The sequence below is a fragment of the Olea europaea genome, unplaced genomic scaffold (genome assembly GCF_002742605.1).
Source record: "Olea europaea var. sylvestris unplaced genomic scaffold, O_europaea_v1 scaffold6, whole genome shotgun sequence".
NCBI lineage: Eukaryota > Viridiplantae > Streptophyta > Magnoliopsida > Lamiales > Oleaceae > Olea > Olea europaea.
Genome location: NW_019264345.1, coordinates 2,323,160 through 2,391,397, shown reverse-complemented (window position 1 = coordinate 2,391,397; position 68,238 = coordinate 2,323,160). Strand labels below are relative to the sequence as shown.

At 35.5% G+C, this 68,238-nt stretch overlaps 4 protein-coding genes across 7 annotated transcripts; 1 reads left to right on the top strand and 3 right to left on the bottom strand.

The window, feature by feature from the left end:
• Positions 1 to 24,452: 24,452 nt before the first annotated feature.
• Positions 24,453 to 25,269, bottom strand: LOC111389529 (chlorophyll a-b binding protein CP26, chloroplastic-like). The gene is made up of 3 exons (XM_023014462.1): positions 25,247 to 25,269; positions 24,916 to 25,135; positions 24,453 to 24,820 (listed from the first exon to the last, which is right to left on the bottom strand). Exons 1-3 carry the CDS (start codon positions 25,267 to 25,269, stop codon positions 24,560 to 24,562), a joined length of 504 nt encoding a protein of 167 aa, XP_022870230.1. The 3' UTR covers positions 24,453 to 24,559.
• Positions 25,270 to 25,381: 112 nt separating this feature from the next.
• Positions 25,382 to 26,821, bottom strand: LOC111389544 (chlorophyll a-b binding protein CP26, chloroplastic-like). Its single transcript, XM_023014472.1, has 6 exons — positions 26,569 to 26,821; positions 26,395 to 26,479; positions 26,253 to 26,303; positions 26,069 to 26,189; positions 25,845 to 25,979; positions 25,382 to 25,749 (listed from the first exon to the last, which is right to left on the bottom strand). Exons 1-6 carry the CDS (start codon positions 26,756 to 26,758, stop codon positions 25,489 to 25,491), a joined length of 843 nt encoding a protein of 280 aa, XP_022870240.1. The 5' UTR covers positions 26,759 to 26,821; the 3' UTR covers positions 25,382 to 25,488.
• A 2,722-nt stretch (positions 26,822 to 29,543) lies between these two features.
• On the top strand, positions 29,544 to 34,172 carry LOC111389540. Its single transcript, XM_023014468.1, has 2 exons — positions 29,544 to 29,948; positions 33,784 to 34,172. The coding sequence occupies exons 1-2, from the start codon at positions 29,869 to 29,871 to the stop codon at positions 33,986 to 33,988; spliced, it is 285 nt and encodes a 94-aa protein (XP_022870236.1). The 5' UTR covers positions 29,544 to 29,868; the 3' UTR covers positions 33,989 to 34,172.
• A 2,020-nt stretch (positions 34,173 to 36,192) lies between these two features.
• Positions 36,193 to 48,406, bottom strand: LOC111389519 (CLP protease regulatory subunit CLPX3, mitochondrial-like). 4 transcript variants are annotated; one of them, XM_023014451.1, is made up of 15 exons: positions 47,176 to 48,404; positions 46,405 to 46,466; positions 46,157 to 46,245; positions 45,949 to 46,028; positions 45,534 to 45,584; positions 44,838 to 44,912; positions 44,660 to 44,737; positions 42,627 to 42,683; positions 41,058 to 41,128; positions 40,840 to 40,939; positions 40,622 to 40,726; positions 37,088 to 37,150; positions 36,855 to 36,977; positions 36,574 to 36,668; positions 36,193 to 36,497 (listed from the first exon to the last, which is right to left on the bottom strand). In XM_023014451.1, exons 1-14 carry the CDS (start codon positions 48,070 to 48,072, stop codon positions 36,585 to 36,587), a joined length of 1,935 nt encoding a protein of 644 aa, XP_022870219.1. In that variant the 5' UTR covers positions 48,073 to 48,404; the 3' UTR covers positions 36,193 to 36,497; positions 36,574 to 36,584. The 4 variants fall into 4 exon arrangements, with proteins under 4 accessions (XP_022870219.1, XP_022870217.1, XP_022870218.1 ...); XM_023014449.1 differs by having other exon boundaries at positions 36,574 to 36,732; positions 47,176 to 48,401; XM_023014450.1 differs by lacking the exon at positions 44,660 to 44,737 and having other exon boundaries at positions 36,574 to 36,732; positions 47,176 to 48,402.
• Positions 48,407 to 68,238: the final 19,832 nt, after the last annotated feature.

Below are 68,238 nucleotides of genomic sequence, written 5' to 3'. Positions count from 1 at the left end.
ATTAAGGGGAAACAAACAAATATAAGGAGATTAGGTACCAATAGGACTTCGAACGTCTTAAAACTAATTTAAAATGGTCAACGATAATTTATTATGTTCATAGACGAGTTTTTCTCACTATGACAACCTATATCTCATCTATAAGAAGTCTCAAACATTGGAGATGTTCGAGGTATACAAGGCTAAAGTTGAAAATCAATTCAGCAAAAGAATAAAACATGTCAGATTTGATCGTGGTAGTGAATATTTCAGATATGATGGATCAGGAGAACAATATTTCAAATTTTGCTAAACTTTTTAGAAGAATGTGGAATCGTCCCACAGTACATCACGTCATAATCCCCTAGCTTGAATGGTTTTACTGAGAGACGAAACGGAACACTTAAAGACATGATAAGGAATATAATTAGTCATTTTACCTTACCAGAATCTCTCTAACAAAAAGCATTAATGACTACAGCTTAAATTCTCAATAAAGTTCCAAGTGAAACAACTATTAAGGAATTACATTTTTTTTTTTTAAAGTTCCCACTAATAGGTCGATTTTCGAAACGGGAAATAGGATGGCATTAGATTGATAGAGGAAAATTTGATCAATCAATTTTCATCAAGCTATGCAAAAGAATAATTCTCAAGAGCAAATTTGCTATGAATAAAAAGATAAAGTTCATGAAAAACAATGACGTTTGGGAACTCATCCCATTGCCCGAAGGTACGAAGTCCATTAGTTGTAAATGAATATCTAAAATCAAGAGGGATTCGAAGGATGACGTGAAGAGATATAAGGCTCATCTTGTTGCAAATGGCTTTATTCAAAAGGAAGGTATTGACATTAAAGAAACTTTTTTCTCCAATTTCTGTGAAAGACTTTTTTAGGATTATTATGACATTTGTAACATATTTTGATCTTAAGCTATGTCAAATGGTTTACAAATGAAAGATATCCATCCACGAGCTTAAAGAGGCTTCCCGTCAATGGTATCATGAATTTTATCAAATAATTATTTCATTTGGTTTTAAGATGAATTCAGTTTATGATGGTGTAGATCACAAGTTCGATTAGAGTATGTATATTTTTTGTATTACATGTTGATGATATACTACTTGCTTACAATGATATATGCTTATTAGATTTTCATCATGGACTTTTGAAATGAAAAATCTTGGTGTCGTCTCTTTGTATTAAGTATATAGATACACTGAGATCGTTCCCGGGGTAGAGTTATATCGATAAAGTTCTTAAAGGATTTGGGATGCAGGTATATAAACTGGGTAATGCTCCTATTACTAATGGAGACAATTTTAGTCTCAATCAATGCTCTATGAATAAATTTAAAGAAAAGAAAATATAGAAAATATCATTTGCTTCAGCAGTTGGGAGTTTAATGTATGCTTAAGTTTGCATATATCCAAATATAGCATTCATTGTTGGAATGCTTGACACATTCATTGTTGGAGTGCTTAACAGATATTTAAGTAACTCTAGGATAGATATTTGGAAAGAAACCAATTAGGTTATTCTGTATCTATAGAAAACTAAGGGTTACATTATCACATATAGAAAATCAAACCAATTGGAGATCTTTGGATATTTTGATTCTGATATTGGAATACGACTGTGAAATTTTATCACTAGGCTACACATTATGGATGGAATTGAAAGACCACTTAAATTATTCTGTGATGATAGCAGTCTTGTATTCCAATAGGAGTTTGACGATATTAAAGTTTATGGACATTAAGTTCCTAGTTGTTAACGAAAAAATTCAGAGTGAACAAGTTCTATAAAGTATATTAGGACAAACTCTATAATTATGGATCCATTTACTAAATGGTTATCACTCAAGGTCTTTCATGAGCATAATGCTCACATGGATATTGCATTTTTTGATGATATGCTAATTTAGTGTGAGTTCATGTTTGAATGTTGTTTATTTTAGACATGTAATTTTATTCATGGATATTCAGTTTAATTCAGAAATAAAGTATTCTATTCAGTTTCACTCTGATTAAAGTTTTGAGAATAAAGCAGGACCAGTTAGAAATAAGTATGTTTGGATCACATTGTATGTAATTTCCATGCTACACACTCACATTTGATCTATGTCATTTGATTGTGTTAATATGCGTGATCATTGATGGGTTTAGTTATTATACTTGTAACGAAGATCACTTTGATCATATATTAACATAATTGATAGACAAGATTATTAAGAGATGCTTTCGATTATAATAGCAAAAATATTGAATGCATAATATTATACACATTTATAAGGTAACAAATGTGGTCCAAGTAGGACATTATTCTAAAATTATTTAATTTACAATGTGGACCGACATATGTAATTTATTGTGTATGAGCTATCTTAAAGTTAAACCCAAAATTAAAGAAATCTAATAAATAATTAATTTTTTTAGTTTAGGAAATTTAAATAAAGTGTGGGTCAGATTATATGTATAGATATCAGATTCTTTTAAAATTGTATTTTATGATAAACGAAATACATATTAAAATTATATATGGGGTTATGGTCTCCAATCCATATGTAATTTCTCATTCCTTGTATCATTCCATTAGCATAAGAATACAAGAGAAAGTATATTGACGAAAAATATCCAAAAACCCACAATAAAAAACAGACAATCTATAATCAAGAATTAAGTTGAAAGAATTTCTATGGAGCAAGAAGTCAAAATTAAGACCAAGAACTCAAGAATCAAAAAGAGTTAATATACCAGAATCAAGATCTGAAATCAAGATTCAGTATTAAAGAATCATTTCCAATGAATTAATGTATATTCCACATTTAATAATTCTCTTGGTGATTGGAGAATCTTGACATTGAAGTAATTAGGATTTCAAGTTTTGAGATTTAGAGTTCCATAAAAATTCTAACAAAATAGTCTTTAGTTTTTTTTTTCTTTTTTGCTCAAATATAAGAAGTAAGAACCGACAAACAAAAAGAGTGGGGGAAAAAACCAACAAAATGAAGAAAAACACTAGAATAAATAATAACCTTTAATTAGTCTTCTTATTTGCATGTATTAACTTCATATTATGACTACTGAGGGGGCTTGCACATTGGTTCTGAGAGGGTAAGGGATTCTTACGATGAAAAATAGAGAGTAATTGCAAAAAAATAGGGAAAGAAAGTGAAATCGTTATTCCAGGTTAAATCTTTTGAGATTATAAGTTGTTTTCTATCCTTAATTAAGTTTTATATCAAAGGTTAAGTCCTTCTTAGAATTAAAGCCGTTGAATCAATTAATCAATCATACTTCATCAAGAAAACAATATTTTTCTTGAAATTTTAGACTTTGAATACTTTAAGGACTCCTTTCTCATTAATGGGTTGTGTCATCGATGATTAATATAAATTAAGCACCTGTATTTAGTAGATATTTCTTTATATCTATTTATTATATATTTTGTTGTGTACTTGACGATGAAAGAAAGAAGAAGAATATACAATGAAGTGTTATTTAAATCAATGTACCGGTGACCATTTCAGTAAAAATAATAATAATAATAATAATAATAATAAAGTTAAAAGTGTTGTGTAACAAATAAAAATTGTAGTAGCAATATAACATCTTAAAGAAAAAACTCTAAATCTATCTTTCGACACAAATTAAACAGCCTAGTACAATCAACAAAGAAGAAATAAATGACGATAAACATAATACTAAAACAATTATTTATTTTTTTTCGGTTCTCACGTATAAATTTTAAACTTCCATCAATTTTCCTATTAGAGAGTGCACCTAGGTTACACGTAAGAAAATATAAAAAGAATGTTTTACGAATTCTTTTCCTCGTTTTTTTCCCCTTAAAAAAAATAGGTTGCTGCACTCTTTTTTATCAAGCTCAAGAATTACTATGATTGATTAAACTGTAGTTATAAGTAGTCTTATGTTCAACTGATCAAGTAGTTCAATTTTGCACTCTTGCTAACAATTGAGATTAAGGAAATGGCGATTAGTTACAGATATTTCATTTTGATCGAAACACGAGAACTCACATCTTTTTTTCTATGTTGACATGATATTAAATTTGAAGTCACATTATAGAATGTAAAACATACAAACAACAGAATAAAAAGATGTAATACATATATAAATTAGGCATTTCATGCAATCATACAGATTGCAGGACGACACAAAATAAGAAATCCCTAATTAAAGAATCTGAAAAGGTACAATTAATTCATTGGAAACAGATCTTAAAGTTGTCGGAAAAGTTGAAACTATTATCATTTTTTCATGAGCAGCTGCCAAAGAATTTTTAATGATTAACTGAGTATGGAGGGTCGATTACAAGCGCGAAAGCATTGAGTTCATTGGGAAGTAAGAGACTGGAATCGGAGCGCCTTTTGACTTTACTTTGCTCTTCTGTTTCTCCGAAGAAGGCGCTTTCTGATGTTTGATGATGGAATCAGATATTCGAGAAGCAGATGAATTACTGTAACAGCTGAAAAATCTTGAAAACAACCCCATTTTTCTATCCGTTCTTGGCTATATATGAATAAGAAAATCGCGTTTCTTTCCTCGACACTAAAAAATTATGGATGTGCAGGCTCTGAAGATTGCTATAATTTCTTAGTTGTGAATGGATACTTATATATAATGAAAATATTCAAGAAGAAATGGTGTGGAATTTTCTTTCTTCATTTTATTTTGTCTTTTTGTTTAGGGAAGAGTTGAGACCTTTCATGCTTGGTGGGCAAGGAAAGACTATTACTTAGACCTTCTTTCTTGATTTTGTCAGAATTTTCCTACCTGTTTCTGAGTTTATGTCTTGAGTGAATTTTGAAAAAATTTGACAAGGAGTAACAGTGGAAAGCCTCCTTAAAAACATTTTCACATACGATATATTCCCTTACCTGTTAAAAATGCAGAAAATCCCCTATTTGAAACTTTTATTGCCTAGAATTTGGAAATAGTATATATTGCATTGTGAAATTGTGAATTGAACTGTGAATTGATTATGTGAAGTTGTGAATTGGAGTATTGAACTGTGAATTGATTAAGTGAAATTGTGAGTTGCACTGGACAAATGGTATATATAGGTATTGGCGTATTGCACTGTGAATTGATTAGGTGAAATTTGTGAAATGCATTGTGAATTGATTATGTAAAATTGTGAATTGCACTGAATTTTGTGAGTTACTTCCAGTATTTGTGATTCATTTGACATTCTGAATTACTCCCACTCCTAGTAGTAATTGGATGATCAGTGGATGAATGATAGCACAATTATTTATGTGGAGAAAGATATATTTTTGAAGCTCGATAATGAATTAATTGTACAACGATATCAAAGTATGAAAACTCACAAGGAACAAGTGTAATATATAAATTATGTCATTTTTAGTATTGTTGTACTATTGTTTTATTTTTATATCGTCATTAAATCCATGACCAAAACCTCGACATTTGATGTCGAAAAAATTTTGCCCGCACTAAACTAAAATCTTGGCTTCGCCCCTACTTCTGTCGTTTCCGTCTACTAAAATTTTGTTCCTCCATCGTTCCAATGTAAATAATAATAATTAAATGGATATTGAATGAGAATTGAAGCAATTAAGTTTGTTGTTTTATCTTTCTTTTTAACTATATTGATATGTACCTAGAAATGTCTAATATAGCATATCAAGCACGATTCAATTTTTGTAGTTATATGAAGCGAGTTGAACAACTGAACAAGCACTAGTATAATGATGAAAGAGTATATATGTATAACTTAGGTGAGAGAAATTAAAATTGTTTAAATATTTAACCTCATTCTTCAAATAATAATAATAATAATAATAATAATAATAATAATAATAATAAAAGAATAAATAAATGAGATGGACAATGTAGGAGGATTCTGAGCAATAGTTTTGCATGCAACTCCAGAATATATAATTCCTATTATAATAATAATAAGAAACAAAGCATTTGTATTTAATAACAACAACAACAACAATAATAAACTTTGTTATAATCGAAAAATAATTAAATACATTGGATGATCCCCCAAGAACAGGACCATGGACCACCAAGGTAGGAAATTTTTAGCCTTCATTACTTCATTTATTTTTATTTGATTGATCTGCAGATGAAACTCACATTTTATCTCTGACTTTAACTATTATTATTAATTAGAAATATATATTTGTCATCAACATGCTTGTCCATATATAACAATTCATCATGAGTCCTAATCCTTCTTTTCTCTGCATTATCATACTCAACTCTAATTCAATATTTTCTTTTTAATAAATAAATCAAATCAATCAAAAGTTTTTTTGCTTTTATTGATTAAGTTGATCAATTTTTAATTAGAGAAGAAAGTTGAATTCTACCAAAGTTAATGGTGGATAGTCTAGGACACATGGAGATGGAGCCATCATGATGCGAACCCCCTAGCAACTTAGACTACGAAATCCACAACTAAATTGATGCGGAACCCAAGAACGCCAATTGATAACCAGTTTGGAATTAACCCAACAAAATGAAATAAAGAACCCAAAGATAATGGTGATACAATGGACCCTTTGCTTACAAATTGAAGAACCCACGATCCGGTGTTAAACGCCACAAGGAATTATCCTTGATAAGTTCTAAATTATTGTTCAAAGAAGAACAAATTGGAAGAAAGCAAAAGCCTCTCTTGAATTCAATAATAATTGTCAAAAGTCCCTACACAATGTAATGGAAAGAGTATTTGTACTAAAGCTAAAAAACCTAGCTAAAATCGTGCAAAATCATCAAAATATGGAAAGAAGTCTAGCTGGTATCCAATTCTAACAAAATAAGGAAATTCGCGGAAAAACTAAAAACGTGTCAAATTTTATAACCATGCGGTCGCATGGTAGACCCAGAAATCTCCAGCGAATTCCTTGACTATGACCGACCGCAAGCCATTAAAGGGGTGCGGCCTCATGGTTTTGCAGTTCAGCCTCTTCTTCGACCGCTTGTAATGTGTTGATCCATTTCACTTCGGCTTTCGACCCGAACACGAAACTTGTCCCATTTTAAGTCCCGAACATTGTCCCATCAATGGTTTCTTGAACGAACAATCCCATCGCCTGTTTCACTTACTTTTCCCTCGATCGTATCATCGGTTCACCTTCGATTATCAATGGATCTCATCTCGCACTTGCCTTAGTCTAGCTCGGCTTTTAGATCACATCATCCCCTCCCTCTTCAAAAGGATTCATCCTTGAATCTACACTTGCATCGAAAAGGGAAAGATCAGCAACGTTAAATGTAGTTGATACATTATACTTACCTAGCAAGTCCACTTTGTAGGCATTATCGTTGATCTTCTCGGTGATTTGGAAAGGGCCATCTCCCCACGGTTGCAATTTGGACTTTCGCTACTTTGGAAAACGTTCCTTCCTGAAATGCACCCACACCCAATCTCCGGGTTCAAATGTCACATGCTTCCGCCCTTTGTTTGCCTTTGATGCGATGAGCTTGGTCTTCTCTTCAATTTGCGTACGGACCTTCTCATGAAGTGCCTTCACCATCTCATCTTTCCTCTTACCATCCATGCTACCTCGTTTATTCACAGGCAAAGGAAATAAATCCAATGGAGTTAGTGGATTAAATCCATACACAATTTCAAACGGTGAATAAGATGTAGTTGAATGTACAGCACGATTATAAGCAAACTCAATAAATCGCAAGCAATCTTCCCAATTTCTTAAGTTCTTATTAATCACTGTTTGAAGCAATTGAGTCATGGTCCAATTTACTACTTCAGTTTGACCATCCGTTTGTGGGTGACAAGTTGTAGGAAATAACAATTTAGTTCCTAACTTATTCCACAAAACACACCAAAAATGACTCAAAAATTTAACATCTCGGTCCGACACAATACTCTTAGGGACTCCATGCAAACGTACTATCTCACTAAAGAATAAATCAGCAATGTTAGTAACGTCATCGATTTTGTGACATGGTATGAAGTGTGCCATTTTACTAAACCTGTCAAGCACTACAAAGATAGAATCCCGACCTTTCTTTGTCCTAGGTAACCCCAACACGAAATCCATAGGAATATCCACCTAAGGTTCACTAGGCACAGATAAAGGTAAATACAAGCCATGGGGTAAAACTTTTGATTTAGCCTATTTACAAGTTATGCACTTCTCACAAATCTGTTCTACATCACTACGCATTTTAGGCCAATAAAAGTGTTCCCCTAACATGTCTAAAGTCTTTTGAATACCAAAATGACCCATTAGACCCCCACTATGTGCTTCCCTTACCAATAATTCAAGTATTGAACAATTTGGAATGCACAACCTATTTTTCCTAAACAAATATCCTGTATATCTATAAAATTTATCAACCGCCATTTTAGCACATGAATTATAAATATTTGAGAAATCAATGTCATTTTCATACAAACTCTTAATATGCTCAAAACCAAGTAATTTCACACTTAAAGAGTTAAGAACCACTTACCTTCGTGACAATGCATCTGCAACTACGTTTTCATTACCTTGCTTATATTTTATGATGTATGGAAACATCTCTATGAACTCCATCCACCTCGCATGTTGCTTGTTCAACTTACCTTGACCCCGTAAGTACTTTAGGGACTCATGATCGGTGTGTATCATGAATTCCTTAGGCCACAAGTAATGCTACCAAGTCTTCAATGCTCGAACAAGGGAATACAGCTACTTGTCATACATTGGGTAGTTCAGTGCAGCTCCACTCAACTTCTCGTTAAAGTAAGCAATAGGTCTCCTTTCCTACATTAACAGTGCTCCAATACCTATCCCTGATGCATCACACTCAATCTCGAAAGTTTTATCAAAGTTAGGTAATGCTAAAATAGGTGCTTTGCACAATTTATCCTTAATGGTGTTAAATGCATGTTCTTATGTTTTCTCCCCAGTGAAAACCTACGCTTTTCTTAACAATTTCAGTTAATGGTGTCGTCATTGTACTAAAGTCTCTCACAAACCACCTATAAAAACTAACCAGACCATGGAAGCTCCTAACCTCAGTTATACTTTTAGGTGTTGGCCATTCTTTAATAGCTTTAATCTTTTCCTCATCTACTTTTACCCCATTAGCATTAACAACAAATCCTATGAAAGCAACTCTATCAATGCAAAATGTGCACTTTTTAAAATTAGCATACAATTGTTCCTTTCTTAACACAACAAGCACGCACTTTAAATGTTCTAAATGCTCACCTAAGTCTTTGCTATAGATTAAAATGTCATCAAAGTAAACTACAATAAATTTTCCTATGAAAGCACATAAAACATGATTCATTAAGCGCATAAATGTCCTCGGTGTATTTGTGTGACCAAACGGCATAACCAACCACTCATATAACCCATATTTAGTTTTAAATGTTGTTTTCCATTCATCAGCCTCCCGCATGCGAATTTGATGGTACCTGCTCTGAAGATCAATTTTACTAAAAACACAAGCACCATGCAATTCATCAAGCATATCATCTAGTCTAGGTATAGGGTGACGATACTTTACCGTAATGTTGGTGATAGCTTTGTAGTCCTCGCACATTCGTTAAGTCCCATCCTTCTTTGGCACCAATAGAACAGGCACAGGACATGGGCTCATGCTCTCCCTCACGTAACCTTTGCTCATCAACTCCTCTACTTACCTCTGAAGCTCCTTCATCTTCTCGGGATTGCTTCGGTAAGGTGGTCGATTTGGAATGCTAGCTCCAGGTATGAGGTTGATTTGGTGCTCGATCCCTCAAACTGGTGGCAATCCACTTGGCACCTTCTCCGGAAACACATCTTCGAAATCCTGTAACAAAGACTTAACCATGCTATGGAGGTAGGTGTTAGACTCCTTAAGGTAGAGGAGAGACTCCTTGTACACTAACAACAACACTTGTCTCTTATCACTCAAAGCCTTTTTTAATTCACTCCCATTCGCAAAGAAGTTAACTTTTGACTCTTGTCTCCATTCAGCTGACTCTTTTTCTCTTCGCTCAACTGACTCTTTTTCTCTCCGCTCAACTGACTCTTCCTCTCTCCTCTCATGTGGTCTCTCTCCCCTTTCCCCTTTCTCGGCCACCTCGCTATTTTCTCTCTTATTCACAGGCTCACTATCTTCTCTCATTTTTGTAGATTCTCTTGCTCTCCTTTCTTCCTCATTTCTCAATTTTATTTGGTCTTCATACACCTGAGCCAGTGTTAATGGCGCAAGAGTAATGGACCTCTTATCCTTGACAAAGCTAGACCGGTTCCTATACCCTTCATGTGTAACCTTCCTATCAAATTGCCAGGGTCTCTCCAATAGATTATGACCCGTTTGCATAGGCGCCACATCACATACAACCTTGTCACTATATTTCCCAATTGAGAAATTAATTAACACCCATTTATTTACCCTAACTTTTCCACTCTCATTCAACCACTACAATTTATAAGGCCTAGGGTATCTCAATAATGCTAAACCCAATTTCTCAATTAAAGTTGTGCTAGCCACATTTGTGCAACTCCCACCATCAATAATCAAGCTACATACCTGATCGTAGACATGGCACCGAGTGTGGAATATGTTCTCCCGTTGCTGCTCCAAATCATCTGTCTTGATTTGAGTGTTAAGTGCTTGCCTTGAGACCAGCAGCTCCCCAATGGCAAAATTCGTCTCATCTTCAACACCAATATCCTTCAACTTGGTATGTCATCATACTCTCCTTTCTTCTCACTTTCCATTGTCCTACAACACTATGGTTCGTTTGTTAGGAAATTGAGATGCAATGTGTCCCGACCCCAAACACTTGAAACATTTGATGTCCCGGCTTTGTGATGGTTGTGGCTCTGATTTTAGCACTTTCTTCTTTCCCCTTCTGTCACTCACTTCTTCCTTTGGTTACGTCTTCACTCCCCTTATTATTACCATCCCACTTCGACTCCCAATTTGGGTTAGAAGACGAAGTATTCACCGGCTGCCTCGTAGTCCCCTTCCTCTTCAGTTGTTTCTCCACCTTCATGGCTACATGTAACATGTCCTCCAGCTCTACATAATGCTGTAATTCCACTACACTAGCAATTTCCTGATTTAGACCGTTTAAGAACCGTGCCATGGTAGTTTTCCGATCCTCCACCACATTTGCCTTGATCATGAGTATTTCCATTTCCTTGTGATAGTCCTCTACGCTCCTCGACCCTTGATACTGGCTCTACAACTTCTGATGGATCTCCCTATTGTAGTGGATAGGAACGAACTGCTTCCTTATCAACGCCTTCAAATCCTCCCAAGTACTAATTGGCCTTCTCTCACACCATCGCTGTGTAGTAACCACTTGATCCCATCAGGTTATTGCGTAATCAATGAACTCAAACACCGCTAACTTCACCTTCTTCTCCTCCTCCGAATAATTATAGCACTCAAAAATTAATTCTATCTTTCTTTCCCCATCCAAGTATGGAATGGACATTTTGATATTGCCCATGTTCCTATTCGCCTCATCTCCGTGATTATTTCTAACCCGTCGTTCAAGCCTACCACCTCTAGCCCTCATCCATCCCATCCACACTTCTCCATACTCATCTCATCCCATTCACTACTTAGATCAAATGCTTCCCGTTCCATCTTATGCTCCCACCTACCCGGCCTCTTGGCATTAGATACCTTCGCCCGCGGCTCCCTACTAAGATTAGCCACCGATGTAACCATCTTCATCATCCAAGCTTCTTTCTTAGCCCTCTAAGCATCCTGTTGATCCAGCCTATCTCTAACAACCCCAAAAGCAAGTTCAAACTGCTGTATCAAATCCTCCGATGCGCTGTTGTGATAGTCGTGTCGGCTTGAGTTGGAACCTTCTTGTTCAGACATTCTCTCAATTTCTACCACACCAAATTTCACTCGGAATCACACAATTGGATTTTACCCTCTAATTAGCTCACCACTCTTCATTTTACCACTCAATGCTTCCACCAAGTGCTTCCAAGAATAATAATGAACTCATAGGATTAAAACTTGCGGATTCAACTCGAAACGTAAGTCAAGAAAATAATTTGCAAGGGATTGAAAATAAATGGAATGAAATTTGAATGGACTCAATAAAATTTCAACGGAACAATTGACGAAATTGATGAATTGAAAGAGAACTTTGGAATTTAGGAATTTGAATATGAACTTGTTGGTAGCAAATCAAGCAAATAAAAAAAAAATTTGACGTCAAAAGTAACTTTTTTTTTTATCTAGATGAACAGTATCGAACGTACAATAACCTTTTTTTTTACTAACTCAAGAGATTATACTACCATCGAAAAATACAGATTGAATGAATTGAAGAACGACTCAAGAACAAGAAAGGAAATTGGAAATCAAAGAAAACTACGACCCAACAAGAAAATTAAAGATAGAACCTGATTAAATTGGAACCAAAGCTCTGATACCAACTAATGTGAACCCCGTAGCAACTTAGCTTACGAAACCCACAACTAGATTGATGCGGAACCCAAAAACGTTAATTGATAACCAGTTTGGAATGAACCCAACAAGATGAAAAAAAGAATCCAAAGATAATGATGATGCAATGGACCCCTTGCTTACAAAATTGAAGAACCCATGATCCGATGTTAAATGCCACAAGGAATTATCCTTGATAAGTTCTAAATTATTGTTCAAAGAAGAACAAATTGGAAGAAAGCAAAAGCCTTTCTTGAATTCAATAATAATTGCCAAAAGTCCCTACACAATGTAATGGAAAGAGTATTTATACTAACGCTAAAAAACTAGCTAAAATCGTGCAAAATCATCAAAATATGGAAAGAAGTCTAATTGGTATCAAATTCTAACAAAATAAGGAAATTCACAAAAAAATTAAAAACGCCTCAAATTTTATAACCATGCGGCCGCATGGTTGTTTTCCATACGGTCGTATGGTAGACCCAAAAATCCCCAGCGAATTCCCTGGCTATGGCTATGTGACCGCAAGCCACTAAAGAGGTGCGGCCACATGGTTTTGCGATTCAGCCTCTTCTTTGGCCGCTTGTAACACGTTGATCCATTTCACTTCGGCTTTCGACCCGAACATGAAACTTGTCCCATCCCGAACATCATCTCATCAATGGTTTTTTGAACGAGCAATCCCATCACTTATTTCACTTGCTTGGCCGTCGATCGCGTCATCGGTCCACCTTTAATTATCAACGGATCTCATCCTGTACTCGCCTTCGTTTGGCTCGGCTCTTGGATCACATCACATCATATCGTGAGTTAAATTAATCTATCATCATGTATAAAAAAATACAAATAGATGAGAAAAGTTCAGCCGATGGTTGATCTTCGCCAAAAAAAATTATTTTTTCCCAAACTCATTCATAACCGTCGCATATATGCTTCGATGTAGGGGCGGACCAACGTGGGGTCATGTGGGGTCAAATGACTACACAATTTTTTTTCTTGAATATAGTTGTTTTGACTCCTTATGATCTATTTTGATGCACTCATTGCAGGATGTCAAATGAAGTTGAAATCTTACATTCTTAATATCATTTCAATGTATTCATGACCTAATTTTTTGCTCGTTAATGGTGTATGAAATGATCAATCGTAGTAAAAATTATGACGCAACAAAGTAGAGCGTTCCAAACTAGTATTTTGAAAATTTCGATAATTTGCTAACTTTCAAAATTCATCAATGATCATATACTATTCAAATTTACAAATCGTCTATATTATCTAGAAGTTCGTTTTAAGAACTATATCGTAATCATATTGAATGGTCTAAATAGATATTGAAAATAATAAAATATGCGTCAAACGTATGTCCTTAAAGAAATGTTTAGCTCATCTTTTCTTTAAAAAAATTCAATTATTTCATTAACGTTTATTGTTTTTGCACGATAAATTTTTTAGTATAATTTACATCATTTTATTAAGAAGTTTTACATGGAATATAAAGTAATAAATTTTAGGATCATTACAGATTAAATATAATTTGAATTACTTTTGAATTATTTTTGCATTAAATTTAAATTTCGTTTACTTCCTAGATTAATTGTGAATTTTATTTCAATTTATTTACTTCCTACATTCAATTTGATTTACTTGCTATCCGCTCATATTTGTCAATGAAATGGTAAACAAAACTATACAAGTAGCAAAATTCATTTAACAATACTGATAATGATATAATTATAAGACGTTCTCAAAGTATTAAAATATGTATTAACGTACTTTCATTACTATTATGTTGTTTAAAAAATCACACTTCAATTTTCAATCCCACAATATAAAATGTATGATTTTACCTGTAATCTCTCTTATGCATCCATTTTGGAAGCCCATATCCTCCATTTATGTCCTAGTTTGCAAACTCTTTGTACTCATTAGACGAACATTAGGAGAATAGCTCCTCTGTAGATGGATATTTTAATTCGTCTACTTCATTATCGTTGCTCCCTTCTAGTTCATCCTCAACCTTACCTTCAAGTTAACCAAAAAAACAAACAATTAATAAGATTGCACAAAGCTCCCAAAGTAAAACACAGAGCTCCCAAAATACCATTGAACTAGTTATGACCTTAAATTTCTTCAACAATTTTGCTATATCCACAAGTTTCATTGAAATGTACAGAGCTCCCAAAATAACTTCAACAAAAAATTATAGTCCACATATTAACGACTACTTTTGCTATTGTTATAGGGATAGCAGTCATCATGTGCTTTAACAAGAAATATGTCCTAAAAATTAGGACTTTTTAAGGATAATATTCAAACTAATTATTCGCATCGCACGTATGCCTATTGGATCAACTTTGTTTAGAGTAGTCTAAACTTTTATATGTTGGTCTATGCTTTTATCTTTATTAGATGTGTGATTTTATCCCTTAACATGTCCCACAAGATGGTGGCTCATTTGAGCAAACCATCTTGAAATTCGTGAGCTCATTGCTTTGAGTCATGATTGGATGGAATTGCTCGTTGGAGCTTAGCCCCTGTTTAGCCCCCATTTTGAGGAAATGAAAATGGATGGAATGGTATTTTTTTGAAAAATGAGTGGTTGAAAAAGAAGGAAAAGTTTTCGATTTACGTGTAATATTATTTTATGGAAGATTGTATGGTTGAAAATAAGAGTGAGAAAAATGAAATAGAAATTAATGAGGGCCAAATGGGGACTTAATGAGTTCTGATACCATATTAGAGACTTGATGTTCCATTTTAAAAGGTCAACTTTGTTAAGAAGAGTAACTCAAACCCTTATATGTTGGTCTACGCTTTCATCTTTCTTCAATGTGGAATTTTATTTCTTAATAGATATGAAAGAAAAAGCGAATGTTTCTAGAGGGATGGAGGTTTTAGGAGAAGAAAAGTGCAATGTGATGAAATTAGAAGTGGGATTGAGAGTATAAAAGAAAATAGAATTGATAGAAGCCATGAGGATATAAATAGGGGCGTGGTATGGTGGAAGATGCCAATGGAGTTTTTGAGATACTATTTACTCAGAGTGAGTCCAGTCTAGACTGTTTCTATGGCTGCTGCCATGATTGAGTTTCTGATTTTCAGTCACAGATTTCATGAGATGAAGAATACTAGGGCATTGCAAATTAAGTTTATGGACGATAAGGTTAGTCTATTCAGATGTTATTTTTGTTGGATCTTTATAGTATTTTTCATAAATCTTGCCCAAAAATATAGTCTTTAATTGTAGTTGATGTAATGCCTTTAATTCGAAAAATTGTCTTTATGAAGAAAGCTTCGAAGATAACAATCTGATTATGATAATCTTGCTCTATATTTGACTTCCACATACATTTGAAATTTAAAGACTCAACTTCTATTTCTTTTATTGCTTGAATTTCTTTGTGAGCAAACAAAGGTGTTGTGATAAAGTTTTCATATGTTGTTTCAATTAATGTTTCGAGGAATTTATAACCAGTTGGAAGAATTCTTGGATTTACTTTTTTCTATTATTGATCCAATGAATTAATCCCATGTTGAACTTTGCGAAAGTTTGGTTTTAGTTTTATCTTAGGATTGCCTTTGCAAATATGTATGGCATGTCATTTTATGTGAGATGCAAGTGTAGGTGCAAAAATGGTATTCGCGTCCAAGAGGTCCTATCATTTAAGGCATTGTGGGCTTGTTCTCAGGATAACCTTGTTAGAATTCTTCTATATCTCAAAACTTAAAAACATAATTATTTTATTGCCAAGATCCTCCATGTTAAATCATCAAGAAAATTATTAAGTGGAACATACCTTAATTCATTGGGAATGTTTCTTTAATACTGGATCTTGATTCCGGATCTTGAATATTGAATATTGACTCTTTCAATTCTTGAGTTCTTGATCTTGATTTTGCTTCTCGATACATATTTTTTATTCTTGAATTCATTCTTCTTAAATCTTGATTGTAGATCATATGTTCTTGATTATTGGTTTTGGATCTTCATTTTCAATATGCTTTCTCTTGTATTCTTATGTTGATGGGATGACACAAAGAATAAGAAATTGCATATGAATTGGAGACCATAATACTATATATAGTTTTTATATGTAATTCGCCCATCATGAAATACAATTCTAAAGAAATTCGATTTCTACACCTATAATCGGCCCACACTTATTTAGATGCCCTAAGCGTAACAATTTAATTCGTTATTAAATCACTTTAATTTTGAGCTTAACTTTAAGACAGCCTTATACACAATTAATTACATATGTAGGCCCACATGACAAATTAAATTTTTTTCAACAATCTCTCACTTGAGCCACATATGTCACCTGATAAATGTGTACAACCTTATGACGTCAAAACTTCTACTATCATAACCAAAAGTATTTCCGAACAATCTCGTTCATCAATTATATTAATATAAGGATCAAAGCAGTCTTCATTTAATATCATAACTAATCCTTTAACGGTTACGTATATCAATACAATCAAATAATATAGATCAAGTGTAGATGTGTAGCATTAAAATTACATGTAATGTGATCCAAACATATCTTTCTCCAATTGGTCCTACTTTATTCTTTAATGAGATCAACCATAAATTCTAATTAGAGTGGAACTGAGAAGAATACTTTATTTCTGAAATAAATCGATTATCTATGGATAAAATATGTGTCTATAATAGATAACACCCGAATACAAACTCCCACTTAACTGGAATATCATTGAAAGATGTAACACCTATTTGAGCATCATACTCATAAGAGACCTTTAATGATGGGCCCTTAGTAAGTGGATCTGCAATTATAGAGTTTGCCCTAATGTGTAGAAATCTGAACACTTTGAATTATTTCCTTAATAACTAGAAATTTGATGTCTATAAACTTTGACATCATTAAGTTCCTATTGGAATACAAGATTGCTATTTTCACATAATAACTTAAGTGGTCTTTCAATTTCATCCAAAATGTGCAGTCCGGTGACAAAACTTTGCAATCATATTCCATGATTAGGATCAGAATATCCAATGATCTCAAATTGGTCTGATTATTCTTGTATGTGATCATGTGATTCTTAGTTTTTTGTAAATAACAAATATCCTGATTAGCTGATTTTCAAATATTCATTACAGAGTTACTAAAATATTTTCCTAGCATTCAACTAATGAATTCCATATCTAAACGTATGCAAACATTAGCATACATTAAACTCCCAACTACTGAAGCATAGGAAATTTTCTGCATTCTTCTTTCTTTAAGTTTATCCTCGGAGTATTAATTGAGACTAAACTTGTCTCCCATAGTAATAGGGGTATTACTTAGTTTACATACCTACATTCCAAATCTTTTAAGAAATATATTGATATAGCACTTTTGTAATAATCTAAATAGACCATGAGATTGATCCCAATATATTTGTATCCCTGACACAAAGGAAGCATGATCAAGATCTTTTATTTCAAAATTTCATGACAAAAATCTCTTGGTTTTATTCAATAATCCTATATGATTGCTGGCAAATAGTATGTCATTGACAACCAATACCATAAATTATGCTCACTCTCACTGAACTTGTGATATACGCAATCATCAACTAAATTCATCTCAAAACCAAATGAGATGATTATTTGATGAAATTTGTGATACCATTCACGAAAAATCTGCTTAAACCCATAGATGAATTTCTTTAATTTGTAAACCATTAGCGGTAGCTTAAGATCAAAATGTGTCACAAGTTTCATAATAATCTAAAATTATTCTTTCATAGAAATCAGAGAGAAAGTCACTTTAAAGTCAATGCCTTCCTTTTGAGTAAAGTCATTTATAACAAGATGAGACTTATATCTCTCCACATCACCAATTGAATCCCTCTTGATTTTGAATATCTATTTACAACCAATGGGATTCGCACTGTTAGAAAATAGGATAAGTTCACAAACGTTATTGTCTTTCATGGATTTTATCCCTTCATTTATGGTGTCAATCCACTTTTGAGAATCATTCCTTGGCATGGCTTGTTGAAAGTTAATTGATCAGATCTACTTCCATTAATCCAATGCCATCCTTATATTTTGGAGAAAAAATATAAATTAATTTGAAATTACCTTTTTCCTTTCTCTGGTGGATTTCCTTAATGACACTTGTTCTTAATGTTATTGAGTTTGTTCTACTAAAACAATCTTTTGATTGTGTATAAGAGATTTCATAATATTGTCTTGATCCGAAATTACTTCTTGAACAAGATTTGGAGTAAGAATTTGTCCCCTCACAAACTATATATCCTCGAGGAATCCGACATTTTTCGTTTCAAAATTGGCCCAATAGTGGGATCTTTAAAATTTGTAACCCCTTAGCAATTGCTTTACTTGGAACTTTATTGAGAATTTAAGCTGCACTCTTTAGTGCTTCAACCTAGAGAGATTCTGATGTAGTGTTGGATGATTCTATATTCCTCTAGGAATTTAACAAAAGGCTCTAGATGTTGTTCTCTTGATTCATCATCTTTGTCATATTACTCGCCACCATGGCCATATATGATGTGTTTTACTCTTTTACTGAGTTGATTTTTAAACCCAGCCTTATAAGGCTTGAACATATCCAGTGATTAGGATTTTCTCATGAATGAGATACAGGCAGTCATAATGAGAAAATTTGTCTATGAATGTAATAAATGACCGTTGACCATTCTAAGAAGCCAAAAGAAATGGCCTATAGATTTTCATATGAATTAGTTCTAAGACGTCCGAAGTTCTATTGGCTTCTAATCTCCTTATATTTATTTTGTTTCCTTTTAATGTAATTAACATAAACACTTAAGTTTGAAAAATTAAGGGGATCAAAAATTTCTTTTGATAGAAGATTTTTCTCTCTTTTGAAAGATGTGTCCTAAGCGATTGTACCATAACGAAGCAAAATTCTCATTGGTTAATTTATGTTTAGTACTATGTAAATTCATATGCAAAGTTTCTTTATAAGAGGAAACCATATTAAAGAGATATATGTTATCATAACTGAATAAAGAACTAGTACCCACAATATTTAAATTAAGAAGAAGACTAAACTGAATATTTCCAATTGAACAAGAGTATTAAAAAAAATTAATAATTGTTCAATGTAGAAATAGAAACTAAACTTCATCCAAAAAGACGGTACCGCAAATGTCTCTGTCAAATCCAAATAATAACCAGTATTTAATAATAACATAAAAGTCCTGATATCTTCAACTTTAGCTAATTGCCATCGCCCACATTGATAAATCTTTCAACATCAATTGGTTTTAGGGTATTTAGGCAACCTCGTAAAGACACGCTTATTTGAATAGTGATACCGAAATTTATCCACAAAGTGTATCTAAGTATTGAAATTAAATTAACTTTAGAACATACTAAAATAAGAAGTGTACTTGATTTTAAACGTCAAGCATGGTATTTAGTATAATCTCTATTCATGTGTCCTAGATTTTCACAAAAGTAATAGCTAGGTGATTTATGATTTTCAGGCGTTTGTTTGTTTGATTTTTTTTTTTTTTTAACCGAACGGGAAATAGCTTTCTTGTTCTTTAATTTGTCCTTAGAGGTACTTGCCAAGTGAGTGCTTTCAGTTATCTCTTACTTTAGACTTTCTTGTTCTTGCACACAATATGAAATGAGCTTGTTAAGAGTTCACTTTTCCTTTTGACAGTTGTAACTGACCTTATATTAACCTAATTGTGCAGGAAGAGAAATCAAAATCATATGCATGAACAAGTCATCTAACAACTCAAACTTTAAATGTTGTTGGTTTTGAAGTAAGATGAGACACATTCATGATGTACCCCGTATATTTTTTTTAGCCTTATACTTTAGTGAAATCAAGTTTGCCAAAAGCATACTAGTTTCGACCTTATCATTTTTCGCAAAGTGTTTTGGAATATATCTTTAAGAAATTTTTCAGGAGTTACACTATTGGACACAAAGCCCCTGAATGTTGCTGAAATTTTATGTTTCATGATCATAAAACTTATGTAGTTTGAACAATCCTACTCATTCAAGTTCCGTTTTATTACCGAAACTCTTATCCGTAAGAGTAATGGATTGTTCAGTGCTTAAGTCAAGGTCTAGATCCATGCCTCCAAGAATAATACAAACGTTCTTTTTCTAGCCCTTAAACTTTGGTTCAAGCACAGAGAATTGAATTGATGCCGACAAACATTGCAAAAGTAGATGGATTATAAATAACATGTTCACATGAAAATCCGTATTGGACAATCAATAATTTCAAATAATAGCGGACCTCGTCACAAGAGACCGATCACAATATTGATATTTAGTGTTTGGATAGAAACATCAACTTTTTAAGTGGTATTCTTGGTACAGTATTCAAATATTGACAATAGATCCTGTCAAACATCAAGCCTATCTTTGGACTAACTCAATGTTCAAATAATGAAAACTTTTACAATTGTTACATATTTATTACCACGGGTATGTAAATAATTCAGCCAAATATTGACCTTCTGATGAGAACCCGAGTAGGCAAATGCTACGGAACTCACGAACAAGATGGAAATCTTCCTAAGAAAGCCAAAGCAAGGTTATGGATTCGAATTCGATAAATCTGAAATCAAGCAACCCGAATCGCCGATGATGTGCGGACCTCTTGATTACGCAAAAGTATGGAACCTCACAGGGTTGATTTGAACGCCACAAGAATTAGATCATAATAAGTTCGAAAGTTGTTCAATTGGAAGAACAAAGCGAAAGTAATTAAAACCTTTCAATTAATCAATATGTCAAATGTTTTTTTTTTTTTTACAATGAAAATAATAAGAGTATTTATACTAGTCCTCAGAATCTAGGTAATTTCGTGCATAATCTCCTAAATGAGGTAAGCATTTAATTAAATATAGAATTCTAGCAAAACTCCGCAATGTGTAATTGCGTGCGGTCGCATAGGCTAATTGGCTGGCCCTCTTCTGGTCTCGATAGGTCGTATAATGGTTAACATTGTGCAGTCGCATAGTGGTGTGCCATGTTCCTAACTTCGGTTGCTTGTATCATGTTGATCCAAATGGTTTCGACTCTCGACCCCAACATGAAACTTGCTTTTTTCACGCTATGATTGATGCTCTATCAATGGTTGATTACACAAGTAAATCCATCGCTTAATTGACCTGCTTTTCCCTCGAATGCGTCATTGGTCCTCTGATAATCAACGGGTCTTTTTCAGGGCTCGATTCTTGGATCACATTGATTTTCTGCAATTGCTCTCCTTTTGACTTGTTTGACTAGAAAGAATGCTAAATTTGTTTGGAATGAAGATTATTAAAAAAAATTCTAGAACTGAAGAATTGATTAGTTTCAACTCCAGTTCTCACCCTTCCATCTCCAGGTAAAGATTTTGTGATATATAGTGATGCTTCATGCTAGAGTCTTGGTTGTGTTTTGATGTAGAATGGACAGGTTAAAGCATATGCTTCCAGATGGTTGAAGAAACATGAACCGAGTTATCCTACACCTGACTTAGAGCTAGCTTCAACTGATCTAGCCTTAAAGATATGGAGATATTACTTGTATGGCGAGAGATGTCAGACCGATCATAAAAACTTCAAGTATATTTTCGATAAGAAAGAGTTCAACTTGAGGCAAAGAAGATGGTTAGAGTCGTAAAAGATTATGATTGCAAGATTGATTATCATCCTGGGAAAGCCAATGTAGTTGCTTATGCTCTTAGTAGAAAGACATCTAGTTCTGTGATCCAGACTAATGCAATATGTTTTTCTTTGTTTGGTGAGTTAAGAGTTTCACATGTTCATTTGTTAGTTTGTTTGGGGAGTTCAGAGTTTCACATGTTCAGAAAAGTGGGGCATTTGATCTTGGCAGGCAGGTCTTGAAAGATCATCTTACGTTTTGATGTCCCTTGATATAGCAAAAGTTACATTTTGTCAATATCTTGTAGTGAAATTTGGTTGGGAAAATATGCACTTCGTGCAAAAATGCAAAACTGGTCTGAAATCTTCAATTCTTGGGATTCACTCCCCAATCTTCAATGTAAATACCTTGTTAAGATCTTATATATAGAGAGATGGATTATTATGTTGTGGTGATTCCTTTCCTTATAATGTAAAAGACTTCATCATCATTAAAGCCTCTTCGTTTCTTTTTTTACTATCATTGCAGTCTGTCTTTCTTGTTGCATAAAGATAAAAGTGTTGGGAATCTGCTTAACACGCACAGCGAAAAATTAAAACATATTTTGATTCCCACCAGGAATCTCTTTGTGTTTAGATAGAAATTGTGAAAAGATTGTACCTTTTCCAGATCTACAAACTTTTTTGCTATTTTTTTCGTTCCAGCAATCTTGATTCGCCACCCATAGCTGTCCAATTGTCCAACCTCCAACGGTGATCCACACAGAACATATTGCAGCTACCAGGATTTTCTTCTCTTGTGCTAGCAAGAAATTATTAAAACTATTTTGATTGAAAACCCTAGCCATATATTTATATAAGCCCAAACGGGCCTGACCTGGTTCGGTCCAATATTTAATTAATCCATTTAATTAAATTTGGTTCGTGAATCAATTAATCCAATCAATTAATTCGGGCCTATAAATAACCAATCAAATTAACTAATTTATCCAACAATTGTCAAATTAATTAATTGACAAATGCAATCTTCCAATTCTCTTTTGTATGCGACCCATCAGGTTCTCAATCACGATACCTAACGACATGAAATATTATTTTGATCTAATCAAAATTGATAAATTAAAACACCCTTTTAATTTATCATCAATTTATATTCGCCGTCCTAGATTGACATCTAACAATGTGTCGGGGCAATACATGTGACATGGAATGTCATGTGGTATAATAAAATCAAACTTGTTCGTTTACCGTAAAACTATAATCCCTTCGTCAATATGATTCGATCAATTACGAGATATGGAAGTGTGTCAATCCCGAATATTAATCATATTTTTCATTCCACTATTAAGTCAATATAAGTGGAAAACTCTTTTTCGACTTATGAGTACACCTTGGATTTCGTTATTGACTTAATTGAATGAAACGCAGATCATAATCTCCTACTATTTAAGAGTGATGAATCCTCTATTGGTCATTCACAACCTTCATATGATTCTTGACATACCTGAACGATGCTGTATTAGTGGCCCTTGGCAGAGCAACATCCAACACCGTCAAAGCATAACCGTCCTCATATAAGGTACTATAACGACCTCAAGTCAAAATGACCAATCCCACTATTAAACATTAGAGATTAACCACTGATACTCAGATAGTTATCCATGTGGAATCTCTCAGCGGGTCTCCAATGTTTTGTTTTATTACAAAACATCCACGTGTTCATTTAAGTGTTACCACACTTTAGCTTGTGAGATCAGCTTTTTGCTTCACAAGTAAGAAATGCCACACATGATGGTCTATCCATAATAACGATATTCGTATCTCGTTATTACTTACGACCACGGACGATTTAAGATTCAATTATATGTAACTTGTATATCACAATTACAACTCCTTGTGATTAACAAATTACGAAGATTTGAATCTACAGACTCTATTATTTAATTTAATTTTTTATTAATTAAATAATAGATCTACCATTAAATTGTATTAATTATATATCAAAAGTATTTATGTCTAAAGTTGATTGGACCCATGACAAAAAGGTCTGTAGATTACATTGTATTATTTTGAATCATGTTGAAGACATGCTCTTCAAGTGTAAATGAAATCTATATTTTGTTCAACACTCTAGGCAAGCTTTGAGTTTGTGGCAAGAAGTCTTCATTTAACATCTCAATGTGTGTATACACAATGTTTTTCCCTACTACGGTCTTGTATATATGGTGCTTGCTTAATTAATCACACTCTTCAAGTGTAAATCGAGGTTATATTTTGTTGAACACTCCAGCATGTGCACAATCTTCATAGCGGATAGGAGTTAAGATTTGGAACCAAATGTTTTGTGGGACATTTCATGTTAACCATTTTATTTAAAAGTTTAAACTGTTTTTTAAATGTTGAAGCAAGAGCTCGAGGAGTGAATTAAAAAGGTTCCCCGTTGCAATTACTGTTAACGACCTTGAAAATTGTCGAAGTGATTTATACAATGTTCGGCATCAATCAGCAAATTACATGTGTATGGGAATTACAGAGTGGGAGCTCTTTCTGCAGTTCCTGCAATAACAGTGAGCAAGTTGTTGCCGAAAGGATCGCTCAAGTGTGCTGCAAGATTGTCAATGGGACCCTGTCCGGTCACATATGCCTGGATGAAGAAACCAAGCATTGAGAACATGGCTAGTCGACCATTCTTGATCTCCTTCACCTTCAATAATGCAGCCTGGTCGGGATCCTTGGCAAGACCCAGAGGATCGAATGGACCACCTGGGTGAAGTTTGTCCTCCAGATCCTACACAAATCAAATCCCAATTCGGAAAATATTTGATTATATGATTATGTTAGCCAATGCCAAGATAAATCACATTAAAAAATGTTGGAACATACCAAGCCATTAATAATTCTGTAATACTCTGCACCTCCAACTAGTACAATCTCGGCAACCACAGCAACAATGAGGTTAATGGGAATGTTCTTTCCAAAGTAATTTAATGTATTCCCATCAAGAAGTAGGGCTCCAGTCTGTGTAAATGGATAACTATAATCACGATGCAGAAGAAGAAGATATGACAAAAATGAAAAGGTCCGAGGAGTCGATAGATAATATCTCAATGTGTGTATACACAATGTTTTTCCCTACTACGGTCTTGTATATATGGTGCTTGCTTAATTAATCACACTCTTCAAGTGTAAATCGAGGTTATATTTTGTTGAACACTCCAGCATGTGCACAATCTTCATAGCGGATAGGAGTTAAGATTTGGAACCAAATGTTTTGTGGGACATTTCATGTTAACCATTTTATTTAAAAGTTTAAACTGTTTTTTAAATGTTGAAGCAAGAGCTCGAGGAGTGAATTAAAAAGGTTCCCCGTTGCAATTACTGTTAACGACCTTGAAAATTGTCGAAGTGATTTATACAATGTTCGGCATCAATCAGCAAATTACATGTGTATGGGAATTACAGAGTGGGAGCTCTTTCTGCAGTTCCTGCAATAACAGTGAGCAAGTTGTTGCCGAAAGGATCGCTCAAGTGTGCTGCAAGATTGTCAATGGGACCCTGTCCGGTCACATATGCCTGGATGAAGAAACCAAGCATTGAGAACATGGCTAGTCGACCATTCTTGATCTCCTTCACCTTCAATAATGCAGCCTGGTCGGGATCCTTGGCAAGACCCAGAGGATCGAATGGACCACCTGGGTGAAGTTTGTCCTCCAGATCCTACACAAATCAAATCCCAATTCGGAAAATATTTGATTATATGATTATGTTAGCCAATGCCAAGATAAATCACATTAAAAAATGTTGGAACATACCAAGCCATTAATAATTCTGTAATACTCTGCACCTCCAACTAGTACAATCTCGGCAACCACAGCAACAATGAGGTTAATGGGAATGTTCTTTCCAAAGTAATTTAATGTATTCCCATCAAGAAGTAGGGCTCCAGTCTGTGTAAATGGATAACTATAATCACGATGCAGAAGAAGAAGATATGACAAAAATGAAAAGGTCCGAGGAGTCGATAGATAATAGGTACCTTGAACCAAACAGCTTCAGGGCCACAGTTAGCTCCAAATTTGTTGAATGCTTCTGGGATGATAAATCCAGCAGCACCAAGCATAGCCCATCTAGCATGAATCAGCTCATATGCTTGATATCTGCATCAAAACACAATTAATTTCACTCCATACATAAGACGATTAGGAAGTTGATTCACTTACTTTGCGAAGTCCTCAGGTTTCTTGCTGAGGCCAAAGGGATCATAACCATAGCTGCATATTGACAAAAGGCCAAACATATTAATGTTCTTAAGTTGAGTCATGATTCGTCTGATTTATTTATAGCAAGAACTAGAAAACTAACTCTCCAGGAACTTCTCCGGTGAGGTACTCGGGGATTTCTGATCTATCCAGAAGGCCCTCGGGCAAGAAAATTCTTCTGTCCGGTCCTGAAACGAAAGTAGGTAAATTTGAAGTTGAAAACTGAGATAATAAATTAGCATCCATGAAGCGATATCAAGTGAAGCTGGATGCTTACCATACCACTTGGCGAGCTCCTCATTGACAGGTGATACAGCAGCAGGCTTAGCCTTTGGAGGTGGTGCAGGCTTCTTGGAGAAAAGTGCAACGGTTTTGAAAGTGGTGGCGGGACGTGTAGGAGCAGACCTGGAAGCCACAGTGAAGTTAACGGGGTTACCCAGCATATCAGAAACACCAAGAGAAGCCATTGTTGATTTCTTTCAGCTTTGTGGGATGAGAATTGAGGGAGGGAGTTGAATTACACTAAAAGCTTGAATCCGTGGACGTAGACATGCCAAGTCAGCCTCTTATTCATTGGTCTCAATAGAAGATGCGTAAGATCATGCTGTGTTTGATTGCCTGCACTTGATGAGGTGGCAGATGGTGGTGCTTAGATATGGATAACATGCCTGTATATATAGTAATAGTATATACATAGTTCATTCAATCATGGATACATACAAACAAACACAAAATTATATTTCAGTAAATACATACATTCCTACAGTGGCGGACGTCGAAATTTTGAGTTAGTGGGACACGAATTTTTTTTTTTTTTTCAAATTTCAATTGTTGGCAACCAGTGGCGCAAGGCAGAATGGCAGTCCGCAGATGAACGGTTTTCTTTTCAAACTTTGGTGTTTGCACTTTGCTATTTGGTTCATAATGAGTTAATGGGTTTACGCCTTTTTTTTCTATTTCAATTTTAAATGTTTGTTAATTAATGGAATTGGGAGTTCGCTGGGAATTGGGTGGGTCACGTGAGAATTGGGAGTTGCTTGGGAATTGGGTGCCGTTTTGAATATTGGGTGGGTCTCGTGAGAATTGGGAGTTGCTTGAGAAAGTCCAGCAGTGGGTCCGCCCCTGCATTCCTATACCAAGAAAAGGAAGGGCTGCATTTTCATGAACCTTAGCAATATTTCTTGTAACCTACTCAATACTATCACCAACTGGAATACCTCCTCGGCTCTTCCTGCTCTGAGTTTCAATGGTTGGCTTTTTCCCAAATTCAACCAACACATCAATCTATTGAAACATAGTCAATAATTGATGCGTATTACCTAGTAGAGTAGATGTATCACATAAGTAATGAAGTAATAACTATACGGATGATAACTCATCATCTTTTTATTTTACTTTAATTAGAACTATTATATGGAACACTTGCAATTAAAACTTTTAAAGTTCGTTGTTTTTGGAAGATTTGAGTACTTTTTAGCATACAAGTCAGAGAATCTATTTCCAAACATTAATTGCACTGATAACTTGTATATCATGCTCACCATCATTCGGCTTTAGAGCATCCTAAATCAAGAATCTTGCGAGATTCAAGGTGGTAAGATAAATTGACAAATTTTGCTGCTACATCCAAAAATTCAACACTTTTTTCGACTTTTTTCTATGAGTTATAAGAACTGTCACAGTAGTGCTAGTCACAGTTTGGGTTGATCAAGACTTGGGAATTGATCCACAATCTGATTTTTAGTATACACAACAATCGAGAGAGTCTTGTTTCCCTAGCCACAACATGAGTTGATTCAATTGCCATCTCTAAAACACCAAATAAATTATAAATTTCTAATTATTTTTATCACTTGTTCGATCTATATAATTTATTTTAAGATGTAATCCATAATACACACACAAATATAACCGAATAGAAAATGAAGTGTTAATTGGAAAAAAATCTGCAGAAAAAGAAATTATCATTAGAGATAGAATGAAGAAATCGAGGCCTGTGAAAATAAAGTAACCTCAAAATAGATTCGACACCTCAATGTAGGTGGTTGAAGTTTATTTGAGCATTTGTTTCCTATGATACAATGGTGGAATTAGTAACGAGTTGAGCATCAAGCTTCTATTCTACGAAATTGAAACTTGTTTTGATGATTATCACTAAATTGCAATTGGTGTACTTTGAGTTTTAACTTCTCATTTACTCCATAATCATTTTTAGTATATATACGATATCGATGTTCTCTTGAATGACACAAATTTACTTTTATATTCCAAAATCAAGAAGTATGCTAAAACAACCATTTCCCAACAATATTGTGTGGTGGAACGTTTTCCAAACTAATCGTAAGAATTAAGGGTCCATTTGATAGCGTCGAATTCCATGAAAAATGTCACGTCCGAGGAATTCGTTTTCTACTTTGACTATTTGATACGAAAGTGAAAATGAAGTTTGAATTTCAAAATAAAAACACTTAATACATGTTTTTAGCTAATTCCATGGAAATGAAATTCTTATAGTTTTATTGATTTTTATTTTTTCAACTTACATGGAATTTGTTTACCTTTTCCACTTTTGTTATCAAACACACTCCAAGTGAAAGCAACCTTTGGAGATGTGTGGCCGATGTCTATTTGCTCTAGTGGTAAGGGCATTGGCATTGCCGGCTGAGGTTCCGTGTTCGAGTCCTCTTACCAGCATGGTGGTACTGTGCCTCTCCAAAAAATCCCTCCATACGTGTAGGGCCAAGCGGTGTATACTAACCCGTAGGGCCAGGCCGGAGGTGGGGTTTCTGGAGTATGGGGCCGCAGTGCGGTGGGGCCAGTCACTTTAAAAAGTTTACCCTACACAGTTTAGCCCCCCAGGGCACATCCAAGTTGGCGGAACAATCACATTGGGGGGCTCTGGAACCAAGTGTGGGGAGTTCGATTCCTGGTTGGAGCAGCCAAGTGATGTAATAACCAGAGGAAGGGTTGGAACAGCTTGGTGATGTAATAACCATGGAGGAGGGTCCCTTTGGGGAAGGAGTAAAAGTACTGTAGATCTCCACCCGATCATGTCTTTTTAACTTCACGTAACCATCCCTATTTTCTCCATTTACACACGCAACTTCACCATCTTCACTGCCATAAGCTTCCTTTCTTTTTCTTACTGAGCACTTATCTAGTTTGGTATTGTTTGTAGAGCTCTAATATCTCTCATTCGCACTTGAAAAAAAAAAAAAAGAAAAAAAAACCTTTGGAGATGTGTGGTGTGAGAATGGATAATAATGAGACAAGAAGATACAGGGACCAATCTCTAAGATTTCGTCCAAACTGCAATCCATAAATCACAATACTATTAGTAGTTGGCTAGTTGCTATATTGGTTCAATTAAATTCTTAAATTCGAAAATGACGACCTTTGTAAGTGGCAATGCTAGTGTTTTAATAGCCTATGCTCCTAGGGTTAATAGTAGCTATGAAATCGCACCCAGACATTTGGTGGTGGGCTCATTATCCAAATCACCAGCAAAAAATATAAGCATCAGAAGAACAGGTTTATCAGGTGTGCAAAAATAAGAGCCGAAAGCGAGAGCATAATAATGGAGAAATCGGGTATCAAAGTCATCAAAAACCCTCCGGAATCCAAGCTCTCTGAGCTCGGCGTCCGATCTTGGCCCAAGTAACTGTCTTCTCTCTCTCTCAACGTTTCTCCTATGCTTTTTTACTGTGGGTCTTCTTATTTATCAATTGAAATTGTAAGAGGATATATATATGTATGTATGTATGTATGTATGTATGTATTATTATTATTATTATGCCCCGGATTCGCGCCTGCGGCGTTTTCACCAGACGGTCTTTGCCACTAGTGCCATCCTCCCCGCTGGCTGTATGGGCGGGTTGTCCCTCGCTGCTACGTTCTGTTTGGCGTTCAATAAGATTTTATGGCTTTCTTTTATGAATTTTTAACGCTCCTACGGTATATACAATATGGATTTTATGGTATTATTTGTGACCTTCTATTGCTTCACGAGTAGGCTGGAGGACTCTTGTTGTTGCTATTGGTGTGTGTTGGCCATTCTTATTTTTCCTGTTTTCCTTCAATTGGTAAAGGTACATGGTGCAGCGGAATATCCAATCAATTCCGAGACAAATAGAAGGAAGCACCAAGCTATCTATACTCCATTTTTCAGCAATTGAACATATTAATAAAGATTAGGCATAAGCTCTAGCTGTCAAATTCTGCTTCAACGTTCATTCCCCTCACTTGCAGTCTTTTGTATGAAATAAAACCTACCCGACAATTACTAATTAAAGAAATAAAAGAAGGAACAAACTAAACGACAAAAAATTAGAAGTTATTAAAAACCAGCTACCAAGGAATTAGAAAGCAGAAAGTTCGGTCCTTGTTGTGCTGCTAGTTGCTGGTGCACCAGATTCATCTAGTTTGTCCTCCAATGCCGCTGCATTGCAACATAATGAGAAAGTTTAGGCTTTTATGTTTTTGGAGAGAGCAAATATCATACCAAGATGTGTATATGTATAGAATGGTATGGGATGGACTATCCCATAAGGGATCCTGGAAAGTAACACCAAAGCAAATAGTTCTTGTGCGGATTCCCAATCCTGCTCGTGATAAAGAGGTTGATTGTATCTCTTCTACTAGCTATGGATTTTGGCCCCTTCACCAAAATGAAAGCATTCATGAAAAGCCACAGTTGTTGTTGGGAATCTACTTATCATGCGTAGCGGAAAATAAAACAATTTTCAATTCCCACAAATGATCTCTTTGTGTTTAGATAGAAATTGTACATTTCTTTGATTTTGCAAACTCTTTTGCTATTCTTTCGTTCCAACGATCTTGATTCGCCACCCACAGCTGTCCAATTGTCCACTCTCCAATGGAGATCCACACAGAGAACAAAATTGTAGGAACTAGGGTTTTCTTCTCTGTACTAGCAAGAATGAAAATCTCTACTAAACTGTAAAGATTAGTTGCTTATATATATAAGCCTAAACAGGCTTGGTTTGACATGGTCCAATATTTAATTAATTCATTTAATTAAATCCGATTCATGAATTAATTAATCCGATTAATTAATTCGGGCCTATAAATAAGTAACCAAATTAATTAATTTATCCAACCCTTATTAAATTAACTAATTGGTAAATCACAATCTTTCAGTTCTCCTTTTGTGTGTGTGACTCATTAGGTTTCCGATCACGATGCCAAGGACGTGAAATATTATTTTGATCTAATCAAAATTGATAAATTAACACTCTTTTAATTTATCACCAATTCACACTCGGTGTTCCAGAAAGACATCTAACAATGTGTCAGAGTAATAAATATGACGAAAAATGTCACGTAGTATGACAATTCAAACTTATTTGTTTACGGTGAAATTATAATCCTTTCGTCAGTATGATCTAATCAATTACGAGATATGAAAGTGTGTCAATTCCGATCATCGATCATATCTTCATTCCACTATTAAGTCCATTTAAGTTGAAAACTCCTTTTCGACTTCTGAGTATACTTTGACCAAGGATTTCGTTATTGACTTAATTGAATAACATGCAGATCATAATTTTATACTATCTAAGAGTGACGAATCCTGTATTGGTCATTCACAACTTTCATATGATTCTTGATATACCCAAACGATGTCGTATTAGCGGCCCTTGGCAGAGCAACATTCTACACCGTCAAAGCATGATTGTCCTCATACAAGGCACTATGACGACATCAAGTCAAATGACCAATTCCACTATCGAACGTTTTGTTTTGTTCTAAAACAAGTTTAAGGATCAATTCCATTATTGAACGTTTTATTTTATTCTAAAACAAAACATTCACGTGTTCATTTAAGTGTCACCACATTTTAACTTGTGAGATCAACTACTTACTTCATTAGTAAGAGATGCCACACGTGATGGTCTATCCGTAATAACGATATCTGTATCTAATTATTACTTACGACCACGAAAGATTTAAGATTTAATCATATATGATTTCTATCTCACAATCACAACTCCTTGTAATTTACAAATTATCAAGATTTGAATCTACCGACTCTTGTTTTTAATTTAATTGAATATTAATTAAATAATAGATTTATCATAAAATTGCATCAATTATACATTAAAAGTATTGATGTCCAAGATTGATTGGGACTTAGAGAATAACACTTAACACTTACATGAAATTTGGTGTGGGAAGAATTATAAATCTCCAAAATAATAGATAGAAATACGGAAAATAAAACGCCCAGTTCTTCCATGAATAAAAAACATTTCTCTATAAACTATGGTACGATCACTCGAAAGTCTAATGGCAATTCCTTCTCGAAATGGGTAACTATTTCTAGGGAGAAGGCTTTAAAGCCTACAGATGAGGGCACCTACTGTACAATCATGTGGGAAGTGCATCTTGCACACATTCTCATATACATTAGGGTATAGGGTGCAGTTGACTCTTTGCTCTGCTTATGCCTTATTTCCGGGTTGTAGTGAGGGCTATAAAGATTCTTTGCCGTAGAACCATTGTTGTGTTGCTGCACATCAAATAGTGGGAAATCTGGCACCCATAAATATCCACTATTTGAGATTTAACTCATCAAGTAACCTTCCTACTCAAAATTATTGTGTGCAACCTATCAGTCACAATCCATTGACAAAGACACTTCATCAATTCTGTGGATAAGTCTGACATTTATAGCTTTGAAGCTTCTGGTTTTCAAAATTGACAATCTCGATTGCTAATTGTTCACAATGTGGTATGGGCGAGCAAACTCAGAAATTATAGATGGTGAGTGATTCTAGCAACTTTAGTTGGGATGGTGGTAGAGGAGTGACTGGATATGCATGCTGGGAAGTTCATTGAAATCTTAATAATTTTATATGTTAGAGACACACACAAAGAAAAAAAGGAAAGGCAGTAATATATTCACATGTGCATCCCTGAGGAAAATGGTTTTCATTGGTTGTTTAGATTGTTGTAATGTTTGCTTCGCACAATTTAAACAATCAGCCACTATCTACTACGTTAGATAACATAGATGTTTCAGGTAGATTTCTTTGACAATTATAGTAGTGCATGTAATACTAACTCGATAAAGCCTTATCTGACACATGATTTTTAAAACCAAAACTCCTATCTGTGCCTAGGTGTTATGAAGTGTTATTTTTAACAATAGGATGCCGGTCATGTTGACAAATACACTAGTATATACATGTTTAATCTAGTACCTGCATCTTAGCTGCAATAATTTGGTTGCATCAGCTTGTTATGTTCACCCCATAAAGTTGAATTTTCAGCCTAGTCTTGCTTAATTGGGTAACCACAACAAGTGTAATCAAGACATCTTACAAATTAGAGGTAGATGTTAGTTTGAACATCTCTAGAGGCCAATGTCGTTTCACCTAGCTGTTTGTGATACAATGTCTGTTTTTCTAATACATGGATATTAGATAGTGAACAATTTTGATGCCAGTTTATTGTGACATTAATGTAGGTGGGGATGTCCTCCAAGCAAATTCCCATGGACTTACTCGTCTAAAGAAACATGCTACCTGTTGAAGGGAAAGGTGAAGGTTCACCCTGATGGATCTGACGAGGCAGTCGTATTTGGTGTGGGTGACTTGGTCGAATTCCCCAAGGGAATGAGCTGTACTTGGGATGTGGCGGAAGCTGTGGATAAGCATTATATGTTTGAGTGAAATATAACATCCTTCAGGCCTTCACTGATTAGGATAGAATGTATTGCAGTAATAAAATTTGACTTTTCACCAGTTATCTTGCACTAGCAAACTACCACTTGGTAGAATAGATTGCTTGAAAGCTCAAGTGTGTAACATGATTATGGAAATAAATGCCTAAATCTAGTGTATATCATGTTCCTTAGTATTGTTGCTGGAGAAATCTGAGACTCAAGACCATGGAAAAAAGAAGATAATATCCTCATTATGCAGGACGAATTTAACCTGACATTTTGCACAAGAGAAGATTTGATAAATCTTGCATCACAAAATTATGAAACAAAAGATTTTGCAAAACTTAATTCATTACTGCTATTTTTGAAGTGATAATGTTTTTATTTTTGTTTTTAACTATTAAGATTGCCGATAAATTTATCTTTTTGCCCCAACAAGGAGTTTTTTGCATGCTTCATTTCTAACCTTCAACAAGGGTAACAAATATAACTTATTTTTTTTAGTATGAGATATCTTCAACCTTTTGATTAAGTAGCAAAATTCATCATTTCGTTCATTTTGACCACTAAAACTATATAATTTATTTTATTTAGGTTATTTTTGAAAATTTCTCTAGTTTATTTAGCTTGACAGACAATGAAGGCCGACTCGGATTAATAAAAGTGGAATTTACACAATCTAATACATTTAAAGATTTCATTTCATAAATCATAGGCAAAGTTTAATTTTTCAAAAATTAGATTTCTTTTTATAAATTAATATATTTAAAAATGAATTAATTAATTTCCCTAATCAATTCAAACCCTACATTATTTCACCCTCAAATTCCTTCTCTATTCTCACCTCCAGAACCCAAAAATCTCCCTCCCTCCCTCTACTGAAGTGCGAGGCGGCTATATTTGTCGACAACACTGCCACCACAAGAAGTAGCCTATACCGGTAACTCGATCTATCTATCAATGGTGGCCATGGAGGCGACAATGGTGGATATAGATCTATTTGTCAGCGTCGAGTGTTTGTAAATTTATTTATTTATTATTATTATTATTTTTTTCAAATTGAAGACTATTGGGCAAAGGTGGTGTGGTGGAGATATGGATTGTGGTGTATGATAATGGTGGTGGCTGTCACAATGGTGGTTTTGGAGACGCCGTTGTTACTCATGATAGAAAATTTGGTATTGGTGGTGACAGTGGTGGATACAGATCAGATCTTGCTGTAGTTGGTAGCGTGGTGGTGTCGATGGTGTTTGTGTGGTGACGATGCTATGGGCAGCACTGTGGTGGTGATGGTGTTTGTATGGTGACAGTGCTATGGGTGGCCTGTGGTGGTGATGGTGTTTTGTGTGGTGGTCATTTTGGCGACGATGGGTTGCGGTGGTGGTGTTGTAGTTTATAGGGTGGTGGTGGTTGTGTTTTTTTGGTTGTTGGAGTAGTGGTAGGTCGTTTCTTGTTGGGGATTTTGGTGGTTTTAGCGTTGGTGAAGCTGGCGGTCGTGGTGGATTTGATGAGGTGGTGGTTGGCAGTGTTGCAGTGGGTGGAAAGAGTGTTTGTGACCAATTATGTTATGATCGATAAATTTTTAATCGATAAATAGTATGTGGCTGAATATGTGATTGTGACTAAATTTATAATCTGTGGCCTGAAATTTGCTACTGTGACTTACAATTGATTAAGTTGTGACAAAAAAATTAATCGTGACCAATTAGTCTAATAATTTGAAAAGAATATATGAATTGTGACCAATAAAAGTTTTGATTCTATGACCAATGAATAATTTGTGATCTATAAAAAAAATTATCTGTGATCAAAAAATAATATATAACCTATAAAATTTTGGATTTGTAATCGAGAAATAAGTTGTGACTAGAAATTAATCCCTGACTAATTAATTTTTTGATTTGTGACCGATGAAAAAATTGTAATCTGACAAAATTTTGGAACTGTGATCGTAAAATAATTTGTGACATAAAATTTCTGATTTGTGACTAAAAAAATAATAAATTAATAATTAAATTGTTAATTTGTAACCAAATTATATAAATATATGACCGAAATATATTAAATTAATTAAATAATTAAATCATAAATAAATTTTAATAAAAATCAGATTTTTGAATTTTGAAACTTGTTTTTTTAATTTTGAAATATACACATATTTAATCTCTTACTCGTGAAATTTTCCCTAAATAAAAGAGCGTACAACACTAATTAGCATAAAAGCTAAACTCTCTATAGAATGGGAATTTCTACAATGAACTGCTTAAATCAGAAAGATAAATACTATGCCTTTCTTTTATCCTTGATCACCTATCTGCTATTAACCAAATGATTTCTTACAAGAGTACAACAGCCAATTATGAATGGATGTAAATTTTCCAATGCACCAAAGAAGAAAAGGCCTCGCTGTATACACAGTTAGTAGAGGACGCAGATAAAAGTTACATGCTCATGGCTCTAGATGAGACTTCTGATTCACCTTCCTGAGACTCTGCTTCAGCTGTCCCAACACCCTCCTGGAAAAAAATGTTAAATGACGATGTTAAAATCTTATCACAACACAATCCATTTTGATGTGAATAAGATAAATACCTCTTGATCTTTTAATTTGGCTTTCGCAAGGTACTGTTCCAAAGCACCATCTCCACGAAGTATTTTCCCCCCACATCCAGGGGAATCTTTTGTACCTATTGATTCATCATCAACAACCACAGCATCTACTTTATCTTTTCCAGTCTTTACATCTGGAATCTAAACAGGGCAATATAGTGTTTCAACTAGAAGTGGCAGAAAAGTAATAAGATGTTTCTGGTAGACCAATAAACATTAATGAGACAGCCACAACGCCTAGAACAAGCAATAGCCAGGTTTACCTCGTACATGGAATCAGTTAAAAGGTTTTCCAGTATTGCTCTTAAACCTCTTGCACCAGTATTTTTTGCCATTGCTGCCTTTGCAATAAGTCTTAATGCTATCTCTGAGAAATGTAACTTCACCTGGAATATTTACATAAGCACAGAAAGTAGTAACCCATTTGACTGAAACCCTGAATGACGGGGGAGAGGGGCCAGGGAGAGTCCCAGCTACACGAAGAAAAAATGCTCACCTTGTTCATACTAAATAATTTCTTGTACTGCTTACCGAGAGCATTTTTTGGTTCAGTGAGGACCTGTAAAGAAAATGTCAACAAGTTCCCATAAAGAAACAGATACATAGAGATCCCTGATCTATAATTTTGTATGATATACTTCAACATTAAGTACATCAACTTTCAAATGAAACTCAGAAAAAATTGAAAAAAGAAACAAAGGAACAAAATAACAGAGGCAAGTGAAGAACAACATAGAAGGATAAATTATTGAGAAAGCTTTGTAAACATTACTACTTGTACGCTACAAGGTTCCTCAACTACATATAGCAGCCTTCATGGCAGGATTTCATTAATACACACCTATCTCGCAATCCAATCTTCGATAATTGAATTCAATTTCATTCTCTGATTTCTTCATTTTCAGATTTAGATTTTCATTCATTCAATGAAACTTATTTTGCTTGTCTAAGGTGTTAATCACACAAAATATGAAGTTAAAAGTGGATAGCTGATTTTATATTTTGTGAACACCACAATGATCTCTTTTTTACCCCCCAAAATATATACAAATAGTTTATTAGTCATGAACTCTCTCTATTATTTCATGCAGTATGGTTTCTATTGAGTATCATGACTGAATTGAAATAAAAAGAAAATTTTGAAGCAACAATAAATGCATAGATGCCATTACACAAGGACCTACGTTATTGAAATACTGTCTCCACCTGTGAAGCAACATACCAATTTTAGGCCTATTACTGATTCAGTTAATATACTTTGGTAACTATTCAGTTAACTTGGGGTTGACTACAAAGATCTTTATTCCTCAGATCATTTTTTCGTAAGTGAATTATTTTTAAAAGGTCCAAGGAAGAGTCGCCTAATATATTATATATCCATTCTAGTGTAACGACATGTTCTCGCTGTCCTCATCTTCCGTTATATTATATCTTATGGATATATTCTTTCCCAATGGCTTAACACACTACACCATAGAGTATAGCTAGTCTATATCATTTGATAGAGCTGCTCTTTTAACTTTGAATACGAGTTCCAAACAGATAAAATTACCATAACACTTCTTTATTTCATTCAACCTACTCTAATAATCGAATCTAGGCACATCGAATAATCGCTCTTTAGAATCACATGATCCTCTATGCTGAGTAACATACAACAAATACCTTACCCTAGATATTATTGGTAAATTCATCAATGCACAAAAAGATAAGAACTCAAAAGAGAAATATTGACGACACTTACTGTATTAGGAAATTTTCTAGTATTACTCCACTAAATATCACACTCGAAATCGCTCTTTATTATATACTTTTTTGTGGTACCTATCATAGCACTTCTCTAGGAATTTATTCATTGGTTTATTGCTAATTCAAAAATTAAAAACCATATGAAAATCTTACTTCTCATTTTTACTTTCAATCAATCCTTGAAATAGGTAAAATGACATTGATAGTAGATTTCTCCAGCATAAAAACATACTAGTGCATAAGCGAAAATTGAATCTTGTAAAAAATGATAAAAGCTAAAAGATTGAGAATATTGTTTGTTTAACTAAATATAATGTATTTGAGTTGTATTTAAAAACAAGTTTAGCCCTCTTATAGACATTGCTAATCTCCTGATCATAGTAGACTAAGAAAAGGAATAGATATACTTAAAGCAAAAGAAATCCAACTGTCTACTCTTAATAGAATTAGAACTACTATCAACTCAAAAATAACAAAACAAATAATAATTAAATTCTAAAACTAGTAGTAAATAATAATTTCTACTAGAATTGTCTGCACTAAGAAGCACTAATACGTGTAAACTTATTGTGTATTGTGTACGAAGATGTATCCTAACTAAGGTACTATTGGACACGCTCTAATACTAAGTGCATATTTTTTATATTTTTAAAATTTACGATATGTATTTGACACATTAGGACACATGAAAAGGAAGGATTTTATTGGTTTTAAACTCTTCTAAAACTCATTTTTATTGACAATAAATGACAATTTTTTAAGTAATAGATAACTATTGTCAATACAAAAATTTATTGAAAATAGATAATATTTATTAATTAATAATTTCAAAGAAAGAAAACATTTTTTAAAGATAATACATAGATAACTACACACTTCACATTTATTATTGGAAATAGATATAGTATTAAATAATTGACAACTATAGTCTTAAATTAGCTGACAATTAGAGTTGTATTATTGAAAAAAGAACATACTGTTGAAACTTTTAATACATTTAAAATCATGTTAATAGTTGACAACTATAGATTTATTATTGAAAATATATAATACTATGGAAACTTATAATACATGTAAAATATTGTTAATAATTGACAACTACTGCCTTCTGTTATAATGTTTTTCATAATAATGAAATTACACCGAAATTTATGATTTGAACTTACGAAATATACTACACACATATAACAAAAACCAAAACATTTAGCCCCTATTTGATTCCCATTCTTCTAAAAATTCATTTTTTTAAAACTCATTTTCAACCACACATACTTCAATAAAATAAAATTACACGCAAATTCAATTTTTTTTTTTAAATTTTTAACCATACATTCTTCATCAATCTACTATTCAAAATGCATTATTTCCCCCAAAATGGGGATCAAACAAGGACTTAATATCAAGATAATAAACGTGGATGTTGAATCACAGCTATCATGACTTTGAAAGATAAGGAAAGCATTCTAACAAACAATAAATAAAACTTTTCAAAAGCTTCACTAAACGTGATCTACAGCTACTAAGTAACGTAGGGGGATTATCTCCCTCCGCCTTCTCCTCTCTCTCTTTCTCTAGCCTTTTCTTGTGGTTTGGGAATAAGGAGAATTAAATACTTTCAAAGATAAAATAAGAGATATATAATCAAAGTCTCATTCATAAGGCTCGAGTTAAAATAGACATATGGTCGAAAAATGTTGAGGGAAATATATGAACATCTATCTCCGAAGGAGAAGGGAATGAAACAATGAAAGGTATGTAAATCCTTCAAAAGACTAGAAAAACTTAAAACAACATAAAAACATTAATGGAGTAAAACATGCAAGTACTTAAGAATCTCCCCATTCCATTCTAGTTTCCTCCTACCAACCGACAAGCAACTAGATATTCTTCAATTTAGAGAATAATAATAACATTTATCCCTTTCAACTCTATCTCTCATTATAAAGACATGATTAAGGAAAAGAGTCAATATTAGATTGGCCCTCCAAAAGTGTGGATAGGAGATGCATGTCTACCTATTTTAGGCCTTCGTGTATAAGCATGAATGGGGTAGAAAGTTCAAAACTTCATTCTAGCCACCAACAATAGCAAGGAAAATCTTATATACTATCCAAGAGAGATGCATTTTTGCACTTCTGATTCATTTGCAAATACATTTTTTTTGACAGGCAAGCTATGCATATTCAGATATATGTATATTACATTTGTGCATACATAGGATGATTGAAAAAGAGTAAACAACAAAACACACTGAAATAGTAAGCAGAGCTATCGCTTTTACCTGAACAAGTTGGTTCTCTGTAAGAGCAGACAAACTAACCAAAATAGGGAAGCGCCCAATAAATTCTGGTATGAGGCCATATGCAATAAGATCACTACTTTCCACCTGAAAATATTAAATTTCTTTTCATGACAGGCATATAGCTAAGAGCTTATTGTGGCGTACAGTTTCATGTAAGCAGGCATAAATCTTAGAGATTCAAGGGTCCTTAACCTTACAGATTCTAGTAAGGATGCCGTTACAGCATCATCAACCACTCCACCTGCTCTCATATTAGCACGAACAGGAGCTCCAAACCCAATTGATGAATCCTGCTGCCTGGCAGAAAAAGAAAAAGATTACACTTTTAGGATCATCAGATTCCACAAGCCACAAGTAATAATTCTATTTAACAGGGCATCTTCCAGACAAGGACGTGGCAAAGTGCAAGCATCACCTTTCAGAAATAGTTTTCTCCAAATCATTAAATGCTCCTCCACAAATGAAAAGGATGTCTTTTGTATCTATCTGACAAACATAGAAAGACAGTTGAATTCATGCTTAGCGTAGCAGTATACATCATCAAGAAAGATCTATCATGAAGAGGGGAAAAAATAATAATAATAAAAAAATAAAAAAAAAAATAAAACCTTGAACATGACTTGGTGGTTCTACCCATAGTATATTGTGTGAATAAACCAATATAACACGAAATAGCACTACTGCTGCAATGCACTCTCTCTCTCTCTCTCTCTCTCTCTCTCTCTCTCTCTCTCTCATAGACACGTGATTGGAACATGGCCCCTTAAATAGAATCAGAAATGGGAACATCGTCTCTTGATGCTTACTTTCTATAATTTTTCTACCATGAAAAAATTGTGTGGCAGATGCTTTCATTATACATTGGTTGACTTGTCACGATTCATTTCTCACACACACTTAAGTTGGTATCACAACATATATACAATGCTCCACGCCGAAAACACCAGTAATGAAAAGAGAGAAAGGAAACTATTGTTTTAAATTTTAAGATTAATGCAATGCAGAAGAAATATTTATATTATTTTTATTTTCTTTGAACCGTTTCTGCCACCAATCTCTCCCTCTCAAGTTTTACCTTTTATTGCCTCAATTTTGATTTATTCATTAATAATATTAGGGTTGGATACGGTTCGGTCCAAATTTAATTATGGAGCCGTTCGGGTTCGGTTCCTAAGTTTCTATATAGTAATTAATTTATTTTTTTAATAGTTACAACAACGCTGCATTAATTCAACTAATGATATGTTCAATTTTAACTCTTACAAAATAATGTGACCTAATCTTAAGTATCTTTTGTGGCTATTTTTTGAATTTTTTTATAGATTCGATTGCTAAAATATTGGAAGAGGAAGATAGCGAGCTCACAATAATGAAGAGAGACGTAGCCAAACTTCCAATTTGTTTTTTTCCAAAATTGTAGAAATTGCACTATGATAGAGTAATAGGTTTGTGTAAAATTTAGGTCAACTTGATTAAGTTGAATTTGGGTTGGAAATTAGAAATAGGAAAATTATATTTTGGGCTGAAGCTAAATTAATTAGTTAGCAAATTTATTTTGAAAAAATAAAATAATTTAACTTATTTAAGATAAATAAATTAAAAATATAGGAAGATTTGATTCTTATTCGGTTCTTGGTCTAGAACCAAACCAAACCCGTTTGTTTTCTTTTCAAATACTCATTCGGGTATTTAAATTAAGAAAAACTGTTCGTTTTGGGTCAGGTCCGGTTCGGTCCAATTCGATTCGAGAGTTTTGTCCAACCTTAAATAATATTCTTACTAAGATGACTCCTCAAGGGATGAATTAAAAGTTTGTTTATTTTAAGTTTTCTCTTTTCAAGAAAAAAAATTATAATATTTGATTGATCCACAGTGCCAATTTTAGCACTATACAACAATTGTGAGATAGAATAGAAATGAAGTCTAGAGTGGGGAGACGACAGCAACTACTTTCAAAGAACAACAGACGATTGAACTATAATACCTGAATATGATCACCTCGAGGATGCTTTCTTGCCCCCTTTTCTGGAACATTTACTATCTGAAAGTAAAAAGTATATTCTGATTACATCAAATAATCACTAAAGCTGATCAAAATCTAAAATAAATGGCGCCTTAAAGAGAAAAATGGACCATGATTTACTTCATGAAAGTTGAAAATGTCAGATGTTTCTACAGATGCATAAACAATTCAACAAGTATGTGCAATTTTAAACGATCATGTATAATCAATAGAACAACGGAAAAATTCATATGTTTAGATGCGCAGTACCTTGCTCTTTAAAAATTCAAAAATTTTAATAGTTATAGATTCATAGATTCCATCCAACGTCACCAGTAGGCTAGATTTGGGGGTGGGTTTAGGAAGTATGTGAAATTGAGAAAGCACTGTACTAAAGAACAGTTGCTTGCAAACATTTTAGGTGAAACAGGGATGTAAAATCTGCTCAGCAACTAGAAATAGGGTAAGTTCTGGGGAAAAGGTTAGGAATGTAGCAAGAGAGTGGAGGAAGGACTTCTGGAGGCGATAATGATAGGGTAAGTTCTGTGACAGGTCTCTTTCAACAAAGGAAATAGGTGAAGAAGTTTGAAAAAGAAAAGAAAAGAAATTTAACTAGTCTCAGTATGAGATCTAAACAGCCTTTTAATTCATAAATAAATAGATTAGAAAATTGGGGCCCCAAGAATGCTTGCAGACCTGAGCAAACAAATAAATGAACTTTCAATAGCTAACTTTGACCGAACTCCATTGAACACGAACTCCGACAATATAACAGACGAGGTCGTTCAGAAGAGCCATTTCTCATAATTACTGAATTTGCAACAAGAACAAACATTACCAATGTACCACTAAATATGCTAAGCAAAATGCAACTGAAGTAAACAATCAGCACAATACACTAAAAGATTTATAATCAGGTTGAGTTGCGTTTGTATTCCTATAATCCTAAACTAAGAAGAACCAACACGAACACGAATGTCCAACACGACACATGTCGGACACACCGACATGCGATTTTCTGAAAAGCTCCGACACGTTGATAAAAATACTATTTTTATTTTTATTTTTACTTTTTAAATTTAGTAAATCTAAAATAATAAATTTTTTATGCTTATTTTCGACTAATGCAATTGGAAAAGAAATGATTTAGCTTCCTTTACAAGTTTGATTTATAATTGAGGTAAAATTGTAAATTATAGTGATTCAAAAAGTTACCCTTCTTTTTTATTTAATTAAAAAACCTACCATTTGTTTTTAATTTGGGAGTAAAGTGATAATTGTATTGTTAAAAAAATTGAGTCAATATTTCTAAGTCCCGCCTCTTAGGATGAATTCATTTTTTTTCAACAAACGTGTGACTCATGGCAAAATTTTCATAAATAGGTAACAAGAAGACTTGAACTCAAGAGACTCTTGCTAATCTGTGCTATTCCGTTACTCTGTCGAACCGCCTTATATAAATATTTAAGTTGTTAGTGTGGGGGCAGATTTGTTTATTTAAATTTTATGTTCCACATTCATCTCAGAATAATTCTTTGCTTTTGGAGGCTTCTGTGAGGACAAGGAGGAGGAGGGAGGGAGAGAGAGAGAGAAACTGCAGACAAATGTAAAAGGTCTAGTTGAACAAGTCGGGTCTTTCCTACAATTCTCCACTTTTTCTTATCTGGTAGCTGTATATAAATGGCATTAGGAAGCACTCTATTAATTAAGAAAGCCACTTTATGTGTATTTACTGAAACATACAAGCAGAACAAGTTTCTTCATACTCAAACTCAGATCTTTTGCTAAACAAGCCCAATAGTTATGTTCATGAAGGGTCATTTGTTAAATGAACAAAAGCAAATGATCCCTGTACAAGCCGATCGCCTAGCCCTCCCTGAATAGCCTGCTTCATTGTACACAATCATATAGAAAATAATTGTGTACATTCGTGTGCATATGGGTATATGCATCAAACAAATAATTACACAAATAATCACCAATCATTTGCAACAAGTAAGACCACTGTTACTCACAGTCCCTTCTAGCATTTTCAGTAGTGCCTGCTGAACACCTTCACCAGAAACATCTCTGCTGGTGTTTAAGCTCTCGGCCTTGAATATAGCACAAACAATACAGAAAGGCTGATTGGAATCTAGAACCATATTCATATAAAGAAGAAAATCCTACAAGGAAAACGAGAAAGACAAGAACCTTCTTAATTATCTTGTCAACTTCATCAATATAAACCATCCCTTGTTGTGCAGCTTGTACATTAAACTCAGCAACCTCCATCCCAAAGTTGAAAGGTCAGCTAGCTGGTTTCATCAATAAATGTATACGGAATAGAAAATTTGCAAAATGAAGCACAATGGTAAATGCATATGAGGATTAGCAGGCAAAGCTGAAATAAATACACTAACATATCAACTTAAACACATACAAACCATCTCCAAGAAGATGACTGATTTTACCAACTTGTGAGCTAATAAAATGAAAGGTTAATGGACGCTAGTTTTATCATGATAAAGTGAAGTCATGACAAGACCATACAAGATCCATAATATCTTCAGCATCCGACGAGATAACATATGACATTAACATGGTAAAACAGCAAGATGCACAAAATTAAATTTCTGTAATGCACAGTTTTTCTATTTCTAAAACCAAAACTAAAGAATTCCGGTCACAGTCACATACTAATTGTTACATCCACAGCACCAAAAAGGGAAGATTTTCGGAATGTTGTTGGCTTCTTGAAGCAGTGAAGCTTAAGCATAAAAGCCAAGCCTGATAAATCAACAAGGTTTGCCATTGCTTGTATAAAAACCCTATACATGAATTTTACAAGAAACAACTTGAATTTGTGCAACCAATGCCAAATATAAAGAAAAAGTAATAGACTAATACCGTGAACAATTTTTGCAATATCGATTCAACATCTTCACCAACGTAACCAGCCTGCAAAATAGCTATGGTATTTTAAGATTTATTGAAGACATTGGGAAAAGGTACAAAACCAGAAGATAATAGCTGTAAAGTCAGATGGGGAAGGGTATAAAAAATTCCACTCGTGCCACAAAACTCAAATTTCTCTGTTACCTTAGAAGGCTAGCATTTCATAGCAATAAAATGCATGTTTACAATTGCAATTGTGTTAGGACATGGAGTGAAACGTACGGTATTGTTGACAAGAACAAACAATTTAATCGAATTTCACCAATGAAACTTAACATGTAAACTAAAGGAATGTTCTCATAGCTTGCAAGGGTACATAAATGTTATATTCTTAAAAAAAAATGAAAAAATGGATTTAAGCAATTGCCTGTGTCAAAGTTGTTGCATCTGCAATCACAAAAGGCACATTCACAAAACGAGCAAGGGTTTTCGCGAGCAGCGTTTTACCTGTTCAACAGAAACAGCCAACATTTTCACAGCTTATTTAAGACAAAAGGTCATGTCACTTAATATCATCCATCTAATATAAATAGCTAAGCCAAACCAATTTCAATGGAAGTCACAGGTGAGGTTACCTGAGCCAGTAGGGCCCATCAAAAGCACATTGCTCTTTTCCAATTCGATATTGTCATCATCATCTACTCTAACTGATTCAGCTTCTGACCTAGTATCGACTTACAGAATTTCAAAGCATAAACAAGACATAAAAGGCCACTGGTAGACATATTTTGAAAAATATGACATGGGGTAAAAACACATCATTGTTGGCCTTTAGCCTACTGGGCCCATATATGAATGAACAGAGATACAACATATCACTAACCCTTTCTGAAAGGACGCATTATATATCCTTTTGTAGTGGTTATAAACAGCCACTGAAAGCACCTGGAAACATCAACCATGAAAATATGAGGCTCAAAAAGTTAATTGGGATAGGAATATCGGAGGAAAATTTGCAGGGAAATGCTATAGAGATAGTTAAGCAAAACAGAATGCTCTAAACAACCAAAGAGAAAGATAAAAAGAAATAAAGTATTAAATGGTAAAATATGCATCAGCCTGGCTGCAAAAAGAGAAAGATAAAAAGAAATAAAGTATTAAATGGTAAAATATGCATCAGCCTGGCTGCAAATGACTGATGAATACGACTTCCAGAAAGATAGTAATAAAAATGTGCAGTTCAGAATCTTGTAATGTAAATAGAAAACAACTTCAATAATCCGAAAAAAATATATTCAACAGAATCACCATTTGTGACATTGAATAAATCTAAAGTTTGTTTGGCAAAACTTATTTGGAAATCATTTTTCTAACTCATTTTTAACAACACATTATCCCAATAAAATAATTTTGTACATGTACCAATAACTTTTTTCTGTATTTTCTCCCAAAAAATTCATTTTTCACTTCAAATAATATCTCCCAAACAAACACTAAATTAGCCCTGGTTTTGGCATTTGGATGACGATTACAATTTGACCAGTCTAGTTATGACTTTTGAGCATGAATGAGTATTGTTTTGGCAGTGCGAGCAAATAGAGTTTTATGCATAACCAATGAATGAATGTTCACATTGAAGCAACAAAGTAAGAACCTTTTTAGCACGTTCCTGGCCGATGACAAACTTGTCAAGTCCCTTGCAGATCTCCTTTGGCGTGGGTAAACTTTTACCAAGTTTAGACCCACCCCAGCTGCTTTTCTCTTCGTTAGTACCACCACCATTGCGACCATCATTTCCACTGCCACCATTGCCCTCATTACCCGATGCCCTTATCAGATTAATGCCAGGAGCAAAAGGAGGTCCAGGTGGTGCATGGACAGCCAGCCCATTTCCAGATGGAGATGGCGGAGGAGGCCAGTTCTCTGGTGGCTCACTGCCATATGACTTCAATGTCTCCCAAAATGATGCTCGAATCCTCCTCCCATAATCTTCAGCTTCCGCCAATTTCTTTTCCGAATTTGACTTCTTGCTTTTGACAGTCCCAATCTCAATGAAACTTCCCTGAAGAGGCGACATCTTGTATGGCCTAAAGTAATAAGCCGTCTTACAATTGGGGCACATATTCAACGCTTGGAAAGCATTACCTCCTCCACATACTCCTCCACCTTTCGAGTTACTATTATTACTGTTTTCATTAGCATTCGCAGTGGTAGTATTAGAAGTTGCATCGATATAATCGAAAGAGGAATCGGGGTTGGAAGAGGGCGGAATTAGATGATGGGGCCGGTTTGTAAAGAGTAGATCCATTTGCTTGGAGCAACGTGGGCAATTTGCCTCAGCCTTAATTTTCCGAGTTTGAAACTCATCGCCAGCGCCACCGCGGTTCCACTTGTACCTCTCCTGCACTCCAATCAAAGATTCTCTCCGTTTGACATAAGAGCCCACGTGAAGGCAATTCACAAAACCCCGCTTCTGCAACTGCACCTGGTGCTGATTACCTCTCTTCGATGCCTTCAATGCTATGTCTCTTAGTCTCCTCCATCCCGACATTTTATCTCTCCTCGTCGTCTTTCTCGAGGAATATATATACACACACTGCTTGTTAATTTTGTTGACGCGAAATCGAGATTTGTGTCAAAACTCAAAAAGAATTGTTGATAACTGAACAAAAACTAATCTTTATTTACACATTTTTTATTATAAAAATGGTGAAAGAATACCAGTAGTGAACAAAAACTAATCTTTCTATACAAGAAAGTCGAACAGAGAGCATAAGAGAAGAAAGAAAAAGAACGTTTGCGGGAGAAGCAAAGATTGACGACTACAATTGATTCTTGCTTACGCAAATGCCTTTATTTCAGTGTTATTTAGTATTTTGATATCTCTCTCTTAATTTTGTGTCACCTATCTCTAAAAAATGACTATGTATTGAGTTTTACTTACTGGTTCTTTCTTCTTAAGTTTTGTCCGCATCTCCTATTTTCCAACTATGGAAATTGGATTAAATAGCCTATTTCATAATATGCTTTGGAATTTTAGCCTTTGACTGGATTTAAAGTTTTAAAATAAATATTTTAATTCAAAATTAATAAACTACCTAAACTACCCTCATTCCATCACAGTAAATTTTCCTTTCTCCCTTAGCCAAATTGATTGAAACCCTTCAATCCTAAATTCCTCTCCTCTCTCAAAGGCGATAATCCCTTCCTCCAAGTTAGTTTAGGCATAAGCACTCTTGAATTTTACTTGGGCAGATTTCCATTTGTTGTTGGCAGAGGAGACTAGGCAAATCTCATGTGGACAATTTGTATGTCTAATACTCTCGAATTTTTGTATCTTTGTCAATGGTGAACCAGATTCTGAGCCATTGGTTCATTTTCCTTGTGTGAATGAAGAGAGCATAGGTTTGATGGTTGAGGGAGAACGGAACACCTGTCCAGAAATGATTATCTTAGTAGACTCACGACTGGAGATTCGAATATGGGTGAAAGAAGATAGGTTTATGATTGGGTGTGCAAGGTGAAGTGATTATTTTGAGATTTGTTTGATTTTTTCTTGATCATTTGTTCAATCAATCAACTGGTTTTGATTTTCCTCATGTTTCTTGGATCAAATTCATTTGATTTCTCCATTGATTAGCATCTGTTTTTCATTTTCATCTCTAATGCTCTTTTAGTGCTTGTTGATTTTTCTCATCAATTTTCTAAAAATGGGGTTCTCCTTCATTAATGAGTTTTCATCCAAAAAGGGGGCTGAAAATGAGGCGCTCATTGGATTTGCTGTATTTTATGATAATTCATTCATTTAATGTTCTATTGGGCGATATAATTATCTTCGTTGATGTTGAGCATTTTGTTCAACTCTCTATTTCTCTCATTTTATAAATGCAATTATTATTTTTTTATCAATGAGTTGTGTTAATTGATCTTTTCAGGCTCATGCTCACAATATATTTGGAGCATTATATTTGTGTTTGATTATAAATTACATCGACCGACTTCAATTTGTGTATGAGCTGCATATGAGTTCCCAATTGAAATGCCATTTTGTTTTATAGTAATTAAATTCTTATTATCTTCATTATTCATTTGTCACAATTTTCTTGGTGTTTCTTGAAAGGTTGGGCATGGGGATTTCAGTTGTTAACCGTAGCTTGTTTATCACTAGCAACCAAAATGGGGGAAATTGAAGCTCCTTCCATAGTGGATTTACAGGTCGAATTAACATATGTTCCACTTGCATTGATTTTTTGTTATGCCTATGAATTTATTGGTTAGTGTATACCGTGGTTCTATGAAAAGGGGAATATATTTTACATTAGTTGAAAGTTGTTTTATGAAGGTATTCTGGCATATAAACTATATTGGATATTACTTTCAAGATTCAGACTTATGTCATCCATTTGACGAGTTTGGTTTGGTTACATCTATAATTGGTATTATGTTATTAGATTATTGAGATAAAAAAAAGGGTATTTTTGATTTTTCTCAATGTACATGTGAAATGACTTGCTTTCCATGTTATTGCATATGTTGTTAAAGGTGCACTAAGCATAATGTCGTCTTGTCGTTATCTATTTCTGAAAATGGTACCTTGCCGTTTTAATGAAAGTAACAAAAGTATACTGAACAAGTTATCACTTGGTTCTTTACCATTTTAATGAAAGTAACAAGAATAGACTCTACCATATTCATTCCAACACTTCTTACATTAGCCCACTAAGTATTATGGTAGATTTTTAATATTTGTTTATAGCTTATTTAACATGATCATTTTATATTTTTTAATTGTTGAAATGGAACACTTGTTTGAATATTCCCATTGAATATGTGATCAAACGCAAAACATTGACTAGAGAGTTCCCTTTGGAAGCTTTATTTTTTGGGAACGAAGTTATATGATGTTCACTGAAAAATATAATAGTTTTGGAATCAAGTACTAAGATCATATCCTTACAAAGAGATGCCAAAGACTAGTGAAAGAATCATCCTTATTTTGAGTGAGATCGAAATGTAACTTATTGTTGCCTTCTAAATTTTATTTAAATTTATCATTTGATTTGCTAGTTTGAAGGTTGTAGTTTGTACTAACATACAATAAATTAAGAATGAAAGCTGACAATTCAGAAGTAGAAAAGGTAGTTATTTTTCTTATTGTGATGTTTATTGTATTGTGTTAAAATTGATGACCTTTCGTATCCCTATGCACATTTTGTAGTGGTGAAGTTGCTTCCAGGATATGATGGTTGGTAGTAGGTAACTTCATCATACATGCAAGGAAAAATGGCGTCATGCTGTTTATATAGATCTGAAAGTGGAACTATGTCGTTTTAGTGGAAGTATCAAGAATAAATTAGAATTTTCGCTCCAATACTTTTCACATCAACTAATATAACTTCCAAAACAAGAAATTCAGCAATCAGATGACCATTACAATTTGAAATCGTATCTAGCCATTTAAAATGACGGCATATCATTTTGGGTCACAAAGTCTCTGTATCTCTCCTAAACTAATCGATCATATTTTGGAACACCTTAAAAGATTTTTACAAGTTAAACGAGCTAATTTATTAAGTATGTTATCTCGTAATTGAAACACAATGGAATTTGATTACTTATCTTCGTTCATAGTGAGTCTACTTTACTTTACGTATGAAACAATGTTGTTGGTCACTATCAGAAAAACTTTTGTATCAAAGCTGGTATTCAATTTAGTGAAAAACTTGCATTTGTTCATTTTCATATGGACACGAGTAAATATAAAGTGAAGCTAATGCAAAAATGGTTGAAATGGTATCTAGCCATTTAAAATGATGGCATGTTGTTTTGGTCGCAAAGTCTCTATATCTCTCCTAAACTAATCACTCATATTTTGGAACATCTTAAAAGTTTTTTACAAGCTAAACGAGCTAATTTATAAAGTATGTTATCTTGTAATTGAAACATAATGGAATTTGATTACTTATCTTCGTTCATAGTAAAGTCTACCTTGCTTTACTTATGAAACAATGTTGTTGGTCACTATTAGAAAAACTTCTGTAGCAAAGCTGGCATTCAATTTAGTGAAAAACTTGCATATGTTCATTTTCATATGAACACGAGTGAATATAAAGTGATGCTAATGCAAAAATAGTTGAAATAGTATCTAGCCATTTAAAACGATGGCATGTTGTTTTGGAAAAAAAAAAAAAAATAAAATAAAATAAAAAAGATGCCTCAATTTCATTTTAAAACTAGTCAATTGTATTTTAGAATATCTTAAAAGACGTTGCCAAGTTAAATAATCTAATTTATTGAGCATTTTAACTCATAATAAAATATAATGAAGTTCAAGTTTCTTATCTTCATTTCCAGTAAATTCTAGTGTAATTTTTCCGCGAAATAATATTGTTGGCTACTATCGCATGAACTTTATATAGTTCACATTTAAGTCTAATACAATTTACTTACAGAACAATAGTGTTGATATTTATCACTTGAACTTTGTATCGATACTCAAGTCTAAATGTAACTAAAACTTCCATCCGTTCATTTTCATATGCATATGAATGAAAACAAAGTGAAATGGATATGAAATTAGTTGAAACGATACCTAATCATTTAAAATGGCGGCATGACATTTTGGATTATGGGGTCTCGATTTCACTCCAGAATGAGTTGATCACATCTCGGAACATCATATAAAACTTGTATTAGTTAAACGATCTAATTCATTGAGTATATTTATCTTACAATGTTTGGAATATCATCAAAGACCATAAATGTTGAAAAATTAAACAGCAACCATATATTTGAACCACATACCCTAAACCCTATACCCGAAGTCCTAAACCCTAAACGATAACCATACATTTAAAATGATCGGATGCCATTTTTGGTCACGAGATATCAATGTCACTCCGAAACTAATAAAACAGTGTTTGAAACATCATACATGTCTTGTACACATTGAACGACTACACATGCTATATTTTGTATACCATACTTGCAACTTACGTTTTTTTTTTTATTGTCAAATGTAGTATAGTATAATTTCTACCCAAATTATAGAGTGACTCGCTATAGTTTAAACTAATGTGTTGACGAAATATAGTTAAAACTTTCATCTTTAAATTTTCAAGTTGTTACGAGCGTGAATAAATCGAAATGAACATGAAATGAGTAGAAACGCCACTCATACGTTTAAAATGACCAAATGCCTTTTTGGGTCACAATGCATCAATTTCACTCAGAAACTAGTAAAATGGTGTTTGAAGCATCATACATGACTTGTACACATTAAATGAGTACACGTGCTATATTTTGCATACCTCACTTGATACTGACGTTTTTCTTTATTGTCAAATATAGTGTAGTGTACTATAGTTTTCAACTGAATTATAGAGTGACTCGCTATAGTTTGAACCAATATGTCAACAAAATGTAGTTAAAACTGTCATCCTTAAACTTTCAAGTGGTTACAAGCGTGAATAAATCAAAACGAACACGAAATGAGTAGAAACGTTACTTATACGTTTAAAACGGTCAGATGCATTTTTGGGTTAAGAGATATAGATTTCACTCAGAAACTAGTAAAATAGTATTTGAAATATCATACATGACTGTACATATTAAACCACTTCACGTGCTATGTTTTGCATACCACACTTGTTTCTTACATTTTTCTTTATTATCAAGTGGAGTGTAGTGTAGTTTTCAACCGGATTGTAGGGTGACTTGCTATAGTTTGAATCAATTTGTTGATGGTAACGTTGAATGTAGTTGAAACTTTCATCATTAAACTTTGAAGTGATTATGGGCATGTAAAGATTCTAGTTTTTGATAAAACTAAAGTTATATAAGCAAAACTTTGCAAATTTATTTAACTTGTGACAGTTAATGAAATTAAGTAGACATCTTTCTATCAGTTCTAAAAATAGCACCCCGTCTTTTATGGAATTATGAAAATGTCACTTTGTCGTTTATCTATTTTTGAAAATGAATTGTACTAAGAATTACTTAATATTACTGTAAATTCTTCACAATTGTTCATTGATTAATTAACACGATGGTTTTATAATTTTTATTGTAGAAATGGAACGCCCATTTGAGTATGTGATTATCATTGAAAATAGAATTAAAAGGAGACCTTCACAAAAGTGTTCCCTTAAAAAAACTTGACTACGTTCGGGAGATGTTAGATGATGTTTATAGATAAGTGGCACATGCCATTTTGGGCCACATTCTCGATTTCACTCCGAAATTAACATAATTGTTTTCTTTGTATTTTTTCAATTTTATGTGAGCGAAGGATAAATGATTTAGATGCTAATTTTGTCTAGATGGGAATGTTTTGTATGATTTAGTAGGAAAATAAGTGCATGAATGCTGATTTTGTAATAGACGCTGACTAGTGCAACTATAAAATTTTGCAATGTTTTCTATTGTATGAATGATTTATTCAAACATTGAAGTAGTTAGGGTTGAAACATAGTTGCAGTTTTATGATAGCTTGTATATTTTTGCAATGGAAAAATAAATTGTTTTATTAATTTAACCAATCTGGAAAACGATAGTTATACATTTAAAATGACAACATCCTGCTTTGTGTCACGAGGCCTCAATCTCACTAAGAAACAAGTATTGGAATGACAACATGTGGTTTTGGGTAACAGGATCTCAACTTCACTTGATCATATTTAACGATTACACATGCTATATTTTTGTATACTCTATCCCCTAAATGGCACCCTTACGTGTAAAATGATAGCATGCCATTTTGGGTCAAGGGGTTTCAAATTCACTCAAAAACTAGTAAATTAGTGTTTTAACATTATAAAAAACTTGTACATTTTGAACAATTATATGTTTTTTTATTTTCTAAACCGTATACCCTAAAACCTAAACCCTAAACGGCAACCCTCCATTTAAAATGATCAGATGCCATTTGGCATCACGGTGTATTGATTTCACTAAAAAACTAATAAAATAGTGTTTCGAACATCATATATTAATTGTACATGTTGAATAATTACATGTTTTTCTATTTTGTAAACCATATATCCTAAAACATAAACCAAATACCCTAAAACCTAAACCCTAAACGGCAACTCTTTGTTTAAAACGATTGTATGCCATTTTGGGTCACGGGGTATTGATTTCACTTCGAAACTAGTAAAATATGCTTTGAAACATCATACATGACTCGTACATACTAAACGACTACACATGTTATGTTTTGGATGTCATACTTGCTACTTGTGTTTTTCTTTTTTGTCATGTGAAGTGTAGCTTTCTAGCGAATTATGGAGTGACTCAATATAGTTTGAACAAATATGTCGACCACAATGTCGAAATGTAGTTAAAACTTCTATCCCTATACTTTCACATAGTTACGAGCGTGAATGAACTGAAACGAACACTAAATGAGTAGAAATGACAGTCATATGTTTAAAACAACCAAATGCGGTTTGGGGTCATGGGATATCGATTTCACTCCGAAACTAGTAAAATATGCTTTGAAACATCATACATGCCTCGTATACATTGAAAGACTACACATACTATGTTTTGGATACCATAATTGTTACTTAAGTTTTTCTTTGTTGTCAAGTATAGTATAGTTTCCTATCGAATTATGGAGTGACTCGCTATAATTTGAACAAATGTGTCTGCCGCAATGTCGAAATATAGTTAAAACTTTCATCTCTAAACTTTCATGTGGTTACATGCGTGAATGAATCGAATTGAGCTCTAAATAAGTAGAAATGTCAGCTATACGTTTAAAATGATCAAATGCTGTTTTGAGTCATGAGATATCAATTTTACTTCGAAATTAGTAAAAACAATGTTTGGAACATCATAGATAAGGCGTACGAGTTAAATGATTGTACAAGTTATGTTTTGTATACCATACTTGTTACATTTTCCTTTGTAGTTAAATGTAGTGAAGTTTCCAATCGAATGTATGATGTGACTCACTATAGTTTGAATAAATGTGTTGATCGCAAGGTCGAAATGTAATAGAATCTTTTATCCCTAAACTTTCACATGGTTAAAAGCGTGAATGAACCGAAATGAATACTAAATGAATAGAAACATCAACTATACGTTTAAAATGACTAAATGTCATTTTGGGTCACGGTGTATCAATTTCACTCCGAAACTAATACATTGTTCTAGGTCCCGATTTCACTCCAAAACTATTCGATCATATTTCATAACATCTTAGAAGACTTATACAAGCTAAACGAGATAATTTGTTGAGTGCCTTATCTCATAATTGAAATATAATAGACTTTAAGTTACTTACCTTTGTTTATAGTGAAGTTTGTATTGGTCGCAATATCCAAATGTAGTAAAATCTTACATTCATAACATCTTAGATGACTTATACAAGTTAAACATACTAGCTTGTTGAGTATTTTATCTCACGGTTGGAGTATCATTGAATTCAAATTAATTGCATACGTTCACATTGAAATTTAATGTAGTTTACTTACGAAACAATATTGTTGGTTACTATCTCGTTAACTTTTGTAGCGACTTTGGTATCTAAATGTAAGAAAAATTTGCATTTGTTCGTTTTCATATGGATACGAATGAATATAAAGTGAAATGAATACAAAAATAGTTAAAATGGCACTCAAGAATTTAAAATGATAGCATGCCATTTTGGGTTATTGAAGTCTCAATTTCACTTCAAAACTAGCCGTTCATATCTCGAAAAATCTTATAAGACTTATACAAAAAATAAGCTAAATTGTTCAGTATCTTGTCTCATAATTTGAATATAATCGAACTTAGATTACTTAACTTAGTTCGTAGTTAAGTCTAGTGTAATTTACTCATAAAACAATAGTGTTCATCATTATCGTAGGAACTTTATATTGACACTAGTGTCTAAATGTAATGAAAAATGTATTCGTTCATTTTCATGTAAATATAGGTGAACATAAAATGAAACATATATGAAATTAGTTGAAACGACACCTAATCATTTAAAATGACAGCAAGACATTATGAGATCTTGATTTCACTCTAAATATTGTTAAAACTTGTCTATGTTAATTTTAATGTGAAAACGAGAGAGCAAGTGAAACGAAAACGAAAATTAGTTAAAACGTCATTGAGCAATTTATAACAACATGTCGTTTGGGTCACAAACCCTTAACTTCACTCTAAATATGGTTAAAACTTTTTTATTTAATTTTCACATGGATAAGAGTGAATAAAGTAAAATGAACACGAAATTAGTTAAAATGACATTCAATCATTTAAAAAGGCAGTATGCCGTTTTGCCATTGATTTTAAATTGGGTATGAAAAGTGAGAATGAAATAAGATCTATGTTTGAAGAATTTGGTAAATTTTGATTTCAAATTGGGCATTTTAGACATTTCACAAGAAGGGTATTTAAGACTTTAACCCATGATAAAATAGAGTAAATGCTATTTTACCAAACATTATTGAGTGTAGGCTATTTTACCAAGAATCTTTGTTGACTAGGCTCTTTAAGCAAATCCCCCTTTCAACTACTTCCTTCCAGTCAGCGAGGTTAAAGGCGGCCGCAGCGCCTACTCACCGCTTATGAATTTTGATCCAGAAGTTCGAGGATTTAATTTTGCACCACTAGAGTCCGGGGGAAAATCCATAACCTTTCATCATTTATTTCCATTTATGATTCACAATCTCGACATATTTTTCACTTTTTCTAATATGAGATGTTTTCAAAAGTTATTTAAAAGTAATTTCGTTCGGGTGTGGCTATTTATACATATACTTCCATCGTTCTAAATTTATCTATTGATATATATTTTTCACAAAATTCTCTCTAATTGTTGACTCTAGAATATTGTTGACTAATTGTTTTTGCTCTTTGCTAATTTCAAGCCAACTTTAAAGAAAATGGCGATCTATTGTTAAATCAGATCATGAAATATATAGAGAAGATGTGATCGGATTATGATCTTTTTTTCTTGTTCGTCCCCTATACAAAACTTCTACTCCATTATTTATATATGATTACATCAAATCAGTCAAATCAGCTACAGTACCGAGTTCAGAACTCGGGGTCGCCGAATTCCCCTGTGATTGGTCGACGAGGTCGACGGTCATGTATCAATGTTTTCTCCAAGTAATGATAACCTGCAAGGGACTTGAGCTTCTGGGCTTTGGATTGGTGGTTTTGGGCGGTGGCAATGTCACTCTTGACAAGTGTATTAATTTGAAAGGTTGGTGTGACAAGGGGTAATCATGATGTCTTTAGAGGCTACGGCGGGTCAAATCCTAGCTGAGGAAGATCCGAACTTGCACCTGATAGAAATGGGCCCCAGGACAAATCTCATGAGATCGGAGTTCGATGGTCAACAGTTACCCCCAGGTCAGTTCTAACGTTAGGGGCGTTGCCTCCTCAGCGGGTTCTTTTTCCAAGGAATGTAATTATTGTAGTGCCAAGTGTCATTGTTTCAGCAGGGATGAGTTGTATAGCACTTCTGATTACTTCCTTGGGAAGCTTTTCGGCCACAGGGCTTTTGGGCCATTGATTTTTCCCTCCCTTTTTCAATAGGCGGCCCAAATCTAAGACCTTTGGCCTTCCTCTCCCTTTTTAATTTCCCATTTGCCTTTTCATTTAACCATTTCAAGCTAAGAATTTTCTCCCTACGGCAGTGGGCGAATTTTACAGATACGTCTTTCCACCTTCGCTTAGTAAGGTCGCCTTTCAAGTTCCTAGGTATTCTTTCGCTTTCCTCCCTTTGTCATTCTCGTTTGCATTTTCTTATGAGTTCGGACGAGTTTAGGGTACGTTCTTGGGGGAACCAATAGGAAGACTTCGACCCTCCGTCTTCTAGTTCGTCGTCTGCCTGTAGGGAAATTTTTACTCCTGTTCCTATCTCAGTTGCTAACCCGGTCACCGTAGCTCATCCTGGGAAAATGGAGTGAGAAAGGGAGAGCTTGGGAGTTGAAGATGTAGGGTCTCATAGGGGTAGTAAGGGAAATGACTTAGAAGAATGGGGAGCCAGTTCTTACAAATCGATTGTAATGGGGGATATGCTAGCAAGTTGGCGTGGCAGGTACAATGTGCCTAGCTTGGTGATAATGATTATTCCCGAACCTTCCGACTGAGCTGATAGGCCACCCTTAAGATGTGTAGCTTTGAATTCGATCATTTTACAAGCCGATCTTAGACTTCCCATCCTTAGGGTTATACACAAATTCCTTTCCTTCTAAGGTATAGCTTCGACCCAGCTATGCCCTAATAGGTGGCGAACTTTGATTGCCACCCTGATTTTATGGGACCAGTTAGGGAATCCCAAGCTCAATGTCAAGCAGTTCAACTCCTTATTTACTTTCAAAGAGGATGGGAGGAGCTCTGGCTAGTGGTATACTAGTGTTAGGCTGAGGACCGATGGTTCTCTAGTGCTGAACATTCCTTCCTCAATTAAGAAGTGGAAAGAGGAATTCTTCTATGTGTCGAGGGATTGGGAGTTCTACCCTGCCGAGGTGGATAGGGAGGATGTTGTCCCCAAATTCTACCATGCTTTATGTAAGCAACACTTACTCGATACTTAAGTCCGAGTTGACATTAATTTGATGTTAACTACCTGTGCTCTTACTTTGTAGATTACAAGAAGGCCACCTTGACCAAGGATACGCAGAGGCGTGCTAAGGCTATAAGGGCTTTTCCCAAAAGGCAAAGGTCATGCAAATACGTGATTTTCGACTCGAATTTATTCAAGGTAGGCTTGATCCAGACAATTGCCTTAGGCCAGACCTTAGCGCGCCCATCAGCTTCAACCTCCACTAGCCCAGGTAAAAGTGTTGCACTACCTTCTTAAGCTAGCGTGATTTTCAACACTGCCATCAACTTATATGTCTATTGTTATTTTTTTTTTAGTTTACGATCCGAAAATGTTGGGATACAAGGTAGCGAAGGAGGTAGCGGTAGCAGTAGTGAAGGGAAAAAGGCATGAGACCTCAGTTTGGATAGAGAGCCGATTTGAAAAAACTAAAGAATAGGTCCCGCCTTTGAAGAGGACCCGATCTGGTACTTCGGCTACACCATCCATCTCAGAGGATGCTCTCTTTACCCCCACCGAGTTCTGCCTAGGAAGCCTCTCATTCTCTACCATCTCCCACTCCGGAGGCTGTCCCCATTCTACCATCACCGAACCTCGAGGTGTCGGTCTCTGCTGTTCCTTCTATTGCAGTTGAAAGCTCTTTTCGATCTCAGGAGAGATGTCCCGACCTGTAGAGATCGTGTTTGGATGGGTTACTAGGTCGCAGGCCTGAGATACTGTTGGATTTTTTACGGGCTCCTTTCCTTCCAAAGAGACAACGGCTGCCCTAGCTCCTCCATTGTGCGACTCTGCCAATCTCCTGACTAGGAGCTGGAATGAGAGGGAGCAGGATTTTTTGGTTGAGATGCCGCTTGGAGAGGTGATCGTTACTACTCAACTCCATAGCCACCGGTCCATTTTGTGCACAATGGCCGTGGGTGACAAGTTACCTATATTCGGGCTCTTATACTTTGAATTTCACTGATTTATGAAATGTCTCGGGTCCTACTGACTTCTTTGATTTTTGTTTAGCTAAAAGCCAAGCTTGAAAAAAATGATGGAAGCCAAGGACCAAGTGCTGAACCTCTACCAAGGCATGGAGAGGGAGAGAGCCCAGTTTGCTACTCGGGAGAAGGAGCATGAGGATAAATTGAACAGGATGGAGGAAGAGCTTAACGTTAGACTGGACGTTGAAAAGAGGCTACAGGAGGAGATCAAGGTTCTGAAGACTTGGGGTGAAAAAGCCAGCCAGCAAGTTGAGGTAGAGAGGAAGAAGGCAGAGGGGGAGAGAACTCGGGCAGAGGAGTTGCATGTTGTGGTGGCCGTGGAGCATTCTCATACAAGGGAGGCTATGGAGAAAGTAGAAGAGGCTAATATAAGGACCAGGGAGGCAATGAATAGGGTGAAAGAGGCAGAGTCTAAGTCATCAAGGCTGTGGAGATTTGGAGGGAGTCTCCAGAGTTTGATGCCCTAGCCCAGGATGCCTACGTAGTGGCCTTGGAGGAGTTGATAAAACATATCCAGAGGAGAGAGAGGTCGCACTTTGATGTCACTTTCTTGGATGAGGCGCTGGGGGAGCAGAGAGAAGAGCTGCGGAGATTATCTTTTGTTGCGAGAGTTCGGATATCCCCGACTGACCAAGATGTTAAGGGCAGTACCCCAGTTCTCCAAGATCCTCTTTCCCCTGGTCCCTCTTAGGATAATTTCTTTTTAATATTTTGGAGACATTGTTTGGTGTTTTGAGATGTTGCTTTGACTACTTGTTATTACAATGTGATCTCTTTTTGATATATTTCATGATGATTTGTCTAGAATGGATGGCTCTTCCTGTTTTACATGGTTTCTTTGACAGGGATCTCATTTTAATTATGAATTTAGGTGGATATGCATAACTACCGCCTTGCTTACGACCTTAGATCAGCCTGCGCATGTGACCTGTTGGATTTCTTAGGAGAGATTTTGTCTAAGTGTTGCAGCACATACACCTTAGCTCGGCCTGCATATGGGACATGTCTTTGGAAAATTCTTTAGGAGGAGTTTCATCTAAGTGTTGCAGCACATCCAACCTTAGCTTGGCCTACATATAAAGCAGGTCTTTGGAGAATTCCTTAGGAAGAATTTCGTCTAAGTGTTGTAGCACATGCAACCTTAGCTTGGCCTGCATATGAAGTAGGTCTTTGGAGAATTCCTTAGGAGGAATTTCGTTTTAAGTGTTGTAGCACTACAACCTTAGCTTTGCTTGCATATGAACTAGGTCTTTGGAGAATTTTTTAGGAAAATTTTCGTCTAAGTGTTGCAGCACATGCAACCTTAGCTCGACCTGCATATGAAGCAGGTTTTTTGAGAATTCCTTAGAAGGAATTTCGTCTAAGTATTATAGCACATACAACCTTAGCTCGGCCTGCATATGAAGCAGGGCTTTGTGAAATTTTGACCAGATGCTGAATTGAATGTTCAAAACAAAGTCCTTTTTATTGATATGGTTAGCATTACAAGCGGATTCGCATGTCATGGACTCTTCACATTCACTGGTGATATTGCCTAAGGTGTTTAGCGCTCCAGGGATGGGGTAGAGGTCTACTCCTCAGGACTTTCAGTTCATACGCCCCTCTTAGTAGGATCTTTGTTACCAGATAGGGATCCTCCCAGTTCGGTCCCAGGCATCCACTGCTAGCCTCCCTTGTGGCGAGAAACACCCTTCGTACTTTCTTGTTGTATTACTTGGGGTTTCATTGCTTGTAAACTGTATTTTTGAGTTTAGCATTGTTCCTCTTTTCTTCGACGAGGTTGAGTTTCGTACGAAGAGCCATATGGTTCTTTTCTTCGTCACAGGCAGTAATGCGAAGTAAGGGAACGCTGACCTCCAGTGGGATCACTACCTCCACACTGAAAGCTAGTGAGAATGGGGTTTCTCCCATACTTGTCCTTGTAGTAGTACAATAAGACCACATCACACTAGGGAGTTCTTCGGCTCATCCTCCTTTAAATACATCAAGTTTTGCTTTCAATTTGTGTTTAATGATTTTGTTGATGGCTTCAACTTGGCCATTTTCCTGTGGATGGTTCGGAGCTGAGAAATGTTTCTTGATGCCGAACTCTTCGTAGAAGTCTGAAAGGTGGGTGTTGTCGAACTGTTTTCCATTGTTAGTTACAATAGATTGAGGTATACCGAGCCTGCAAATGATGGATTTCCAAAGAAAGTCTGTCATTTTTTGTTCGGTGATCTTAGCAAGTGGTTCGGCCTCGGCCTATTTAGTGAAATAATCCATTGCAACGATTGCGAATTTCACATCTCCCCTTCTAGTGGGCATAGGTCCAATCAGGTCGACCCCCCATTTCGCAAAGGGCCAGGGTGCTGTCACCGGGTTCAGTTTGCACGGTGGAGTGTTTATGATAGGGGCAAGATGCTGGCACTTGTCGTATCTTTTAACGAATTCGAGGGCATCACGTCTTATTTCAGGCCAGAAGTATCCTTGACGTATGATCTTGTGGGCCAAGGATTGCCCACCGAAACGATTTTCGCATATTCCTTCGTGATGTCTCACAAGGCGTGTTGGGCTTCTTCTTTACTCAAGCATCTGAGCAAGGGTGTAGAATATCCCAGCTTGTAGAGGACATTATTGATGAGAGTGTATCTGGTCGACCTGATTCAGAGCTTTCTGGCTTTTACTGAGTTTTCGAGGCATTTTTCACTCTACTGGTGTGATGATCTTGTCCTGCCTGGTTGGTTTGGGATCTAATATCATAAGGGCCACTTCGGCCAATTCGGTGGCGGGTAGGGATATTCTTCTCGCGGGGATGCTATCGAATTCTTCAATTCCTTCACTGGTTACTAGGCGAGCCAGGGCATCGGCGTTGCCATTCTGAGATCAGGAGATTTGCTTGATTTGGATGGTATTGAAGCATTCGAGCTCTTTCCTTGCAACTTGTAGGTAATTGTCCATTCTTTCTTCTTTCACCTAATACACACCATTGATCTGATTCACGACTAGCTGGGAATCATTGTGTATGATTAGTCTAGGGATTCCCAACCCTAAGGCCATCCTTACTCTGGCGATGAGAGCTTCGCATTCAGCCTCATTATTTGATGCCTTGAAGTCAAACGGTAGAGCTTCACATAATATGCATTGCTCTTGGCTGATCAATACAATGCCAGCCCCGAATCATTCTTCGGTAGATGACCCGTAAACATAAAGTTCCCAAGGTGTTTCTTTTGGCGGTTCTTCGGCTGGCACTTTGTAGAACTCAGAGATAAAGTTGGCGAGGGCTTGGTTCTTGATGGAGGAGTGGGATGTGTACTTTATGTCGAATTGTCCGAGCTCCACCGCCTATTTTACCATCCGACCTGAAGTGTCGAGCCTTTGTAACATTTGTCTCAATGGAGAGTTAGTGAGGACTTCAATGGGATGTTCCAAGAAATATGGCCTAAGTTTCCGTGCTGCCATTAACAGGGCGAATGCCAAATTTTGCACGGGCAAGTATCGAAGCTCTGCTTCGTGGAGTACCTTGCTTACATAATAGACTGGGTTCTGAAAGTCGGCCTCCTCTCGGGTCAGTACGGCACTAATGACGTATTTTGAAATAGAGAGATATAGTTACAGGATATCGCTTGCCTTTGGTTTTGAGAGCAGTGGAGGCTGGGCTAGCTATCTTTTTAACTCGTTAAAGGGTTCTTAGCATTCCTCGGTCCATTCAAACTCGGGCGGCGATCTTCTCGGATAAACTTTGCACCTCTCTAGATTTGGTTGGAGGCTTCATTTGGATAACAGCTCATATTTTTTCGAGGTTAGCCTCGATTCCTCAATTATCTACAATGTAACCTAGGAATCTTTTGGAGCTGACCCCGAAGACACATTTCTTTGGGTTCAACTTCATTCCACATGTTCTTAGGATATTGAACATCTCAGCCAGGTGCAGACAGTGGTCTTTGGCCTTGGCACTTTTGACCAACATGTCGTCAACATATACTTCCATTGCTTTTTTGATCTGCTGGGAAAACATGGAGTTCACAAGTCGTTGATAGGTGGCCCCGGTGTTTTTTAGTTCAAAGGGCATTACTTTGTAGCAGCAAAGACCTCAGTCAGTCACAAGCGAGGTATGTTCCTGATCTGGGTCATACATTGGTATCTGATTGTAGCCGGAGTACGCATCTATGAAGCTGAGTAGTTCGTGTCCTACAGTGGCGTCTACCATTTGATCTATTCTTGGTAGAGAAAAACTATCTTTGGGGCATGCTTTGTTGAGGTCGGTGAAGTCTATGGATACCCTCCAATATTCATTGTGCTTTTTTTATAAAAATCGGGTTTACGACCCACTTTGGATATTTCACCTCTCGAAGGAAACCGCTATGCAACAGTTTCTTCACCTCCTTGTTGAGTGCTTCATATCTTTGGGGTTCAGGGGCTATCGTTTTTGCTGTTTCGGCTGAACTAAGGGGTCTACTGCAATTTGTTGCAGGAAATTTTGGGGTATATTCCTCTCATGTCCTCGTAGTCCTAGGAAAAGACATCAAGGTTCTGTTTGAGAAAAGCCACAATTTCACTTCGGATGGAGGGTTCCAACTCGCATCCGATTTCAGTTCTTTTGATGAGTTATTGGTACAAACTTGGACTCCTTCCATCCCTTCGACGGGTTTTTCCCCTTCGATTTTGATCCACGGGTCTAGTGAACTGAGTTCGAAATCCCATACATGAGCCATATGCAATCCTGGGAAGTTGCGTAGATGGCGATCGTAGGCTTTCAATTGACATGTGTCGGCAGGCTCTCTGTTTCCTTTGACTTCTCCCACACCATGGAGAGTGGGAAATTTAATTGAATAGTGGTATAGTGACACCACTGCTTTCAAACTGAATATCAATGGTTGCCCTATAACGGCGTCTTAAGGCAACGGAGTATCGAACACCATGAACTCGGAGTTTGTCTTTACTTGACGGGGTAACGATCCAGACTCAACTTTGAATTCGATCGATACTTTAGCTGAGATCAGGCTCCGCATAGTCTAAGGATCATATTTGAGCATGGTCGTAGGAAGTTGGTAGGTATACCCATCTACTTGAGGGTGTTGTTGAAGAGAATGTTGAGAGCACTTCCCGTATCCACTAAGACTTTTGGGATGGTTACTCTGGAGGACTCCGGGGTAGGGATGTGGATCTGCCTCTTTTTCGTCAAAGGATAATTGGTCATCTGTAGGTCGCTTGAAATGTTTCTCAGTTATACCGATCTCAGAGAGATCCGCCACAATTGGTCTCTTCAATTTGGCTTTCCCATCTTGTGTATTTGCCATGTCCCTTAGCATGTTAACCTGAGGTTTGGGTAGGTCTATATTGCATGCTCTGGACCCAGCTTGGTCTCCTGGGACTATCTCGGTCCTATGAGGGGTAGGGAACTTCATACAGTAATGATAGATTGATGTGGCGGCTTTTAGCTCGTGCAATATGGGCCGTCCTAATATTGCGTTGTAGTTGGATGACAGATCGACTACCATGAAATCCGCTAGAATTCTTCTTTGATGAGGGGCTTCACCCAACTCTACAATAAGAACGATCTGACCTCGGGCCTTAATAGGGTCTCCGAAAAACCCTTGCAATTTCCTTTAGTATGGTTGAAGGTAGCGTTCGGATATTTCTAACTGCCTCAAAGTCCGTAAATATAGTATGTTGACCGAACTCCCATTATCCACTAATGTCCTATGAACATTCACCCCGGCAACTAGCATGGTGACCACTAGGGCGTCACTTTAGTTCTAGAGGACTCCTTGAGAATCTTCCTCTGTGAACCAAAACTATTCAGGGTCCGTGCCGATCTGAGGGGTTTGATCTTCGTAGTTTGGCATGATCCAGGCATTTTAGGCTTGTCTTCGTCTCGCCCTTCTAGATCCCTCTATATACTGGTTTCCTCAGACCATCATTTTGATTTCGGTGCACGGGGGTGGATTACGATTGTGAATTGTCTACTGAGCTCACGCAGGAGGTCCTTGTAGCAATGGTTGTGGCGGAGGAGGTTGGTCCATTTTTGGTTCGGCAACAAACTCTTGTAGCCGACCTCTTCGAATTAAGGACTCAATTTCCTCCTTCAATTCTCGGTAGTTATCAGTGTCATGACACACCATCATGTGATATCGGTAATATCGCCCTTGGTGGTGTCTTGCCTGCCCGCTTTTATGGGTCACCGGTTTGCGGAATGCCTCTTTTTCACTAGTTTGCATGAATACTTCTTCCAAGAAGGCTTTGAGTGAGTGGTATTCTTGAAATTTGTGCAGCTAAGCATTGTGATGTTCTCTTTCTCTCCTATCCTTCTTTCTTTCGTGCTGAGGATTGTTATTCGGCTTTTTCTCTTTTGCCGTATTGCTAAGTTTAGGATCGCACCTGGCATCCTCTTGATCAGAGGTTGCTTCTTCAACACTTATGTATTTTTCAGCTTGGTTCAGGAACTCGTGATAGGTTCTTGGGCCGTCCTCGTGTACTGACAACCAGAATCTTGTTCTGGGTCTTAGACTGGCCAGTACTGCCATGAGCGCGACATCATCGGATATTTTTTATACTTCCATGGATTGTTTGTTGAACCTGCTCAAGTAGCCTTTGAGGGGTTCACTCTTTCCTTGTTTGATACTTACTAACCGTTCCTTAGGAGTGGTTTTGGCTTTAGAGCCCATGAACTGTGCTAAAATGTTGTAGTCAGGTCGTTCCAATTTTTTACCGACCTCTGGTGCAGTCTCCACCTTTGAGCTTTGTCTCCCAAAGTTAGAGGGAATGCCCGGTACATGATGGCATCGCTTGTCCCCTGCAGCTCCATCCATGAGGTGTACTTGTCAAGGTGGCTAAGGGGGTCTCCATCTCCCTCGTACGTGGACATCTAGGAATCTTTAATTTTTTGGGCAATGGTTCTATGAGGACATCCTCAGTAAATGGGGAATGTCGCTTGATGAGATAGTCTTTAGTGCCACCTTCATTTTTGGTCTCTAGCTCAGCGATGCGCCTTTTTAGCGCTCAGCTCGGGTTCTGTCTGTTCCAGAGGATGTTTAAGGTCGAAACTAGCCTGTCCTCGTGTAGGGGTTAGCGGGTGCTGGGTCCCCAACCTATTGAATACGCTACCGGTCCTCCTTGCCGAGAGATCCTTACTTTTGACTTCGTCAGTTTGGCTGCTTGAGGATTCTCCTCTTGAAAAGTGGAGAGTTCTTCTGGTGAAGAGACGTCTTGCCCTTGTCCTTGTAGGGGATTCCACCTCGATATTTGGCCGGGACAAGTGGGCTTGGTTTCGTTCTAATCATCCCACTACATTTGTTAGTTTTTCCAGGGCTTCCCTCATGGCGGTCATTTGTTGGTCTTTCCGTCGTGGAGAACTTGGTGGAGTATTCGTTTCATGAGGTTGGGTGTGAGACGAATTTCTAGAATTGGAGCTGTGACTCATGGTTCTCAAGTTTTGTGGGGATAGTGGGGCTATTTTTCACAATTGGGGACCTTCTTCTAGCGCCAAACTGTTGAAGTCGAAATTTGCAAGGCTAATTTCGAGCCAACTTTAAGAAAAAGGTCGATCTATTGCTAAATCAGATCGTGAAATATATAAAGAAGATGTGATCGGATTATGATCTTTTTTCTTGTCCATCCCCTTTACAAAACTTCTACTCCATTATTTATACATGGCTTTAGCTGAAATTACATCAAATCAGTTAAATTAGCTACAGTGCCGAACTCGGAACTCGGGTCGTCAAATTCTCTTGTGATTGGTCGACGAGGTCGGCAGCCATGTGTCAATATTTTCTTTAGGTAATGATGACCTGCAAGGGACTTAAGAGTCTAGGCTTTAGATTGGTCGGTTTGGGCAGTGGTGATGTCACTCCTGACAAGTGTATTGATTTGAGAGGTTGGTGTGACAGGGGATAATTATGATGTTTTCAGAGGTTACGGCGGGTCGAATCCGAGTTGCGGAAGATCCGAACTCGCACCTGATAGAGATGGGCCCCAGGACAAATCTCATGAGATCGAAGTTTGGTGGTCAACACCTTCAATTGACTTTTATTTTAATTTATTTTATTGTGTACAATTTATAATATTTGGTCCGTAAAATTAATAATTGAATTGTGAAAAGTTTGATGTTATATATAATAGGGATGAATATAGTGATTTTTTTTTAGAATTCTGAAATTGTATTAGAGATGTATTTAGAGTAGGATGAATATATAAA

Excerpts from the sequence above, each read along its gene's own strand:
- LOC111389540 (XM_023014468.1), top strand. The coding sequence starts at position 29,869 with ATGGAGAAATCGGGTATCAAAGTCATCAAAAACCCTCCGGAATCCAAG. Across the intron at positions 29,949-33,783 it reads GGCGTCCGATCTTGGCCCAA|GTGGGGATGTCCTCCAAGCA; the intron begins GTAACTGTCTTC and ends ACATTAATGTAG.
- LOC111389544 (XM_023014472.1), bottom strand. The coding sequence starts at position 26,758 with ATGGCTTCTCTTGGTGTTTCTGATATGCTGGGTAACCCCGTTAACTTC. Across the intron at positions 26,480-26,568 it reads GGAGCTCGCCAAGTGGTATG|GACCGGACAGAAGAATTTTC; the intron begins GTAAGCATCCAG and ends CTTTCGTTTCAG. Across the intron at positions 26,190-26,252 it reads AAACCTGAGGACTTCGCAAA|ATATCAAGCATATGAGCTGA; the intron begins GTAAGTGAATCA and ends GTTTTGATGCAG.
- LOC111389529 (XM_023014462.1), bottom strand. The coding sequence starts at position 25,269 with ATGAAGATTGTGCACATGCTGGA. Across the intron at positions 25,136-25,246 it reads AAGATTGTGCACATGCTGGA|ATATTATCTATCGACTCCTC; the intron begins GTGTTCAACAAA and ends ACACACATTGAG. Across the intron at positions 24,821-24,915 it reads ACAGAATTATTAATGGCTTG|GATCTGGAGGACAAACTTCA; the intron begins GTATGTTCCAAC and ends TGATTTGTGTAG.
- LOC111389519 (XM_023014449.1), bottom strand. The coding sequence starts at position 48,072 with ATGTCGGGATGGAGGAGACTAAGAGACATAGCATTGAAGGCATCGAAG. Across the intron at positions 45,585-45,948 it reads ATGCAACAACTTTGACACAG|GCTGGTTACGTTGGTGAAGA; the intron begins GCAATTGCTTAA and ends GCTATTTTGCAG. Across the intron at positions 36,498-36,573 it reads CCAAATTAAAAGATCAAGAG|GAGGGTGTTGGGACAGCTGA; the intron begins GTATTTATCTTA and ends ATTTTTTTCCAG.